Source organism: Salvia hispanica, chromosome 5 (assembly GCF_029641045.1).
Source record: "Salvia hispanica isolate PSC_SH4W2 chromosome 5, Shi_PSC_v1, whole genome shotgun sequence".
NCBI classification, from domain to species: domain Eukaryota; kingdom Viridiplantae; phylum Streptophyta; class Magnoliopsida; order Lamiales; family Lamiaceae; genus Salvia; species Salvia hispanica.
The window spans coordinates 18,359,014-18,431,102 of record NC_142696.1 but is presented as its reverse complement, the minus strand read 5'-3'; the positions used below and the strand labels follow the sequence as shown (position 1 = coordinate 18,431,102).

Below are 72,089 nucleotides of genomic sequence, written 5' to 3'. Positions count from 1 at the left end.
ATCATTGGGATTTATTGAACCCTTCAGTATTGATCATACTTTATAGTACTTATCCTTCATTTATTTCTCTTGATTAAACCTTTGACTTGCGACTCTGATAGTCCGTTTTATACTTAGGTCAAGCCTCTTTAAATGGAACCCTAGCCTATGTAAACTCTTTTAAGTCAGTTTTGGTAGCAGTCACCGCATTTATTGTACCCTAGGAGGGCGGGCTGTTACAGTTGGTATCAAAGCCACAGTTTCTTTCCGCTCTGGACCCAAGAGTCTTTTCAAAATTTCAAACCTATCCTTGTAATCATTTACTAACGCACTAAATACGGAAGGCTCAACACCGCAACTCGACCCGTTCAAACACGAAGAAAGAGGTACAAATTATTACCATGACTTATGATTGAAATATATTGCTCTTGAAAATTTCGGTGGGAAATGTTATTTTTGTGAAAATAGAAAGCATGCTTTAAGTGTTGGAAATATTGTGAATGTGAAGCGATGCTTCCCGAATGGTGATCCGTTGAATGTTGTATGAGAACTTGTGAAAATTGTGAAATGCGAATGTGATTACGTGGAATTATGTTGCAATGTTTGCGATGCTTAGACCTGGACTTCTTGGAACCTAGTATGCCTTAGTTGTACGATCACAGCGCTTATATCAACAGTAGAAACGAGGAATGACTAGTATGAGACTTAAAGCTATGCTTGAAATTATAGAGTGCCTAAGGAGTAGGCCAGACTGAACGTGCTAAAACTTAGTTGTAGGTTGACAACTGCAGTATCACTTTCCTGAGTGATAGAACCAACGAAAATAAGTATATTCCGAACTTTGGTGTATCCTTACAATGGCGAGATCATACCTAAGATCTAATAAAACTATGCAATCTTGCATACCAGGCCAAAATGGCGACGCGACACAAATACGACGACATTAAGACCACGTGTATAATGGCAATCGAAAAAGACTATGTGACATGGCAAGAAGAAGACTTTGAAGATGCGACCATCAAAAATAGTTATTTTCGACGATACGATGAATCTCAACTTGGAATCCACGGTTTCGTAGAACGACGTTGCCATGTTCAGGCTCGGGAAAAATGAGGGAGTGCGACCTTCGTAGCTAGAATGAACGATTCTTTTAGTCAACAGTACTTACTTGGATCCTAAGAAATTTTTTTCGGAACCTCTCGATTAACAGTGAGCCCTTGTTATCTAAGACCTTGTTGGACTCGATTAAAATCAAAACCACATACTCAATGAGTGTTAACACGTTATATATAAAATTTTACTTTGTTCCATGATATAGTGAATTTAGTTAAAAACTTTAATATTTTACAAAAAAAAATAAGAGAAAATACGAACTATAGCATTAAAATATTAAAGAATTGAGCAAAGAGCTATAAAAAAGAAAATACTAATTATATATATTTAAATACAGATGAGTTAAGAACATACGTTTAATTTTTTTTATTGAGATTCTACATAACGTTCCAAAAATTAAGAATTAAGAAACTGAAATTTTGGATAAAAAATTAAAATTAAAATTAAGAAATTCTTAAAATCAGAACTGTAAACTTAATGAATACTATATCCTATATTAAATTTTAATTTATAGCATGCTACAGTTATTTGAGCTGAGATAATGGTCCATGCAGAAAAGAGAAAATATTAATTGCATATTTTTAATATTAATTACATATTTTAAAAATATTAATTAGATGAGTTATGACTTATTAGTATGCGATTATTTATTGATCAGTGTTAAACATAATCTTTCAAAAATAATAAATTAAAGAAACTATAATTCTATAAAATAAAGAATTAAAATTGAAATTACAAACAATTCTATAAAATAAAGAATTAAACTTAAAACTGTAAATACTAAACTCAATTAGTATTCGTATACCAGGGGAGTGATCAATTGCTAACTCATCATTTAATTGCTAACTACAATTAATTTAAGGCCATAAGATTTTAGAAAACGTGTGGTCTAAAATTTGCCACGTGTAATTTTCTTTTTTATTAATAAAATAAAAAAAGATAAAAAAAAACTTCAAATTAGGATTTTGGATGAAAATGTCAATATAGTGTTTCGAAAATATCAACACAGTGCTTTGAGAATGTCAATACAATGATTTAAGAATGTTAATCCATTGCTTATATTGGCATTCTACATGTTTTATATTGATATATTTTATATAGTATGTTGACATTTCTGCTTGTACGAAAAAATTAAAAATTTTCAAAATTTTCTTCAAATTTTGATGTCGGAACATATGTATGTAGGATATCGTTGGAATCCTTATGAAATTGTCTTTATTTTGATATATGTTATATGAATTTAAAGTTTTGGGATTTCTTTTAAAAGTTAGTTATAACTAAACATGTAGTTAATTGACTTTAATACCCCTATTGATATTTTTTGGAATTAATCCTATGGACTTATTGACGTTTTTCGTTGATCGTATTGACATTTAGGAATTAATGATCTAAGCCCTTAATTTAAATATATAATGGCTATTATTTAGTTGTAGTTAGCAATTAAGTTATGAGTTAGCAATATAACACTCCCCTCGTACACCATGTATCAAATTTAATTTATTGCATGTTATAGTTAAATATTTTAATATATTTAAAATATGAAATAGATGATATAAGAACATATGATTTTATCGAGGTTCAACTGTAATGGTCCAAGATTTAAGAATTTAAAGAAATCAAAATAAAAAAATAAAAAATTAGAACTAGAGAATTCTTAAAATCAAAACAATATACTCACGTAATTAGTAGTATTAATATATAATATAGTATTATCAAATTTTAATGTGTTGGGTGTTATATTAAAGTGAGCTAAAAACTTTATTATTTTATAAAGATTATTGTGAATAAAAAGTGAATAAAAGAATAGGTTTATCAATATTGAAGATTATAGTATATTATAATTTCAAAGTAATTATTTTTTGTCATATGTTATAGCAACTCTGAGTATTTACAGTTCAAAAATATAAGATAACTAATTATTTATATTTTATAGTGCTAATTATTTGTTAAAACTTATTTAAATTCAAATTTATAAAGACTAATTCGTTAAGAAGTCTGAAATTATTTGTTTGCTGATAAATCTTATTTTATTTGTAGATAAAATGTACAATAAATATATAAAGCTAATACAATTAAAATTTTAAAGACATATCTTTAAGTAAATGCATTAAAATGGGAATATATAAAAAAAAAGTTATCCAATCATGTTTTAAACGATTAGATGATTGCAGCGATCATCTATGCATATTAACGTGTTATTAAATGCATGCATCATATACGCATAATCAAAATTTATATCCTTAGGTGTATTTAGTAAACAAATTAATGTAGGGATAGTAAGATACATATATAAAATATAAATTTAATTAAAAATATAATATAATATACATTTACCATTTTAACTCCATTATGTCAATGATATTATGTCTCTAAAACATTTTTCTTATAAAAAAACCTATAAAATTGAAATGCGTGTGAAATGCAATTTAGTTATGATGTAATTTAATGAAAATACTAATGCAAGTAAAAGCTACTGCTAGACTTTAAACCTATGCGTACAAAATGCCAAAAGTCGGATGGACCGGCCACCGCAAACTGGAGGGTAGTACGGTCCAGTTCATCCCTAAAACCCTATAACATGTTCAACTAGACAGTTGTGGAGCAAGAAATAATTAGAATTGGATATGGCCTTTTTGTTTCTGATTGAAACAACTAGACGGTTGAAATTAATGTGTGAAAATGAATATTTCTGGAAGGAGACGACTTTGGTGGGTCGACCAAAACGGTGCCGACTTAGCAATTACTCCCTCACTTCAGCTAAGAAACAGTTTTACTCGGAGTTCTAAAAAATTATTTAACTATATGAAGAGTAAATTGAGAAAAAAAAATTGGTATGTGAAACTCATTTTTTACTCCCTCCATACAAAGAAAACTAGTTTTACAGTTTTGGGCGATTCCATAAAATTAGAAAAAATCTAAATAGAAAAAGTTTTAATCAATTACACATCATTAATAATATGGAATTGTGGATCTCACAATCCAAAAACACTACTTTCAGTACTCTTTCCTTCTTTCTTTCTTACTCCCTCGGTCCTATTAAATATTGCTAATACTTGTACACTATAAATTCAATTTATAGTACACAACAACTAATAATATTAATGCATAATTATTTCCCTCTGTCCTGCTAAATATTGCTAATACTTTTAGACTATAAATTCAATTTATAGTACACAATAACTAATAATATTAATGCATAATTTTTTCTACGATAACTAATCATGTGTTGAATTGTACTTCCTCCCGTTCCATAGTAATGGATGCGTTCCTTTTCGGCATGGAGATTAAGAAAAATTGTTAGGTGAGTTAAGTAAAAGGAGAATAAAGTGGAAAATGGAAAAGGTAAAGATATGAAGAGAAAGAAAAGTAAGAGAGAGTAAAATAGGTGTGGAAAAATGTGTTGACTTTTACTTAAAAGGAAAATGACTCTATTACTATGAAACGTACTAAAATGACAAAATGACTCTATTACTATAGAACAGAGGGAGTATGTATTTCCATAATATCACTTTTTATTTCTTATCTAAGAAATTCTGATTATGAAGATTGCATTCCCACACTTATGAGAGTTGGTATTTATAGACCTGACAAACTGAAAGTCTAGGATGTTTAGGTGGGTATTAACACAAGTTGTTGAGTAATTTGAGGTATAAAGTTTGGGTTTCCACTTATTTGCTATTTTTAAAGCTAATGAGTGTGTTGAACTATTGATATAAAAACAGGTCTAAAACGAGCTTAACGAAGATGAACGGGCCAATACAGAGAATTTGCCCGTCCGGGTGTACTAGTGAAAATACACATTGAGAGACTAAGAATTCGCCCTATGGGTGTTTCCCATACGAAGAAACGTCCGCCCGGGCATTTTATAGCGAATTGCGGGATCCAGACAAAATGCCAGGTCGGGTGTTTTTGCCACTTACAAATCGCCTACCCGGTGTTTTTGATAGCTTCCTTATTTTACCAATTTTTCACTCCATAAATAAAAGAGGACTTCCCACATTTTGATTCGCAACTTCTACACACACAATTTCATTAACATATTATACTGTATCGAAAATCACAGTATATCAAACATTCGATATTTTCAATAACTTTTTGGTAAAGGATGGTGTTTCGCTGTTTCTTACATATTTCCCCACGTAATAAAATCTCTAATCAATACTCAAAAGGTAATAAATTCGTTACGTGGTCCCGAAAAATTATGTGGTCCAGCAAAATCTTCTATCTTCTTGATTCCACCACAAAGAAGACCAAACTTCGTATTTATGGTTTTGGATGGGAGTGGGTGGAGAACTTGGGTTTTAAAACCTTTCTACGATCAAGTGGAGAAAACCTTTCACATAGTATTTCTTTGAGTTTGTACATAAACTTCAATTTCTTCATTGACGCGTTGCAAACTGTACTATAGGAGTGATACTGTATAATTTTATTTTATTTATTGGATCTTGTCAAAGACTACGTCGTATATGACTGCAATTATCCAAATAAATTGAATGAAATTCTAATATACACTTAGTTATCGAATCAAATTAAATGAAATTCAAATAATTTAATTAAATAATTAAAAAAAAACTAAAGAATATATTTTAGTACTATATTCTTGCATTTAGATATGTGAAATAGATATTGTTGTATACTTCCTCCGTTTCTTCATAGTTGGGGCGGAACTTTTCGGCACATAGTTTTAGAAATGAATGTTGGATGTGTTAAATAAATAGATAAAAAAGTAAGAGAGAGAAAAAAGTAGAGAGAATAAAGTATAAAGTAAATAAAATAGAGAGAATAAAGTAAGAGAGAGTAAGTAAGAAAGGGGAAAAAGTTACCATATAATGAAACGACTCAACTATGAAGAAACTTCACGAAATGGTAAAATGACTCAACTATGAAGAAACGGAGGGAGTACCAAATAAGAGACTTCACCTATAATATATTGGCAATTATTTGATAAAAGACCAATCTTAAACAATATACTCCCTCCGTTGTGGGCGGTCAACAACGGATTCAGATGGGATTGGGCGGGGTCGGCCGACCCCACCATCGGTCCGTGAATGCTTCCGGGAAGCTCCGTATTCATCCGCCTGACCCACGGTCATTCTGCCTCCCGACCCCATGTAGCATCGCTTCTATGGAAAATTAGCGAACAATTGAAATTAGATCACAGAATCAATTAGATTAAAAAAAAAAAAGCGAAAAATTGAGAGGAGAAGAGAGATAAAAAAAATCATTGTTGTTAATTAGAATATTTAAGTAAGGTGGACATTTTAATTAGAAAGAGAATTTGAATTTGAGGAGGAGAGCTCTGTTGTAGACTGAATTGGGGAAAAGAAAAAAAGAAGAGAGAGGAGCCGATTTAGTAAACCTAGGAATATCATTATATTTTAATTTTAGTTTTTAATTTTTATGCTGTAACTAGAGTACTACTCCCTCCGTCCCGACTAAGATGACACATTGCTTAGCCGGCACGGGGTTTTAGAAAATATTGGTTAAAGTGTTTAATTGGAGAGAGAAAAAGGTGAGTGTAAGTATTAAAGTAGGGAGATAAAGAAAGATGGATATTTTAATAGGAGTGAGAAAAAGTGATTGAGTGTATTAATTGGAGAGAGAAAATTACCAAAAAAGGAAATGTGTCATCTTAGTTGGGACAAACTAAAAAGGAAAACGTGTCATCTTAAGAGGGACGGAGGGAGTAATTAATACCATTATTATATTTAATATGTTAATTAATTTAATTTAGTTTGTTTTCAACTGTAATTTAAATTAATAAAAGCATAACTAGAAAGATTAAATTTTTAAAAATGATTATTTAATACTATAAATTAAATAATTAATATATATAAATATTATATTAATTTTTTTCGACTCCACTAATTTATTTTTTGGGTCCGTCGTTGTGATCAGTGGCGTGCAGCTGAACGGAGAGAGATCGCAGGGCTGTCAGCTGTGGTATAGATTACAGAGAGAGCAATGAGACGTGAGAGAGTGAAGCAAGGGGAGAAATATAAGTGTAGTGTGTGTGCAGTGTGCTTTACGTGTTGCGATATTCAAATAAGGAAATAGCAGGTTCCCTAGATCCAGCAAGTCCACTAGATCACTTGGTCTAGGAACTCGTGGGTCGTGCGGAATCCCGGTCGTCGGACACACAAATACTTTCCCTCTTCAAAAACCCTCAACCACTTTACTAAACCTAGTATAGGGAAGTATGGATCGATCCCACAGAGAAGGATGCATAAGACTCATAATCAAAAGGACTTGGGAGTATTTTTGGTGTTGGCTGCTGCCACGCATTTTCTTGGGTTGAGGAAAATTAAAATTAACTTGACTTGGGAACCTTAGAAAGAAACTTAACCTAACAGCTAGACCTAGGAGATAATTCTACGGTGGGGACCACGTCTAAAAAAGCAAAGTACGACTGAAAAGTGGCAGAATAACTAACTCTCGTACTAACTGACAGTGACATCGTCTTCTACAACCAAATTCGTATAAAACTTCTTAAGAAAACACATAAGCAAATAAAAAACAGAGCTACTAACTTGAAATCAAATCTATGCATAATAAACGAAGAACTTAACAGATCTGCATACCCTAGACGAAGTGAAATAGAAACCAAGAGGAAATAAAACAATTCTATCAACTACTGTCTTTTCACACGCCAACCCGACTTCAGACGCTAAATCCACTCCGGATCCAAGCGTCCGACATAAACTCCAAACAGAAGAAATTCTCCATCACGTCAGATTTTACAAATAAGAGCTCCGAATACTCAAACAACTACAGATCTGTCACCAAATTCCACATCAAACACCTCAATAACGAAATAAACAGAGATCGACATAGCAATTGAAGAATTACGCTAACAGCAGAGAGATCTATGCAAAATAACTTGAAATTAAACAGCTAAACGCAGATCCATGAACGGTAAGCAGTTAAACATCATCAACATCAAAGTCGACTCCCAAAAGTGAAGTTCGACAGTGGAAACTAGCAAAAACAGCTGAAATTAAAAGCAATTGTATCTTCACCCTCACTAGGACGGTGTTACCAAGCACGAAATCTTTAGAAAATACCCCCCCCTATCACGATTACCCCCAGATCCTATCCCAAGTGTGTGTAAAAATATATGAGCTAAGAAGAGTGGAAGACTATCTCCATTGCGCTGCATGCTCTTCTCTATTTATAGGCGTTTTAGTGGGCAGCGAGATATAGATAATGACTTTGTTGCCCTCAGCTGTAGACTTCCTTTATCATGCCAATTTCCTCGTAATTCCTGCTCATTTCGTTCCATTCTCCCGCTAGACCATCTCCTTCATAACTTCCTTGATCTAGCAATTTTCTTCACACACCTGGCTTAGGAAACTTGTTAGACCCAGCAAATTGTAACATTTTTTTGCACATTACCGATGCATGAAATTAGCCTTATCAAACTACTCACACTTAAACCATACTTGTCCTCAAGTATAAAGACAAGAAAAGAAAAGGAATAAGGCGAATTTCAAGCGAGGTTATCTCTTGACCGACTCCTAGACCTAGACTCAAGAAAACTAAGAAATATAAGAAAATCACACAAACACGCAAAACACATATATACATGAGCTAGTTTCAATTTTAGGCATCTGTCCCCACAAGATTAAGGTCATTCCAATAGTTTGCACTCCTCCAAATAGGCCCTTTCCCTTCCTTTACCTAGCCAATCTGTCAGCTTGTCAAGATAGCTTTCTACTTACCCAATTGTTAGGTTCACTCGATCACTCATTCCTCACCAGGGATGTTAGGATCGATTCTCTCTTAAGTTAATGCTACACCACTGAAGCGTTGGGTTATGAGAGTTTTCTCCTTCCTGGGTCAGGCTATTATTATTCCTTTTTTAGACCATTCCCCCTTATTCCTCCTCTCTTTTTTTTTCTTCTCTTTTTTTTTTTCAACATCTGGACAAAGTCCAGCTTATCCCTCCATTTTTTTCCCTTCCCTCTGGACTTCGTCCAGCTTATAACGCCTTCCCCTGGACTTCGTCCAACTTATACCTTCATAACCCAATTCCCCCTCTTTTTTTTTCTCCTTCATAGCTCTTCTTCCCTAAGCATTCAGTGGTGGCCCTTAAACATTTGTTAGCTCAAAGTTATCTGAGGTTTATAACTCACTATACAGTAGGGCTTCGCAACTAAGTAAGTAGAGGCATTCTCGCTTCATTCAAATTAACTAGGCTTATTTAAGGAAAAAGCTTCTAAGTTGAAATGCCTCCTATCTTCAATTACTTTCACTAAGGGAATCATGCCGTATTAAATCCACTGGCTCATGTGACAACACTTAAAACTAACAGACTCTTGACATGCAACACGGGTAATGCATTGACTCCTCTCCCCCTCCCACTTCACTCAAGCTTGTCCCTAAGCCATCGTCGTGAAGGGGGGAACAGAGAGATCAATGCAAAACCAAAATCATAAAACTTCTCACACTTAGACCAAACAATGGGCTAAGTGGGAGAAAGACACAGAAAAACATAGGAAAACAAATAAAACAACAAAAAACACAAACTTCTCACACTTAGACCAAGCAATGGGCTAAGTGGGAGAAAGACACAGAAAAAAAAAAAAAAAACATAGGAAAACAAATAAAACAACAGAAAACACGAACTTCTCACACTTAGACCATGCAGTGGGCTAAGTGGGAGAAGATATAACAAATGTTAAACACATATATAACAGGTAGACAATAAAAAAAAATGAAAAGAACGACAAATAAAAGTTACTTGGTCAAGAGATGTTTGATCATTTCAGGGGCTGGCTCCCTCGAGAGCCAGACTGGGGTGGGATTCCGGGGCGGGTCACTTTCACCTTCTTCTTAGCTGGCTGCTCCAGCTCTTCCTCCTTCTGCTCTGGGATTTCCGGTACTGACTTTCTCACGATAGACTTTGATTTTGGTGAGGCTGGAACTTGCACGGGAATGGTCGGGGAGATCATCTGAAGCGACTGCTGTGGTCGCTTGACGGAGGGACTGCTCTGAGTGGGCTGCCTGACTTCACTGCTGGACCCAGGAGTTGTCCTCGACTGGGTCAAGGGGAGCGTCTGCTGCATCCACTTCAACATTTTCATTGAAAGCTCCACCGCTTCCGTCATCCTATCATTCTGTTTGGCACACTTCATTGCCAAATCAGCAATATTTCCCCTCAGGGTCTGCACTGCCTCCCGATTTCCCATCAATTCGTTCCTTATCCCACCGAGTTCCTTGATCATATCTTTCCGCATCATCTGCATCTCCTTTTTCATGTCCTGGACTTCCTTCCGCAGCTCCTCGATCTCTTCACTCGGCATGGCTTCTTCGGCTTCCTCCGGCTCTGCTTTCACCTTGTCTCCTAATGAATAGAAGAGAGTTTTGGTGCCTTGAGTCTGCAGCAACCCCTTGTTGAAGAAATAATCAACACTAAACACCTCTGGGGGGTCGCACATGACTACTAGCGGGGCGGCCTTGGCAATTCTCATTTCTAGATTCCTCTGGAGGTAAGCGCCGATGAGGTGGCAGGTGTACATACGACATCCTGGGTTGCTCGTCATCTGGTGGCACGCCTGCGCCATCCAATATCCGAGGTGCACCTTCACACCCTCCGCCATGCACCATGTGAAGTAGAGATCGGTAGTAGTGAGGGCTGAATTCGCACTGCCCATCAAATTGTAGTTGATAAATGTTTGAGCAAAACGGAGGATCCGGTCTTCGATGTGGGAGGCTTTGGAGTAGCTGGATTTAAACGCCCCTGATTTAGAGTGTGTGACCAGTTCCCATGCTGTCTGGACTTTGAAACCAGGCGTGTTCTTTGGCATCCCCACCATCCTGTCATTCCATGCCCCCTCTTCATCTTCTTCCTTAGTGAACAACCCCATCCGTAGGGACCACTCCCTAATGCTCAACTCGTGCTCTTGATTTAAAAGCCTGAATGTGATAGAATCCGCGTCCAGGTCTGTGGTATTCTTCAAACGAAAAGTGGAGAAAAAATCCCTTGCTAGATCCACTGGTACCCTCTCTTGGCTGTGCTGCAACAGCCACTCAAACCCTATTGCTTGGATATAGGCGCGGAATTCTTTATCACATGCAATCATCTTGAGTTCCCTCTTGCTATACTGTTTTCCCGACTTGGCCATCTTCCCTGCGCTGCATCTTTCCTTGTATACCGCAATCCTCTTCTGGTCGTCAAACTGTCTCATCTCCTCCAACAAACTTTTAGTCAGCCAAATTACCGGGCGTCCGGGAATCGGCTCTTCTTCAACCTCCTCAGAGTTATAGCTGGGCTCAGGGATGGGCTCGTCGTGCTCCTCGACAAAGGGTTCCTCGGTCACAGGGGAAAGGGTCTCCTCGACCTCCTGGACAGAGGGAGCTTTCCTTGACCGGGTAGATGTAGTCGCCGGCGCTTTCCTTTTCTTGCTTTCTCCATGGCCAAGCGCGCTGCTGCCTCTGTCGCATCGGGTATAAAGTCATCGACTTCATCAAGGAGGCTTCTCCTAGTGCGCCTCCTTTCGGCCCTTTTATCAATCTTGGGCTCACTCTCTTCCTGGTCATCAACCAGGTCCACGATCAGTTTCAGCCCTTCCTCGGGCTCCGGTACCTCCGTCGAATGTAGATCTGACTCCGCCAACAGCTTTTCTGGGGTTTCCCCCTCTCCAATCAACATTGGGGTTGCCCCCTCGATATAGATGGGGTTCTCCCCCCTGACATCTCCTGGAATAGGGGTTTCCCCCTCAGCGATTCTCTCCAAAGTAGGGGTTTCCCCCTCAGTAGTTGTTTCAAACATAGGGGTTTCCCCCTCAGCAGCCTTCTCAAACACAGGGGTCTCCCCCTCAGCAATTTCAACAGAAACCGGGGTTTCCCCCTCACGAACTTCAAAAGCAATCGGGGTTTCCCCCTCACACATTTCAACAGCAATAGGGGTTTCTCCCTCAAGAATTTCATCAGCAATAGGGGTTTCCCCCTCACACATTTCCCTACCCTCAAGATTAGGGTTCTCCGGTACATTACCTTCTGTCTCCTTCAAGGTCTCGTCATGTGTCGGTTCACCGTCCTCCGATTGTCTGTGTAAGGCCTCCGCTTTCTCCGCCACTTGCGAAACGGCCTTTGCATGCGGTGGTTCAGCGACTTGCGATCCTTTTTCAGAGAGACTTGCCGGTGTCGCGGCCGAATCCGCCAGAATTTTTAGTGACGGTAAAGTCGGCGCAGACGGCATCAGACTGGCAGCGAATAGGGCGTACACCTCCTTTGCTTTCTCTATGCTTCCCACCTTCTGTGTCAATTCGGCCAACAAGGTGGGGTCATACTCAGTGCCCTTGGTAGAATCCATCGATATAGATCTGAAAAAAAATTAAAGGAACTGTGCGATAATTTTGGTTAGGGTTTCGTCCGTTCTTCTAGAGAGAGAAGATGAATTAAGAGAGAAGGAAGAGCAAACACGATTTTTGTCTAATTTGGAGTGAGTGGAGAGAGAAGGATGACGGTTGCCTTTTCTGGTGAAAAGATGGTGCGGTTGCAGGCGTGATGTAAGCAACCGTACGTCTCCCATAATTATCGGCCAGAATTTGAAATTCAAAATATCTTTTAACTCCTTGACTCCTTCCTTCAGGCTCTCCTCCGGGCGAATCCCCTCGACCCTGCCCTAAAAGAAAATATGAAGGTTCCAGACCCCTAGGTCGAGGTTAGGGCATAAAATATGGTTTCCCCTTGGAGTCTGGTACTTCGAAAATATATATACATATATATATTTTTTTGTTTCTTTTTTCTCTTTTTTTTTATTTTTATTTGTTTTTTTTTTTAGAGAATGATTAAACTATTTACATGTTGTATTTCCGAGATTTCCTGGGTCAGTTGTGAATTTTCAAAATTATCAGCTTACCCCTTGACCCAGGAATTCATCGGAAATTACCCCTGTCTTTTTAGGCAATAATAGGGAGTGTGTGTAGTGGAATCTCGTCCACTACACACAACTCGGAATTATCCCTAAAAACTTTCACTCTATGACCGTTTACAAGGAAAGGAATAGAGTTTGGAGCACTTCCCTTGATCTCCACTGCTCCATTTGCTCGGATGCCAACGATGGTGTATGGGCCAATCCATTTAGACTTCAGTTTCCCTGGCATTAGCTTAAGCCGAGACTGAAAAAGGAGCACCTTCTGTCCCACATGAAGTTCCTTGACCCAGAGGTTTTTATCATGCCATAACTTCGTTCTTTCTTTATACCACATGGCAGACTCAAACGACTCCAACCGAAGTTCCTCCAACTCTTGCAATTGCAACTTTCTCTCTTCTTCGCAAGCTATCGGCTTCATGTTCATTTCTTTCACTGCCCAGTACGCCTTGTGTTCAATTCCTACAGGTAAGTGACACATCTTACCAAACACAAGTCTGTAGGGTGACATTCCAATAGATGTTTTAAAAGCAGTTCTGTAGGCCCACAATGCGTCCCCGAGTCTTTTACTCCAGTCCTTCCTTGACGGATTAACTGTTTTCTCCAATATCGCCTTGATCTCGCGATTAGAAATCTCTGCCTGGCCATTAGACTGAGGATGGTAAGGAGTTGACACTCGATGGTGAACATCATATTTCTTCATCAAAGCCTCGATGGTGCGATTACAAAAATGTGTTCCTTGGTCTGAGATGATGGCTCTAGGAACTCCGTATCTATTGAAAATATTATCCTTGAGAAATTTCGCCACCTCCTTCGATTCGCAAGTTGTGGTGGCCTTAGCTTCTATCCACTTAGATACATAATCCACTGCAACCAATATGTAGGTATTCCCACAGGATGAGGGAAACGGTACCATAAAGTCCATTCCCCACACATCAAAAATTTCGCACACAATCACTGGGATCAGAGGCATCTCATCTCTCCTTGAAATTCCCCCTGTCTGTTGGCATCTCTCACAACACTGGCAGAATTCGAAAGCATCCTTATTCTATGTTGGCCAATAAAATCCACTATCGAGAACCTTCCTCGCTGTTTTCTTTGGCCCAAAGTGACCTCCACATGCTAACGTGTGGCAATGATTTAACACATCTCTTTGTTCCCATTCGGGAATGCAGCGCCTAATCACTTGATCTGAGCAAATTTTCCACAGGTAAGGATCATCCCAAAATTAAAATTTGGATTCGCTTCTAATCTTCATCCTCTGGGCCCGGGAAACTTCTTCTGAAATCGGCATCTCTCCCATGACCAAGTAGTTGGCTAGATCAGCAAACCACGGTTCTGCATTCAGCGTGCGCTTCCCTTTATCCGATTCCCCTAGACCGGTCAAAGCCAAAACTGCTTCCCAGTCAGGTGGTCTAGGTAATTTCTCCAAAAGGTACAAATGTTCTTCGGGAAAGGCATCGAGTGTGGCCTCTTCTGTTTCTCCTTGGAAGATTCTGCTCAAATGATCTGCTACCCTATTCTCCGTTCCTTTTTTATCTCGTACTTCCCAATCAAATTCTTGTAAAAGTAACTCCCAACGGATTAACCTTGGCTTCGACTCATTCTTAGCCAGGAAGTACTTTATTGCTGCGTGATTCGTGAAGACTATAACCCTTGACCCAAGAAGGCAGGGTCGAAATTTTTCAAAGGAATACACGATGGCTAACATTTCCTTCTCCGTGGTGTCATAATTCTTCTGAGCTTGATTTAGTGTTTTGGAAGCATAGAAGATCACATAGCTTTTTCCATCAATTTTTTGTCCTAAGACAGCTCCCACAGCGAAATCGCTTGCATCACACATTATCTCGAAAGGATGGTTCCAGTCTGGTGCCCTGATTATTGGTGCTGACACTAACCTGTCCTTAAGCAACTGGAACGCCCTCTCGCATCCTTCGTCAAAGACGAATTCAACATCATTTTGTAACAACCGAGTGAGTGGTTGAGCGATTTTTGCAAAATCCTTTATGAACCTCCTATAGAACCTTGCATGGCCTAGGAAACCTCTCACCTCTTTTTGATTCGTAGGGTATGGTAATTTTGATATCACATCCACCTTTGCCTTGTCTACCTGGATACCCCTCTCAGAAACCACGTGACCTAGGACAATGCCTTCAGTCACCATGAAGTGACACTTCTCGAAGTTCAACACTAAATGCTTTTCCTGACATCTCAGCAACACTAGATCAAGGCTGGCTAAACAAGCATCAAATGAGTTCCCGTAGACGGTGAAATCGTCCATGAATATCTCAATGCACACTTCCAATAGATCCGAAAAATTGCTCATCATACATCGTTGAAAAGTCCCCGGTGCATTACACAATCCAAATGGCATTCTTCGGTATGCATATGTACCAAAAGGGCACGTGAAAGTGGTCTTCTCTTGATCCTCTGGATTAACGTAGATTTGGAAATAGCCGCTATATCCGTCAAGGAAACAAAAATACTGTTTGCCTGCCAATCTCTCCAGCATCTGATCGATGAAAGGTAAAGGAAAATGATCCTTCTTTGTGGCTTCGTTCAACTTCCTGTAGTCGATGCACATCCTCCATCCTGTCACTAATCTGGTGGGTACCAATTCATTCTTCTCATTTTTGACAACTTGTATCCCAGACTTCTTTGGCACCATATGGACAGGGCTGACCCACTCACTGTCAGGAATGGAGTAAATGATTCCTAGAGCAAGCAACTTCAATACCTCCTTCAAGACTTCCTCTCGCATGTTTGGGTTCAGCTTCCGTTGTGTATCTCGATGAGCCTTTGCACTTTCTTCTAAACGGATGTGGTGCATGCAAAGATCCGGACTTATTCCCACTAAATCTGAGAGAGTCCATCCTATTGCCTTCTTGTTCCTTTTGATGACCTCCAACAACTCCTTCTCTTGTCCCTTGGTCAGGTTGCTGTTGACTATCACTGGAAATGTCTCGTCCTCCTCCAAGTAAGCGTACTTAAGACCTGGTGGAAGTGTTTTCAGCTCTTTTTTCGTTCCATTCGTCTCCTGGGGCAAGGGATTCTTTTCTGAAATTTCCGGTGAAGTCTCTTTCCCTAACCCAGGAGATTTTTCCAAGCTGGCCACATAAGCTGATCCCTTGGACCTAGCTGATTCCGGGCTTCTGCAGAATTCCATAATGGCTTCTGTGAGCTCTTCATCTGTCAATTCCTCTGTGTTCACTGCTGCACACCACCCCACAACCTCTTTGTCAATTGAATGGCTCAACTCCGAGTTGTCGATTTGTTCCTGTATCAATTCTGCCTCAAGATATTCTTGGACTAAAGGGTTAATAACATCAATAGCGTAGAGATTCTCAACATCTAAAGGTCTTTTCATCCCCTCATCTATGCTAAAGGTATATTTTTCCCCATTATAGTCCAAGAAAATTGTTCCATCAAACACATCGATAATGGTCTTAGCCGTACGCAAAAATGGCCTCCCCAAAAGTACCCCACTAGACTCAGCAGACTCATTATCATTCATCTTGATCACGTAAACATCAGCAGGATATAGAAATTCATGCACTTTGACTATAATATTTTCCAACACTCCTTCAGGGCAAATGCAAGTTCTATCGGCTAGCTGGATCAGTACCTTGGTATCAACCATTCTTACCCCAGTTAACTTCTTATAGATTGAAAGTGGTAAAACATTTATTGACGCCCCTAGATCACACATGGCATGCTCAACCTTGATATCCCCTAAAGAAATGGGTAATGTAAACATACCTGGGTCAGTGCATTTTGAGGGCATCCTTCTTTTTTGTATCACAGCAGACACAGTTTCTCCAATCACAATCTTCCCATCTAGCTTGGTTTTCCCTGCAATAAACTCCTTGATGAACTTACTGAAGGTGGGCATTTTTAAGGCTTGCAAGAATGGCAAGTTGATTTCCATCTTGCTGAAAATCTCCATGAGATCCTCTGTGTCATCCTTTTTCTTCTTCGCCTCCCCTCGATATGGAAATGGTTTTGCTCGCTTTACTGCATTTGTGGAAGTACCAAACTGGGTTTCATCAACTGCTTTGTTTCCTTCCCTACTTACTTCCTCAGGTTCGGGGTCTAGGAAGAACGGGTCCCTTGGTCGAGGTAGAGATCCCCCTAAATCTTCCTTCTGGAGGTCTCTCTGAACAATGATCTCCCTCGGTTCAGCGCCTCCCTCTTGTTGTTTCTGACTCTGTTTCCCTTCTTTAGCTTGCATAGGCGCTTCCTCATCAGTTCCCAACGTCGGCCCTTCGTAACCCCGCCCAGATCTCAAAGTGATTTGACTAATGTTTGCTCGGTCTGGCGGTTTGACGGTAGCAGGAAGTTTGCCTTCATTCCCTCGCATCTCGTTCAAGGAAACTGCGATCTGGGAAAGTTGTTTTGCCATCATGTCCATGGCGGCTTTTTGCTCCGACTGAGCATCTTGTAACTTGTGCACCATGTCATTGTTGGAATGTAGGTTACCTTGCATGAACTGCTGTGAATTTACCAAATCATGGACCATGTCATCCAAACTCCGTTGTGGTCTGAAGTTGAATTGACCAAAATTTTGTCCTTGACCTTGGTTCTATCGAAAATTTCCTTGATGATTATTGTATTGGTTATTCGACCCTTGATTGTTGTACTGGCCACCAGACCCTTGATTCCCTTGATGGTTCTGTTGGGAATTCTGAAAATTGTCTTGGTTATTCCTTTGGTGAGGTGGCACATAGGAGTTTCCTGGGTTGTTTTGATTTTTGTTCCCCCAATTAGCTTGGTCCTGATTCCTGTATCCCAGCTGCAATTGTCCTTCTTGGCCCTTCCCTGACCAATTGGACTGCCTCTCCGGAGGGTGTGCAAAATTCGTGAACTGCAAGGGAGGTGGCTGGCTTTGATCATGGTCAGTCCATCTGAAGTTTGGGTGAGTCCTCCATGGAGCGTCCCTCTGTCTTCCTTGATTCCAACTTCCATCGGGATTCCAACTTCCCATCGAATTTGCTTGAGCTTGGTACTCCCCTTCGCAGGGCTGACTGTAGTATGGTTGCAGTTGCCTTTCCTCTTGACCAGGGGATTTCTCATTTTCTACTGGAGCATGCGGATTGCATTTCTCGATCGCATTTAGCAAGGCCTTTTCCAGTTTATCGATCCTATCTTCCACCTTCTTGTCTTCTTGATCCATCACTGCATTAGCTGATCCTCTCCTCAATATGCTTCGCGGGTTATCATAGGCCTTTTTTGCCTCAATCAATCTCCCCAGCGTTTCCCTGGCTTCACTTGCTTTGTTCTTAGTAAAATTTCCCCCGCTCGAGGAGTTCATCAAGTCCTTTGACTCAGGGTTTGCACCCTCATAGAACAAATAGTAAGTCTCCGCTTCTATCATCCTGTGGTTTGGACAAGCATCCAGCAGTCCCTTGAAGCGGGACCAATAAGAACTTAGAGACTCATCGTATTCTTGTTTGCACTCCTGAATCTCCTTCTTCTAGGCATTCGTCTTGTTAGATGGAAAAAAGTAATCCAAAAATTCCAGTTTAAAATCCTTCCACGTGTTGATCGAGTCCGGTGGAAGCCTCAGCAGCCAAGTGTTCACCTCCCCTTTGAGAGCAAATGGAATTGCTCGAAGACGGTAGTCCTCTTCTGTTGCCTCGTTGGGTTGCTTCTGAATGCTGCATAGTTTACTGAACTCGTTCAGAAATTCATAAGGGCATTCGTTCCTACGCCCAGAGAAGATAGGTAGAACTTCAAGCACATTTGTCTTGATGTCGATCGACCTCCGTCGTGGGTTCGAGACTATAGCATGAGCGGGTTCACCATCAAGATGTGCGGTGAGCGACCCTATTTCCGGATTGGGGTCTAGTAGGTGAGCCATATCTGGGTCCTTCTCCTCCTCGGTCTCGGAATGCTCTGGTTCGGTTGATGCCCCTGGGTTCTCCTCTGTCGATGAATTCCACTCCTTTTCACTTTCTGACTCAAACGGGAATGGATCTTCCGTTCTCAATCCTGATCTAGTAGTGATGGTAGATGTAGATTCCTTGATTCGCCACTCGTACTGGCCACTCCCTGATCCAGATGAGCTTGCCCAACTTCCAGATTGGAAGCCCGCTTTCATAAACTGTCAGGGAGAAAGAAAATAACAGAAATTAAAATATTTACACCAAATCCTTAATAACAGCAAGCACCATCCATCCCCGGCAACGGCGCCACTTGAAGCAAGGGGAGAAATATAAGTGTAGTGTGTGTGCAGTGTGCTTTACGTGTTGCGATATTCAAATAAGGAAATAGCAGGTTCCCTAGATCCAGCAAGTCCACTAGATCACTTGGTCTAGGAACTCGTGGGTCGTGCGGAATCCCGGTCGTCGGACACACAAATACTTTCCCTCTTCAAAAACCCTCAACCACTTTACTAAACCTAGTATAGGGAAGTATGGATCGATCCCACAGAGAAGGATGCGTAAGACTCATAATCAAAAGGACTTGGGAGTATTTTTGGTGTTGGCTGCTGCCACGCATTTTCTTGGGTTGAGGAAAATTAAAATTAACTTGACTTGGGAACCTTAGAAAGAAACTTAACCTAACAGCTAGACCTAGGAGATAATTCTACGGTGGGGACCACGTCTAAAAAAGCAAAGTACGACTGAAAAGTGGCAGAATAACTAACTCTCGTACTAACTGACAGTGACATCGTCTTCTACAACCAAATTCGCATAAAACTTCTTAAGAAAACACATAAGCAAATAAAAAACAGAGCTACTAACTTGAAATCAAATCTATGCATAATAAACGAAGAACTTAACAGATCTGCATACCCTAGACGAAGTGAAATAGAAACCAAGAGGAAATAAAACAATTCTATCAACTACTGTCTTTTCACACGCCAACCCGACTTCAGACGCTAAATCCACTCCGGATCCAAGCGTCCGACATAAACTCCAAACAGAAGAAATTCTCCATCACGTCAGATTTTACAAATAAGAGCTCCGAATACTCAAACAACTACAGATCTGTCACCAAATTCCACATCAAACACCTCAATAACGAAATAAACAGAGATCGACATAGCAATTGAAGAATTACGCTAACAGCAGAGAGATCTATGCAAAATAACTTGAAATTAAACAGCTAAACGCAGATCCATGAACGGTAAGCAGTTAAACATCATCAACATCAAAGTCGACTCCCAAAAGTGAAGTTCGACAGTGGAAACTAGCAAAAACAGCTGAAATTAAAAGCAATTGTATCTTCGCCCTCACTAGGACGGTGTTACCAAGCACGAAATCTTTAGAAAATACCCCCCCTGTCACGATTACCCCCAGATCCTATCCCAAGTGTGTGTAAAAATATATGAGCTAAGAAGAGTGGAAGACTATCTCCATTGCGCTGCATGCTCTTCTCTATTTATAGGCGTTTTAGTGGGCCCAGCGAGGTATAGATAATAACTTTGTTGGCCTCAGCTGTAGACTTCCTTTATCACGCCAATTTCCTCGTAATTCCTGCTCATTTCGTTCCATTCTCCCGCTAGACCATCTCCTTCATAACTTCCTTGATCTAGCAATTTTCTTCACACACCTGGCTTAGGAAACTTGTTAGACCCAGCAAATTGTAACATTTTTTTGCACATTACCGATGCATGAAATTAGCTTTATCAGAGAGTGAACGTAGAGTTAGATGGATGAACACGTTTTTGTCTCTTTTTTAATTTCCTTTTTCCTATATTCCCCCACATGTTTCCCTCACTGCATCTCAACATTTTTCTTTATTTCCATTTAACTTCTTTTCTTCCTCCTTTTGACCTTTTCCCTATCTCACTATTGACTTTTCTATTCCTTATATCATATTTCCTCCGTTCCTTGATAGTTGAATCATCTTTTCATTTCGGAAAGTTTCTTCACAGTTGAGTCATTTCCATAGATGGTAACTTTTTTTTCTTTCTTACTTTACTCTTTCTTACTTTATTCTTGAATACTTTATTTTCTCTACCTTTTCCTTTCTCTTACTTTTTTATCTATTTATTTAACACACCCAACATTCTTTTCTAAAACTCCATGCCGAAAAATTCCGCCTCAACTATGAAGAAACAGAGGGAGTAAATACTTAGACAGTAAACACGGGATGTGATCAAATGAAAACTCTAAATATTGTACAAACTCAAAACTCTGATCTGGACCATTGAAAAATGTGAACAGATCACAAAAAAACATCAATAGGAAAATATCAACAGAATTTCAACGGTAGTCAATGATTGATATTGTGTTGATAGTGTTGATACTGTGTCGATATTAAAATCTTGAAATTTTACACTGTGTTGATATTGTATTGAAAATGTGTTGAAGCTGTGTTGAGAAGTTTTGAGTTTGTACAATATATAAGTTTGCATTTTATCACCAACCCAGTAGACACGTTATAATTCTAATTCTTATTATATTTTTTTAATTTTGGAGTATTACAAGCTATTATATCTTACTTTATTATTTCATTTTTATCCTACGTAATTCTTTTTAACTCAAACATTATCTTTTCTCCCCTTAATCTTCAAATATCATTTTTAAATCATGTACCCTTGACATGTTTAGTAGGGGTGATAATTCATCTAGGGATGGAAATCCATGAACAAAAGTGTGTTCATGAATTTCCATCCATAGATAAGTTATCATCCCTACCAAACATAGCCTTAAAAGAAATGCAATAACTAGCATAAGACAGTGCGAGCATTAATTACTCCCTCCGTCCCGGCTTAAGCGAGACGTTTCATTTTGGCACAAGAATTTAGGTAGTGGTGTTTAGCGAATTAAATTATTGATAGTAAAGTAAAAGAGAGAGTAAAGTGAGAAAGAGGGAATAAAATAAGAGGGAGGATAAAGTAGGAGAGATGAGAGGATAAAATAGGTGAGAGAAGTGAGGTGATTGTTGCCAAAAAAAGGAAACATTCACTTAGGTTGGGACGTACCAAAAAGGAATATGTGTCACTTAGGCTGGGACAGAAGGAGTATTTAGTACTCTATCTCACCTCAAGTGATTCGTATTTAATTTTGAGTTGTCCCAATTAAAGTGATGCATTCCTTATTATTCCATTCGTCCCTGAAAATTTATCATCTTTCACCTTTACTATTTTTAGCAGTGGACCCCCCACATTTCACTACCTCATTTTCACCCACATTTTATTATAAAATTAATATATAGAAGTAGGACTCGCATGCTACTAATTTTTTCAACCAACATTCTATTACATTTCTTGAAACCCGTGTCGGGTCAAATGGTGACAAACTATTAGGGACGAATGAAGTATTTTTTTGCCAAAAACAAAATTTTTTATTTACAATACTTTATTTCCTCTCCTATTAATTTTCTCTGTCCTTTTCTATTTTATTTCCTTTTTATTTAATAACTCTCTTCGTCCCACTTTAGGAGTCCCGGTTTATCATTTCTGGTTGTCACACTTTAGGAGTTGGAATATTTCATAAATGGTAATAAGCCTCACATTCCACTAACATTTTTCCAATCACTTTTTATTATAAAAACTAGTATATAAAAGTAGGACACATATTCCACTATCTTTTTTCACCAACTTTCATTTACATTTCTTAAAATTCATGCCGAACTCAAATGGAACTCCTAAAGTGGGACCGAGAGAGTACTTAGCAATACTCCCTTTGTCTGCCATAACTTGCCACTAGTTTCCTTTTTGGTTCGTCCGCCAATTCTTGTCAAATTTACCTTTTACGGCTATTTTGGTAATGACACCACATTCCACTAACTAACTTTCACTCACAAATTATTATAAAACTAATACTTTCTTCGTCCCACAAGAATATGCACTATTTTCTTTTTAGTCCGTCCCACAAGAATATACATTTTCTAATTTTAGAAATTTTTTTCTCTCTAATGAGGTGGAACTAATTCTCCACTAATAATACTTTAATTATTTTTCTATTTATATCTCTCTTACTTTATTAATTTTGCATTAAAAGTCGTGTAGAATCTAAGTTCATATTCTTCTGGGAATGAGGGAGTGTATAAAAGTAGGACCACATTTCATTAACTTTTTTAGCTCATTTTTCATTATATTTTTTAAAACTCGTACTGGGTCAAAGTGTGTCAACTAATGGTGGGCGAAAGAAGTACTCCTTTCGTCCCTCTGTAGCTGAGTCCAGTGGCGGACCTACTAAGAGCGATGGGGCCCTATGGAACCCTCAGAAATTTTATACTATATATATATATATTACCCCTTTCACTAAACATCTCGGTAGCACAGTTGGTTTCTTTGTCAGCCTTATTCTTGCGAGAGTATCGAGAGGTGAGAGTTCGATTTCCAGCTGCGGCTGTTTACTTGCTTTCCACTGAGCAGTCCATTTCAAATGATTCTTCTTACCTAAACACTTCATTTTAGATAAATGTCCTTGATCTTTTCTTATTTATATTTGACTAATTTTAAATAAATGTCCTTTATCTTTTCTTATTTATATTTGACTTAGAGTTTGATTCTTAAAAAAAAATTATTTTTTAACTTACTATATTTTCTTTCATTTTACATTAATTTTTATTTTATATTTTATGTGTTTCTATTTATATCAATTTTTTTTATTTTACTTGTTATATTGCTATGATTCTTCTTACTAAACACTCCATTTTAGATAAATGTCCTTATCTTTTCTTATTTCTATTTGACTTGGAGTTTGATTCTTAAAAAAAAATTATTTTTTAACTAAACATTTGAGAGCTCGATTCTTACTATATGAACAATTACTATATTTTCTTTCATTTTACATTGATTTTTATTTTGTATTTTATGTGTTTCTATTTATATCACTTTTTTATTCTACTTGTTATATTGCTAATATTAAGAAATTCAGTTTAAATCTATCTTTTCTTCAATAATCTATTATTATTATTATTATTATTATTTTTTTTTTTTTAAAAAAAAAAAAAAAAACTCTCTTTATCAACATATTAAGTTGATTTTTTTAACGTTGACGTTGCATCTATTAGCAATCACATTACACATACCTCTAACTTTTATAATTGATTCTCTTAGTCATCGGCGCTAAAAAATACCACAGTACTAGGAATACTGGTTTGGAACCCACATCATAAAATTCCTGCGTCCGCCACTGGCTGAGTCGTATTCTTTTTTGGATTGTCTCACTGTATTTGAGCCATTTCTTTTTTTTTTGCAAAAAATAGTTTATTCTCTGTTCATCTCTGTACCTTTTTCCTTACTACTTTATTCTCCGTTTACCTCCTACGTGAAGACGGAGGAAGGACTCCTTAAAAAGTCGGTGCCTAAGTACTAGTCAAAGTCCTCTCACTCCAAAAGTCAAGTACTGAGAGATATTTTAAGCCAGGCATTTTTCTACTTGTACAATTGAGAGCATTCAATCAACTAACATGATCAATATGAATCCTCTGCAACTAATATCTATTTTCCTACTTCTCTCACCTCTATTTTCAGCCGCTCTACAGGCCAAACCGGGTTGCAAGGATCGGTGTGGAGATTTACTGATTCCATATCCATTCGGAGTCGGCCAAAAATGCAGCCTCAACCCATATTTTAACATTAAATGCGATACATCCACTTACCCTCCAAGAGCTTACCTCTCTATTATGAAGAAAGAAGTGATTGAATTTAATCAAACTTACATTCGCCTCAAAAACCCCTACATGATTTCTGCTTGTTATGATTCGTCCACAGGCAGTCAACATCGTATGAGTGTAAACTTGACGGGAACTCCTTTCTTGTTTTCATCTGTAAACGTGGTCACTGCCATCGGGTGTGATGACATGGTGCTGCTATCTGATGGAAGTTCCTACACTGGTGGCTGCTCGGTGTTTTGCGCGTACAAGAATAATACCGGCGGCATCGGGAATTGCCAATTTAATGGTTGTTGCCATGAAATATTTCCCGGTAATTATCAAGACTACATAAGTTCTTTTCCTTTCTCTAAAAATATAGAGAGAACATGTACATTTCTTTGTGGAAAAATTATAGTAGGAGTGTAAAATTAAGAGTCAGAAAAATAATTGAATTACTCTCTTTTTCCCTACATGTGTTACAATTTTCCATTTTAGGATGCCTCGATTTGTAGTACTGCCTCCATCCCACTCAAGATGTCAATCTCTAATTACTTTACTCCTTCTGAAATTATGTGTCACTCAAGAATATGGACATCTTGAGTAGGATGGAGGGAGTATTTGTTAATGGACACCATATTCCATGAACTATTTTGTTCACATTTTATTACAAAACTAGTCTATAAAAATAGTACTCACATTTTACTTACATTTTATATTAACTTTACTTTACAAATCATAATGAGACACATAATAGAGTATAATTTAAGACTATTTTTCTTTAAATCATGCATGATACAAAATTTTACTTGCTCAGTTCCACATTATTTGTCATTAAAAAATTTTTCCGTTCGTGGCCCAATTAATTAGCATCCTTACTTTTTTACTACTTTTGATAATGAAGTGCACATTCCACTTACGTTTTGTTATAAAATTGATATATAAGACTCAGATTTCACTAATTTTTTTCCACTCACTTTTCAATTTATTTCTTAAAACCCTTTCCAAGTCAACCGGTGCCAATTAATGAGGTACGTATGGAGTATATTCATTTCTAAAATTTGATTTCAACTCACAGGTTTCAACAGTTTTGTATCAGCAGAATTAATTGACTTGAGCAGACAATCACTACGTGAAAAGCTTTTCCCATGTAGCTATGCCTTCATCCAAGAGGAGGAGGAAGATCAAGATGAAACTAAAACCGTATTTTCATATCCTTTGTACTACCTGAATAACTTAACAGCATTGCTAAATGATAATTGGGCATCAGCATCAAGGCCACCAGTAGTGCGCTTGGACTGGGTTGCTGGTACCGGGAACTGCAGCCGAGCTAAGACTTCCGTAACTTATGCATGTCGAGATGACAAGAGTTTTTGTATTGATTATGATGATTACAGTGAGAGAGGATAGACATGTCGCTGCGTTCAAGGCTACGACGGAAATCCTTACTTACCGGGTGGATGCCAAAGTTTGTTTCTTTTCTCCCTACTTCTATTTATTTTCCAATTATAAATGCACAATTTTACAGTAGGTTAATAAGGTTTGGGGTGCGTTATATTGCTAACTATTTAAATTGCTAACTCTGCTAACTCATCAATATAGTGTATTAAAAATGTCAACACGGTGACATCAAAATGTCAACACGGTGACATTAATATCCACACATTATATTGAAGTCCAACAAAATTATGTGTTGACATTTTTAATGCACTGAGTCAACAAGTTAGCAACTTACAAAAGTTAACAATTGATCACACCCCAGGTTAATAAATACTCCTTCCGTCCCGCTTTAGGAGTCCCGGTTGATCAATTTTGAGCGTCCCGCTTTAGGAGTCCCAGTTAAGATAAATTAATAAAAAATGCCTACAAAGTGTTAAAAGTGGGTCCCAACATCCACTACAACTAATAAAAAAGTGTTAAAAGTGGGTCACAACATCCATTATAACATTTATATATTGGACGCTCAATTAAAAGTGGATCCCAACATCCACTACAATATTTATTTATTACACACTCATACACTTTTTTCTTAAAACATGTGCCCGACTCAACCGGGACTCCTAAAGCGGGACGGAGGGAGTACTAGATTTTGAGAAACAAAGATCATAATTTATATGTATCCGTAAAGGTGTAAAAAGAGAAAAAAAAAATGTATTCGAATCCAAAGCTTGTTAACTAGATAGTTCAATCACAAGCTGTGCTTTACGAACTGAATTTTTCACTTTGGGAACATCCAAATCATGAAAACATTATGGCTCCGTTCGGTACCACGGAATTGGAATTGGAATTGGAATTGGAATTAGAATTGAGCCTTCAATTCCAAATCCGATATTTGGTATCACAAGATATCTGGATTTGGAACTGAATTACAATTTTAATTCCTCTCAATTTGAATTCCACATCAAAAGTAAAAAATTAAAATTCAAAATAGTTGAAAAATGATACTTGCACACGCTACTTAAATAGAGCATGCGCGCACACACACAATCAGAGACATACATGTACAAAATTTACACAGTCACACACATACATATACAAAGTTACACACAAATGCACACACATACATACACATAGTCATACACGCACACTCACACCCACACACACTCACACACATTCGCGCGCGCACACACAGTCACACACTCACACACATTCGCATACACACACACAGTTACACACTTAATCACCCAGTCACACATAATTGCACACACAGTCACACACACTCATACACACAGTTACACACATAAACACACACTAGTTAAACACACGCTGTCACACACACATAGTAGAATTCAATTCAATTTCCTATCATTTTTACACTGTCATACACACAGTAGAATTCAATTTCCTATCATATTTACCAAACAAAGTATTTGGATTTTTAAATTCAATTTAGTAAATTGTAATTTCAATTCAATTCCAATTGTGTGTACCGAACGGACCATGTGTGTATTTTGTTAAGAGAGGGGTTCCGTATTCAATCTAGGTGGATCTCCTACCTCAACTAAACAAGAAAGGAGGCCTAAATTAATAATTTTTAGATTTAGTTTATGTTAATGTATACTACTCCATCCGTCCCCGCCTAAGTGAGACGTTTCATTTTCGCACTTGTTACGCTAACATGTCTCATCTACTTTGCTTTATCCAGCAATTTCTAGTTCAATTGCCAAAGTTGGATGCTTAGATCAATGTGGGGAAGTATCGATTCCATTTCCATTTGGTGTGGGCCTAAATTGCTACTTGGAGCCAGCTTTCGAAGTTGTTTGCAACACGACCACCAACCCTGCTAAACCCTTCCTCCGTAACTTAAATACTGAAATCGTCGAGCTGAACTCATCAAAAATTGTGGTCAACTATATGTACGTAGCTTCAACTTGCTACAATGGAGTTGGAATTACCAAGCCAGAGGAGCGAAGATTGACAATTGACTTGTTGAAAACGCAATATAGCCTATCAGATGAAAAGTGGATCAGCGCCATTGGCTGCGAGGATATGGTTGTCGCGGTTATTGGATCAGACAAACAAAGTATTATTCGCAGCAGCTGTGCAACGATGTGCCCCGGTAGTTGGATTGACAGGGGTGTGATTGGAGCACAATGCAATTATGGAACTACATCTTTTGGTTGTTGTAGAGTACCAATTCCAAGAGGTAACGTTCAATTAATGTTTTAATTAACCTGCTCATACGCTACATATGCAAAACAATGAACATTCTCTATAAAATAAATTTACTACTCATTCCGTCCGTGAAAAGTCCACTTTGCTTTTTGGTAAATAAACCCCACTTTCCACTAACACTTTACAGGCACATTCTATTATAAAATTAATATATAAATGTGCGACCCTCATTCCACTAACTTTTTCTACTCACGTTTTTTCACATTTCTTAAAACTTGTCCCAAGCCAAACTTGAACAATATTTCATGGACGGAGGGAGTAGGGAGGGAGTAGTAGTAAAAAAAATCACTTGGAAAATGTTCAAGTTATAAGCAGGCAGATAGTTATGTGTGTTGGATCATTTGCAAGGTACGAGTTACCTTGAAGCAAATTTGACCGATCTTTTTGGACGACGGACATATAGCAATGTTGCATGCAGCTATGCCTTTGTTCGATACATTAAAGAAATAGATGCAGATCGTCATTCTCCTACCAGTGCTTATATTACATATTGGTTTATGGATAACTCAACGGGGATAACACCAGATAATAATCTGTTAACGAAAAAACCGAGCATGGCATTGGATTGGAGGATTGGAACCGTGAATTGCAAAGAAGCACGGCAGGATCCGGCTAAGTACGCATGTCGAAATAACACTGATTGTGTTGATTTTGATTCTACGCATGGAGGGTACCTCTGCAATTGCTCCAAAGGATACAAAGGCAATCCTTATCTCAATCCAGGGTGTCAAGGTTTATAATCTAATCTTTTGCCTTGTTATGCTTAAGAATTACTCCTCTCATCCGCCATTAAACGTCACATTTTTCCTTATTTGTCATTAAATGTCTCATTTCATTTTTATCATTTTGACAAATGGACCTCACATTCCACTAACTCACTTCACTTATGTTTTATTGTAAAACCGATATAAAATAGTAGGACCCACCACCTTCCACTAACTTTTTCTACCACTTTTTATTACAAAGTCAAACAAATTCTTAAAACTCGTGTCAATAAAAAAATGAGACTTCTATTAGCGGACGGAGGGAGTGTAAGGATTTATTTGGAAACTGGCCCATATATACATACTCCTTCCGTCCGCAGATAATTATCTCATTTTTTCTTTTCTGTCCGTGAATAATCGTCTCATTTATCTTTTACTGCATTTGGTAAATAGATTCATACTAATTTCTTTTATTCACATTTTAGTATAAATTTAATACTCCCTCCGTCCTTGAAAAGTATGAATATTTTTTTAGCCCGTCTCTGAAAAGTATGAACTTTCTAATTTTGGAAACTCTTTTCTCTCTAATAAGGTGTGCCTCATTCACCCCGAATAATATTTAAAAGCTTTTTCTTTCTATCTCTCTTACTTTTTCAATTATGCATTAAACTTGTGTCATTTTACTATTTTGGTATGTTACAAGTTAATTTAGTCATTTATTTTTTTAGCAAAAAGTAATCATTTAATTTTCTTTTTCTCTATTCTATCTTCTATCTCTGTTATTTATTCTCTATTACTTTATTCACTAACCATTTAAGACACAATTATTAAATTCCATGCCGAAAAGATGCGCCTTTATTAACAAAGAACAGAGGGAGTATGAAATTAGAACTAGTGATCAATCGGCTGATATTGCACATGTTTCGAGCAGATATTGATGAATGCATTGATAATACGACTAATACATGCGTCTCAACTTCCACTTGCAAAAATGAGCTTGGTACGTTTCACTGCTCATGTCCAAAAGGGTATATCGGTGATGGGAAGAAAAACGGCACAGGTTGCATTCAGAAACCGCCATCCAAAACCAAGATGATTATCTTGACAGGTAACAAAATAATGTTTTGTCTCTCATATCAACCCATTTAATATATTTTTCTCTTAACATTATGTCATAAATATTAGTATATTAACTCCTTAATAAGAGTATATTGTACACTATCATATATGCAGATCATGAGTATCACTTAGTTGTGAAGTTTTTTTTATTTTATTTTCTCACGAGTATGTTTTCATGTAGGTATAGGCTCTGGATTGGGGTTTTCGCTTCTAATCTCTGTGTTCTTTTGGTTGCAAAAAGTGTTCCAGAAAAGAAGAGAAAAAATGAGAAAAGAAAAATTCTTCAAACGAAATGGTGGTCTTCTCTTGCGACAACAGACTAATGAAGGAGAATTTGGAAAAACAAAAGTTCTTCCCGCAAAGGAGTTGGAGGTAGCTACGGATCACTTTAATGAAAATAGAATTATTGGACAAGGTGGGCAAGGCACTGTCTACAAAGGAATGTTATATGATGGTATGATTGTTGCGATAAAAAAATCGAAATTGGTTGAGGAGAATCAATTGGAACAGTTTATAAATGAGGTAGTGATATTATCGCAGATAAATCACAGGAATGTAGTCAAACTACTAGGGTGTTGTTTGGAGACTGAGGTCCCTCTACTTGTTTACGAATTCATGCCAAATGGGACACTTTTCGATCTACTTCATGGTTCGAGCAATGAATTTCCATGTACATGGAACATACGTTTAAAAATGGCAGCAGATATAGCTGGGGCACTAGCTTACTTACATTATGCAGCTTCCGTGCCTATATATCACAGGGACATCAAGTCTAGTAATATCCTTCTGGATGAAAAGTATGTTGTCAGAGTATCTGATTTCGGAACTTCAAGGTCAGTTTCAACAAATCAGACTCACCTAACTACTCTGGTTAAAGGGACCTTTGGATATTTAGATCCAGAGTACTTTCAATCAAGTCAATTCACAGAAAAGAGCGATGTTTATAGTTTCGGGGTAGTTCTTGTCGAGCTTCTCACAGGGCAAAGGCCAATATCTCTTGATAAAACAGAAGAGGAAAGAGGCTTAGCGACACGGTTCCTTGCATGCGTGGACACAATTTTAGATCCTCAAGTTCGGGAGAATGGAAGAGAGGATGAGGTGACTCTAGTTGCTGAGCTTGCACAGAGATGTTTGAACTTGAAAGGGAGAATGAGACCAACGATGCAAGAAGTTGCTACTGAACTGGAAAGTTTAAAGATGTGTGGTATGTCGAGTGGTGTTAATGTTAAATCAGAAGATGTGAGATCTTTCAACGATATGCCCACGATGATTTCGGACATTGAATACACATGGCCTATGAGTTATAAAAATGCTTCAACATCATTATTAGACACACTTCCTTTAGTGTTATTCGAAAGTGCTCCATAATACAGAACTGTTTATGGTAGACTTAAACTCGTAGCGCTCTCTGTGTACTCCTTTTATGAGTTGTGGACTTTTTAGATTTGTAGTTTTGTACCCTAGGTAATTAGTTACTGATTTTCGTTACTTTGTTAAATTGCAGTTTACGACCTGATGAATTAAATTAAATGATGATTCGTACTTGACATTTTGTTATATTTCCGCTCCCGGTTTAAGTTTTATTTTTGTAATGTAAGTATTCGAATTGAACATAAATTTGAACCATCATGGAGTGGTTAAACATGAAATGTTTAAAAAGCACAACATAATTCAGCCAGTCCCTGTCATGCTTATCGAACTTGCATAGAATGAATTCAAACCAAAAATACCTGACCATGTAAGTTAGGTACGTATGCATGTTAAGAATTCAGCCTGTTCGCGCCTTGCATGTGTTCCGCATTTTAGAGTATATAGTGAACTAAATTCGTGTTCTTAAGTTATGCGGATTAGTTATACTTTGATCATTTCTCTTTTACTGTAATTAGATACAATAGATAAAAGAATTGAAAACGTCCCTATACAAAAATATTTTAAATTCTAAAACATGCATAGAGTGTTAGAGATGATGGTGAAGTGAAGAATGGTCTTGAAAGAGATGAAGGCACGTTGCCTGGTGAGCTGGCACATGTTGAAGCGGGACCACCGAGTGCACGAGATAATAATGTTATCAACCGCACTGGAGTGAAGCTTGAAGAATATGCCGTTAACTGTACGGAGCTGGACCAGATGAGGACGTGGAAGGATGTGTTGATAGCTGGTTCAGTGAAGAAGGATTAATTAAGTTTCAGTTGTGATTAGCATAAGATTAGAGAAAGATTCTAGATTGTTCTTAGTTGCAGTATAAGTATGCAGAGTCTGTTTTCTGAGTTCTTCAACAAAAATGAAACAGGGTTATGCTATTTTGAGTATTCAATACAAATCATCTTTCTCTTTCATTATGGTTCTTGTTGTTTTCTTTCATAGAGTAGTTTAAACTTTTCAAAATTTGTGTATATTTTAAATTCTAAAACATGCATATAGTAGTTCGACTCAGGCTGTTTCTTTTGATAGAGATTTAGGCAAATGTTTTAAAAATAAATGACTTGGGCTGAAATCGTAATTAATTAGTTGTTGGGCTGAAATTAAAACAAGAATGGGAAAATTATTTAGTTGTTGGGTTTTTTCCTAATTAATTCGCGAGCACGGTATATAGTCGCCTAATTATTCTTTTTCCTAGAATAATTAATTCAAGAAAAAATAAATTGCGGAACCTGATACAACACTGTCTTGGTATGATGGATGGAATGGTGGAATGAAATGTGATTCCTACTTTCATTCTATTCAATTGTTTGGTGTTATGGAATGAATGAGTGAATGGATGAAAATGCAAAGGAAATCCAAGGAAATTGACATTTCATTCATATCTTCATTCCATTCCAACTTTCATTCCATTCCACCCTCATTCCATTCCATTGTACCAAGCATGCCTTAACCGTTCAACGATTGATAATGGTTGTTGCGAGGCCGAAATCTCTCGTAGTAAGTTGATTATTTATGTCATTTTCGCAAATACTCGTATGTGAAATGTTGTCCACTTTTGGTTGTTTAAATCGTTGCAAAAGTGAAAGGAGAAATGGTTGAAGAGAATTAAATTCTTCAAACGAAGCAGTGGGCTCTGCAACAACAAACAATTGAAGGTGTGCTTTGAAAAACAAAAGTTTCCCCACAAAAGAGTTGGAGATAGCTACAGATCACTTTAACGAAAATCAAATTCTTGGGCAGGGAGACCAAGGCATGGTCTACAAAGGAATGTTATACAATAGTAGAACAATTCATTAGTGAAGTGGCGATATTATCGCAGATCGATCACAGAAATGTCATAAGATTGTTGGGGTGTTATTTGGAGACTGAGGTTCCTTTGCTTGTCTATGAATTCATGCCAAACGAGACATTTTGGTCTTATTCATGATCCCAATAATGAATTTCCATTTTCATGGAACATGCTTTTGAAAATCGCAGCAAATATGCTGGGGTGCTTGCATAGTTACACTATGCATCTTCCGTACCTATCTATCGCAGAGACATGCATCAAGTCTAGTAATATCCTTCTAGACGAGAAATATGTTGTCAAAGAATCCGATTTTGGAACTTCGAGCTCAATTGCAACAGATTAGACTCACTTAACCACTTTAGTCAAAGGGACATTTGGATATTTAGATCCCGAGTATTTCCAATCGAGTCAATTCACAGAAAGAGTGGTGTGTATAGTTTTGGAGACAAAGGGCGATATCATTGGACAAAACGGATAATGATAGAAGCCTAGCAACACGATTTCTTACTTGCATGGAGGAAAACTGCCTAGACACAATTTTAGATCCTCAAATTTTGGAGCAGGGTATAAAGGAAGAGATGATTCTAGTTGCGAGTCTTGTGCAAAGAAGTTTGAATTTGAAGGGGAAAATGAGACCAACTATGAAAGAAGTGGCTACCGAATTGGAAAGTTTTAGGCTGTCCCAAAATATTGTCAAAGATGAATTTGAAGAAGTGAAAGTTTTTGAAGGTAGACCTATGATGATTTCAGACAATGAATACTCTTGGGAAACTAGCTACAAAAGTCCCCCCCGGATCGTCTTCAGCCATACATCCCTTAATGTTCACAACTGAGTCAAATTCTATGGTATGATGGTATCTGGTTTTTAAATTATAGTCTTTCCAGGGAGTTTATTTAATAGTGCAGAGGTGAGTAAACTTATTAATATCTCAACTTCGTGTATTTGTTACTGATTTTGTATTACATTGCGCTGTTAATTGTTTATGAGTAAATGTTGGATGCAATTTACAACTTGAATTTAATTTATTTATCACTGATTACTCCCTCCATTCCACAAAGATTGTCCGGGCACGGGTTTTAAGAAATGTAATGAAAAGTGAGTTGAAAAAATTAGTGAAATGTGAGTCCTACTTTTTTATATTAGTTTTGTAATAAAATGTGAGTATTGAATGAGTTAGTGGAATATGAGGTCCACTACCAAAAATGTTAAAAAGTGAAATGAGACAAACTTTGTAGGACGGACCGAAATGGAAAAATGAGACAATCTTTGTGAGACGGGGGGAGTATTAAAATGATGGAAACATATACTCCCTCCGTCCCTTAAAATTTGGTACCATTTGGCCCGGCACAAGTTTTAAGAAATGTAATATAAAGTGGGATGAAAAAGTTGGTGGCATGTGGGTCCTACTTTTATATATTAATTTTAAAATAAAATGTGAGTAGGAATGAGTTAGTGGAATATGGGGTCCACTACCAAAAATGATAAAAGTGAAAGATGACAAATTTTAAGCGACGGATGAAAAAGGAAATAGGTGACAAATTTTCAGTGACGGAGGGAGCAATATATGTTTAGGTCTTGTACATATCAGATCACATTACATTTACATTTTGAAACATATATATATCCAGTCACTAACTTTTAGAGGATGTTGGTTCGCATAGATTAAAAACGCTAATTAAGATACTTTTATCACTAAATTTCAAGGTTATGTTTCACATGAAATTGAATTAAGATATGAATAGCTCACTAAATTATCTAATGAATAATAGGGCCACAATCTTCTTTGTTTAATGAATTACTAAGTGTATTTTAGTTAATTCTTATAATTAGTTTAGTAATCAAAACCATTCTACCAAAATACTTTTACATTTCTAGATTCGAACAAGTATTTCCTTATTCCTATAGATGCCGTTGAGAGAAGTGGCCTAGTTCTAAGACGCGGGAGTAAACAAACTTCCCCAATTCATACGAATATGTTAGGAGCACAATATACTAGCACTTAATGTAGTCGAATTAATGATATGATAATAAGAAGCGATAATAGAAAATATCAACAATAAGATTTTATGTAGAAAATTCTCTTCAGCATGAAGGGATAAAAACCACGAAACTCGGGTCTACCAAATCCACGGAGATAATACAACCAAGAAGTATAATATGATAAGTAGTTCTTAATCACACAACGAATGCACTAGATAATAAACAAAAATTCAAAATAGATGAAACAAACATCTCAAGAAAGAAACTACAGTCCACCCTTGTTCGCCGCCTTCAAGATATAGACCAAATGGGAGAACTCATCCCAAATGACTAGCCTCTTAGGAGAGAGAGCCTATTTAGTCTATATCCCCACGCCAGTTGTTCTCACAACAGATGTGCGAATTGATTCCGTAATATTCGACCCTCCTTTAAGGGCCAACACCCTCATTTGTCACAAACATGTTGGTCAGGGTTGGTTCTTTGCCAGGCTACCACTTCGTGAGCCACCACTCCGAGTTCTCGATCATCACGACCACGTTGGTCACGACGGATTCTTCGCCCGGCCACCACTCCGTGGGTCACCACTCCGAGTGGGCCAAACTTACTCGTTGGTCACGACGTGTTCGTTGCCCGACCACCACTCCTAGCAGTTTGGTTCTCAATGAAACCACCAATTGATACAGAACAAACGGGAGAACTCATCTCCAAAGACTAGCTTGCTAGGAGAGAGACCCTATTTAATCTATATACCCCACACCAAATGTGGAAATTGAGTCCGTAACACTTGGCTACTCTTGCCCTTTTCATGTCATCCCACTATTCACGAAATCTGATGAGGAAATACCCCTCTCTAGTATGATTTTTCCCTTCACAGTGCAAGCATATTAGACGTCTCTTGTCCTCATCGGTCTGTTTATTCCATGGCATGTTGATAGCACCTGGTGTGGCCGGAACAACCTGTCCAAAGCTGCAGTCCGGAGCCGACGCTTGAGTTTGGTATGTGTCTTGTGGAGCCTCCTGCTCCAATTCAAGAGATTTGATCATCGGTGGACTCTCGTCGTACTCTCCTGTAAGCTATACGAACCGACAGTAATGGATCTCGTCGGATGATATCTTTTTTACCGCTTCGCATTTTTCATCTAACGCTGTCAAGAATTGGTACAATCTTTATAATTGTACAATCTTGTTGTACTTCTCTATCTAAGATGGATACTCCATTGGGTTGGTTCTCTTCGATCGATTGAAATCTAATGAGTTTGAAGCTTGTTCCACAATGCTTCCAGAGGCATACTGTCCTGCTTGATGGCATTCATTTGTATGTGCCAGTCATACATCTGTAAGGGATCGGTGTCGCTTCCTTACACTCGTATTATGAGCCTCATTCATGAGATCCCTCTCAATATTATTGATAATCCAATTGAAGACTCAATGGTCTCCTTGCTGGAATGGTTGGTACGTCGGGTTAGTTTTGGGAGGGGTTCAAACACTCCATCTATGTGAGAAGTTAGTCCATTTCCGCCTATCGCCCTGTCCCTGAGATTGGCCCACAGTGGGTAATTCTCCCCATCGAGTTTTTCCTTGACCGTGTTTCACCCACTGATTCGGGGTGACGAGTCTTGGTTGATGGGGAAGGTTTGCTTCTTATTGAACCAAGGCTCTGTTGCAGTAACTCCGCGAATTGAGTGGTGAGTTATTCTAGGTACATCGGTTGTTTTGTAGTTTTAGTGTTTGAGGTTGGTGTTTTGGTTGCAAATGCTATGAGTTTGACATTTTTCCAGTATTTGTAGGTTGCAATTGGTCGGGTGATACACTTTTTATTAGCACTAAAAATACTTACAAGTATACAAGGTAGATCTAGACATCTATTATAGTTAAAGGTCAGTTACAGGATATCAAACTGTCACGACCGCACTTTGCTAAGGATAGCGAAAGCGGGTAAATCGCGACTAATAAAAGGATTTAAAGGAATTAGGAAGAAATGGAAATGGAACTTGCACATTGAAAAGTCAAACAATATCATAAGATAGGATCCAAGTATTCGATTACAAGGATTTAAATGACAAATAGCATTTCATCAAAATGAATCAGAGTTTCGATGTTGAGAGTTTACTATATTCTCTCTTAACAAGCTGCAGCGGAAAAAGTCCAAATAACGACGTCGCGTATGAAGACACGAAGCGTCGAGAGATCCACACTTATTTACTTAAGTAGCATCGACTCTGATCAGCACACCTCCGCCCCATTGCTTAATCTGCACATTTATAAATACATGCAGGGCTGAGTACAGGAGTACTCAGTGGACACATACCGAAAACAAACGTACAATATATATAGTTGTCATCCATCCACAGTATCACACGGGGGTTTTTCTTAAAAGGCCCGAGCATACTAAATTCTTTGTGTGAGCTAAAAGTTCGATTGATCAATCTAAGTTCTTTTGGATCCTCGCCTTATCTGAGAATCGTGTACCGTGAAGGTGGCCACCTTCAGCGGACACATCGCCGGCCAACAGCTGATGGCTCACGGCTCGCGTGCACGTTATTCCGAACAGGATTTGCGGTCCTATTGGGAACCGAATTCGTTAAACTCAGGCTGGCATCGCCAAAACCCGCAGGCATCTAGCCCCTAGCAGATAGGCCTCAAAACAAACATTTTATGGCATGACAACAACTTTAAAATAATCACTGCTTCATTTTGAGAAAAGATGATTTTTCATAATTTCACAAGTATTTGCTTTATATCCACATTATAGTGCTGGATATTAAAAGAAAGCCCACCTGATACGCTTATCTCCAAATAACAACTCTCGTGTTGGCCTCACTTTGCCCTCGAGCAAAATATCCTTTGAAATTAAATAGCGTAACACGCTAATTAGTACTTGAAATATTTCTCTTGAGAAAACAATGCATGCATCCTATTGGATAGCACCTATATCTTAGTCTCGGCTCATAGGATTTCTAATCCTACCTTGGGCTTCACTACTTTATAAGGTTTGATTTTTCTTTTTACTAATTTCAGGGATATTCTATTTTCTCGAAAATAGACACTTGGGTGTTTATTTAATAAAGTATAGATTCATGGAAAATCCCTCTCTAAATTCTTTCTTTGAATTTTCTTAAGGCCGCCCATTCGCTTCTCCAACTTCAATATTTTCCATCTTCGAAACTTAGTAAATTATTCGGGAATTAATCATTTGAGCTCCAACTCAATCCTTAAATTAATTCCAATCCATTCTAAGAAATTCTTGGCCCAATTATTTAATCTTGGTTCATGCTCCATTCTCCTTTAAAACATCTCGGCCCACTTCCAATTAGTTGCAACAGTCCAACAAGCAAAACTCTTGGCCCACTATTACTTAAATTCCCTTGAGTCCATTTCCACAATTAAACAAGTCCATTCATCATGGTAATTTATTTCCATCCAAACTTAATTGATTCTCGGCCCAATCTAACCAATCTCTTGGTCCAATAATTGATTTCCTCACCACACTTCTCTAGGCCCATCTCCTTAAATTTTGACGGCAAAAAAAAATATTAATGACTAGTCCAACTTGAGGTAATTGAAACTTCTCGATTGACTAAGGTTATTCCATCTTTTTAGTCCAAAATTCATACTTATTCTCGCCCCCTAAAATAATTGGCCCACTTTCTTAATAGCTCTTCTGAGTCCATCTTATTTCACTTTGAAAGAAAATACTAAGGCCCAAACCAATTAATTAAGTGGCCCAACATAATTAGTCCACCAAGGACCACATACACCTCCATCGGTCAACTCCCTCTCTTCCACAATCCATTTTCTCCATATTCTCTCTTCTTTTCTTGGCGAGATCGCCACTCCCGACGGTCTCTCGCCGGTCGCCGGTTCCCTTCGCCTCCGGACAGACCCGCCGGGGTCCCACTCAGCCGTTCCTCCAGCTCTCGTCTACAATTTTCCCTCAATCTCATTCATGCTTTCTACACTTCGAAATCCCCAAATTAGGGATTCAGCGCAGCGGCAGCTCCTCCCTCAAACCCCGCCGCCGCCGTCGTCCTACACGCTGCCGGGGAGATCCTCGCCTTCGGAGCTGCTGCGTCGCTGCCCCGTCGAGCTGGCGTCCAGCGGCTGTCCTTGCCACCGTCGCTGCTCCCTTCCGCTCGCCTCCTCCGTCGAGCCTCTTTGTTGAGCTCATGCCCCGCCGGCCTGCTCCACCCCCGTGAGCGCACAACCGAAGCTGCCCGCCACCGAGGAGCCCGCGCGGTGGCCTTTCGAGGCTCCGTCGTCAACCGTTCGTCGCCGGAAAGCCCGCCGGTCTCAGCCTAAAGCTAAGTTCTTTACTCTTTGTTATCTAGTTCAATTGATTCTTGCCGGCAGCAACGTTACTATCATTTGTTTGGGGATTCTGGTGCTTGACTTTTAATATTGTAAGACCTATTGCAGTGATCTGTATCTCTTGATAATAGCTTAAGTTCTTAGTGTTCTTGATGGTAATGCTACTGATCTTTCCCAAGTTTGATTTCTAAGTTCTCATCTAGAGCTTGCTATGTTGCTTAACTCATGTGGATGCTAATCTGCTAAAATGATGTTGAGGAGTGATGGAGTTTACCTTAGTTATCGGCTCCTCTTGACTGCCGAAACTCCGCAGCTTGATGCCGAGTCCTACTCTCCCTCTTGCTGCTCCTTCTCAAATTTTGGGGGTGGTTTAAGGGTGAAGGAACTTGTGTGGTATGGCTCTATATATAGCCACAACTCTTGGCTTGTTGGAGAAGATACCAAATTCCCTTTTGAGCTAATTGTTCATCTCTCTTTTTGAATCTTGATAAAGGCTTCCTTGCCTTCTTGGTGAAAGTCTTGGAAGGTGTTATGCTTGGTGATCAAGTCCCTTAATTAACCATGTGGTGGGAAAGGATTTTTCACTCTTTAGGTCAAGGGGATGACTCACCATTCTTTATCCAATTGTCATTACATCCACTTTTGGAATATTTGAGATATCTTATTCCTTGTCTCCTTGCAAACACTCTTGCAAGATCTTTAATTGGCTCCTTACCACTTTCTTGAATAACACTTATCCCTTGGTTTTTGTTGAAGAAGAAATCTAACTATTTTTGGGAATTTCCTTGGCAGGTTGAGGGACAACTCATGCTATCTCTAGGAGGCTACTAATTGACCTCTTGGCATGGAGTGGGAATCAAGAATCGAGATGTGTGTAGAGAGGATCCTCAATGAAGATTTAGCAAATCCCTACTTTTGTTTCTTTACTTCATTTAGCTTTCTTAGGAAAATTTCTTTCGTAAAGTAGCTATATCTTCTCTACTTGTTCCAACACCAATATCCATGTAATCTTTTTCATGAAAGGTAGTTCTCCTATATTGTAAGGTATACCTCCAACCTTTCTTCTTTTGAATAAATTCCAATAACACTTGCACGCCTATTTATGTGAAATTCTTGTCATTCTCCTTTCTCTTCCTCCAACCATTGAAGTTTATAAACTTGAAATTCCTTAACTTTAATTCCATATGGTATAAGAACCAAACATAACTTAATTTCTTTACTCAATATAAAAATCAACTCAACATGAGCAACATAGATTCAATCATCTCTTCGTCCAAATTTTTTTTTTATACTCCAAAAATCTATGCACGAAAACTCGGGGTGTTACACAAACACATGAAATAAAATTGCAACTGGCTATCATATACTCCTTCCGTACCACAAGAATATGCACTTTGGGATGGGCACGAGTTCTAATGCAAAATTGATAAAATAAGAGAGAGATAAAAAGAAAAAGTGTATAATGTAGCGTTATTGGAGAATGAGTCTCATCTCAATAGAGGGAAAAAAGTTTCCAAAATAGAAAAGTATATATTCTAGTGGGAAGGATGGAGTACTATGCGTTATAGACTATCTAGAGACATAAAAATTTTGGTTTGGTTTTATAAACTAGACATAAATTAATAAACAAATAATATAAAGCATAAAAACAAGTAATACAAAGCATGTGAAAGATATAGAGTTTTAGGATCCAACTACTACGACCTAATAACGATTAATCTCACATAACATTCACCTTTATGTGTCTCTAGGGTTATCAGGAAAATCGCTACAATAGAATAAGCCTTCTATCGAGTGCACCTACCTAGTTGATTAAACTCTAATTGTTGAAGTCTACTTGTAATATTTAGACTCTACTCCTAAAAGCTCCTAAGAACTAAATCCTCACTAAGGTATCCCTCTCTTGAGTGCAGATAATCTAAGTGTTGATTGTTCCTTTAACAATGAAAAACTACCTATCTCTCGATTAATATAGCTAAGCGGTCATAGTTCTAAAGTTGGCCAGACAAAAAAACAATAAAAGCATAAGACCAATCAAAATAATCAGCTAGGAAAAAGTTCAATTCAATAAATCAATATATGTTCATAATAGTCTTTACCAAAAACCCTACAAAAGGTGTTTAGCTACTCATATACAAGTTGTCACGCCCGCCCTTTCTAAGGATAGAAAGAACGGATTATCGCGACTGGGGTGGGATACAAGAAGCAGGGAAGAAAGGAGAATTGAAGCAATATCATCCCGATAAGGCTCGTTTCATGCATTGGTTTTGAGTGAAAATTTAGTGTTTTTGGGGCGCTAATATATGTTTCTGAGTTCAGATGCGTAATAAATATGCCGGACCTCGGAGTCATTGTTACCTGACCGGGCAGATGAAAAAGAGATGAATTTGAAGTGAAATCATATGTCATCGTCCAGACCTGGGAGGATCAGAAGTTGGCGACAGGAGCAGAGAGGAGCAAAGAGCAGATTTTAGAGCATCTTGTTCAAGGGCATAAACGTCAACTCACCAAAAGGATGTTAGGTTTGGTATACTGAAAAGCATGTTTCGAGCAAGTTTCGCTCGAATAGAATCTTGCTTGTATACGTAAAACTCTATAATTCACTTAAAACCCGATTCACTATTATTCGAGCAGTTTCGCACGAATAGAATCAGCATATTATTACATTGTGTTTTCTTGTGCATTTATAAGATGTTTTATAAACATTTAAATGTATAAGAAGCAAACAAAGTCTAAGTCTTTTGCTTAGTAGACTGGTTGTGGGCGAAGTCCACTTTAAGGTAACACAGTTGGTTCTATGCAATGCTTTGCAAAAGAAAAAGAAGAATTTTACAACCCAGATAGGCTTAGACTACCTATCATGAAAGGTTGCAATGTCAGTCCGATTATTTCTAAGCCTTTCTGAAATAAGATGACGTTGGTGTGGTATAGCACTGAATGGATCTAACAGCAAGACGTGTCTTTATGCTATATACTGAAATACTAGGTCTTGATAAAATATTATTTCTTAATCTACATACGTTAGCATTGAGCATACAGTATTGATTATGCACTACTTTGACTTATCAAATGGTGCGGGTTTTTCGCAATCCAATAATCCTGATATATTGGGTAGTGGTGATTAATATCTAGCGGTACTAGGATTGCTATTATGTTGAATCGTGCGCGAGGTGAGTCTCGTTTGATAATGTCCTCAAGAGGAGCTCGAACAAGGTTTTATTATTCTGAAAACTGGCCAGTTGGAATTTAATCATTCCATGAATAATAAATAAGTGTTTCTTGCTAAGTCCACTCTTGGAATTAATATGATGTTAATTAATTAAGTCCAAATGGACATTTATATCTTAAGCGCGGGAAATAAATAATAAATAAAATGGAAACCCGGATTACTTATAATTTCGGATTTGAATGGGGAGTGCAATATTACTTCTGTAGTGGCTGCTCGTAATATTCCAATTAAAAGCTTATATTAAATTGGATTTTAATTTAATTAGTAAAAAGCTAATTGGAGGAGCTCATATCCAAAACCGTCCATAGATCCCTGACTGGGCCCAATATGAACTTAATATAAATAGGAGAATAAATGAGACAGAAATCACTTTTTCCCATTGAAAATAGCGTCTGCTAAACATAAGAGAAAGAGACGATTTTTTTTTCTTTTGATTTTCTCCTCCGTGAGGAATTTCTGTCTTCTTTATTCGAGTCCTAGTGTTTCGATAAGATCAGCCCACACTGATTTCGGAATACAGTTTGGGAACCAGTCAGAAGATCCGTGGTCTAGTATTGAAGATCATCACGTGGAGAAGGCGCAAGCAATCGATGATTCTTTGGAGAATCAAACCGGTAACTCTAAACCGTAGAAATCATGTTTATGATTTATATTTTTCTAAGCATGAATTATTTGCATTCTAGCATGCAATTATCTGTTTAACATGTGAATTGATTAATCGCATAATCGGTCAAATAGATCCGTATCTGATTTATTTGTTTTGTATAAGTCTTCCGCTGTGCAAGGGGCACCAAACCCCTACAAAGGATGCCCTAGGGATCAGAGCCTCACCTATATAAAGAGCTCAATATTGAAGAAAGAGCAAACATCTCTAGACAACTCTCTTAGCTAACTTTTGGAGGCTCCTTGTTCTCATCACTTAGCTCTTCACTTCAAATACATTTTCCGTCGCTGCGCACTTGGAGATGGGGTGATTTCTGGCCGCCGTGGTGGTTCTCATCGTTTTGCTGTCGTGTAACACCGCCTTGTGAAGGCGAAGAAACTTGTTTCTTCGCCTTCACAAGGCGGTGTTACACAGCAAAATAACGATGACGATGAGAACCACGGTGGCCAGAATCCTCCATGTCCAAATGCGCAGCAACACGAAAATGAAAATTTGAAGTATCGAACTAGAACTAGAGCTAGAAAAGCGTAGAAGCGCCTGTTCACGGTTTTGTCTTGTTCTTCAAGGTTGAGCTCCTTATATATGCGAGGCTCTGATCTCTAGGGTATCCCCTCTGGTGATTTTACGCTCTTGCCCTCGAGTAAGACTCTTTAAAATAATCTGCTCTCGCTCCATTCTGTTCCTGTCACCAACTTTTGATTCTCTCAGGTCCGAACGACGACTTCTGATTTTTGCTTTAATTTCATCTCTTTTGCATCTGCCAGGTCCGGTAACAGCAACTCCTTGGTCCGGCAGATTTACTACGCACCTGAACTCATAAACGCACATTAGCGCCCCAAATGCACAGAATTTTAACACTAAACCAATGCATGAAACGAGCCTTATCAAACTGCTCACACTTAAACCATACTTGCCCTCAAGTATGAAGACAAGAAAAAGGAATAAGGCACATTTCAATGCATGGTTTCCCCTTAACCGACTCTATATAAAAAAAAAAAAAAAAAGACTCAAACTACTAGACCTAGAAGCTAAAGGACTGAGACAAAGAAAACAGATAAAAACACATATTAACACATAGACATATAAATGCATAAACTGGTTCATTTTCTAGCAGCCATCCCCACAAGATTAAGGTCAATCCAAGAACCTACAGTCTCCGAATCTTCCCCTTCCCTTCTTCTATCTAATCGGCTTGTCAGTTTGTCAAGATAACCCCTAACTTCACTAACTGTTAGATTCGCTCGATCACTCATTCCTCACCAGGGATGTTAGGATCGTTCGCTCTTATAGTGCTATACCACTGATGCCTCGGGTCAGAGAGTTCCCCTGTCTTAGCTCTTATTATAATTTTTTTTCTCCTTCCTCTCTGGACTTCGTCCAGCTTATACCTCCAATTTTTATTTTTTTTTATTATTATTTTTTTTCATCCGGACCTTGTCCAGTTTATTCCTCCTTTTTAGACCCTGGACTTCGTCCAGCTTATACCTCCAGTACCCTTCCCCTAGGCCCGAGAGGTTACTTCTATCACCAAAAATTTTCTCCTTCTAAGTTCTTTCGCTAAGCATCGAGTGGCAGCCCTCTCATTTTGTGTTAGTATGAAGTGTTTAAGGCTTATAACTCACTTTTATGGAGGGCTTCACAACTAGATTAGTCGAGGCATATTCTATCGTCCTTACTTCATCCAAACCGACTTTGATTTATTAAGGAAAAGGGCATCAAAGTTGACATGCATTCTCTCTTCAATCACTCTCACTAAAGGGCTTTGCTTTCTATTCACCAGTTATGCATAAACACATAATTTCCTACTAACTGACTACTACTAACTCCTAGACCTAGTAAACAGACACATATACTTGACACTAACTTGCACTAACTCCCTCCCCCCTCCCACTTCACCATGCTTGTCCCAAAGCATTTTTTGGTGAAGTGGAAAACAGGGCTAAGTTAGTGCGACACTTAACAGACTCACAAAACACATATTATGTAAAAACAAACTTCTCACACTTAGACCGAGAATTGGGCTAAGTGGGAGAAGATACACAATTAAACAGACACCCAAGCATGCTATATAAAAAAAACAAACTTCTCACACTTAGACCGAGCATCGGGCTAAGTGGGAGAAGATAGCTAACGCATATGTATAAAAAGATAACAAAAATATTCACAGACGGCATGCTTTGTAAAAAAGAACTAAAACATAAAAAGACATAAAAAAAACTGAAATTTAAAATTACTTGGTTATGGGGGGCGGAGGGTCAATTCTGGCTCTGGTCCCCCGTGGGACCAGACTTCTTGGGCACCGTCTTTGCTTTCTTCTGGCTGGGCTTTGGTTCATCATCCTTCTTGGCCTTCTGTTCCCCTGGCCTGGGGGTATCCTTCTTCACTGGTACGCTAGTGGTGGTCTCGCTGTCCTTTCTCTTCTTTTCTGGTACACTGGTGGTGGTCTCGCTGTCCTTTCTCTTCTTCTCTGGTGACATTTCCTGGGCGCCGGAGGCTGGCTTCTCTGGGGTGACTCCTGGGGTCAGCTGCCTAGATTCTGTGGGCAACTTCGGAGGCATGCGCGGCTGCTGGGCCCGGAGGATCTTTTGGTCAACCACGGTGACCATTTTCATCATTGTCTCCACGGCCTGGGCCATCTTGTCAGCTTGCGCGGCCATCATCTCCCTTTGAGTTACCGCCTCAGGTGCAGCTTCAGCAAGATCTCCTGTTGTTGCACCGTATTTGCTCCAAGTTTCAACATTGTTTCTTCCATCCTTGTCTGCCACCCTTCACTTGCCGTTTTCTCATCACCTTATTCATCCACCTTCTCTGTCTTTATCTTCACTCCGTCAGCTTTCCCTACTTCGTAAAATCTCAACACGCCGACCTTCATTATCGTCAATCCCTTGTTGAAGAAGAACGGGAGATCGAAGTATCCTAGGTCGCTACACATTGGCAGGTTGGTGACTGAGTTGGCTATCTTCATTGACACATTTCTCTGGAGGTATGCTCACAGCAAGTTGCACGTGTAGAGATGGCGGTCGGAGTGAGTTCTGACTCTCTGGCATGCATAAGCAGTCCAGTACCCGAGGTGGACTTTCACGTTGTTCAGCATGCACCACATGAAATACAGCTCTGGAGTAGTGAGGGTTGCACCCACTTGACCCAAGAGATTGTACCCGATATATACTTGTGCCAATCGGAGTACAGGGTCAGTGATGTGTATCCCCTTCGATGTGCTTGTCTTGAACTTGACCACCTTCTTGTGGGCAATCATCCTCCAGGCCTCCTCAGCATCGAAGTCAGTTGTATACTTGGGAGCGCCGATCTCTCTCTCATTCCACGCTCCTTCTTCCTCCTCCTCGGGTGTCAGTAGTCCCAGTCTCAACAACCACTCCCTTATACTCATCTCCATCTCCTCGTTGAACATCCTGAAAGAGATTGTGTCTGCATCGAGATCCGTAGATTGTTTGAACTTGAAGGATGTGAAGAACTCCTTTGCCAGAGCCACCGGCACCTCCGCATTGTTGTGGTTGAGAAGCCACACAAACCTGATGCTTTTGAAGTAGGAGATGAACTTCTTCTCCACTCCCAGATCCTCCGGGTCCGAGAGGCACAACTTCTTTCCGGATTTCGCCGACTTTCCATTCGTGGCTCGGCCATCACATGGCTTCTGCAGCTTTGGGTCCTCAAACTGGACCATGGCTTCCAACAACCTCTTGGTCACAAGGACCTCCATTGTTTCGAAAGGGCTCTCCTCCACGGCTGGTATCTCAGCCTCCTCTTCTTCAGTTGGATGGGCAAACGACACACGGATCGCCTCCGGCTCGCTAATCACCACAGTGATATTTGCGGGGCGAGATTTCTTTTGCTAGGGCTTAGCAGTATGCTTCCCCTTCCTTTTCCTTTCCGCTTCGTATCTCTTCTCCATAGCCTGCAGAGAGATTTCCTTCTCGGCTGCCACAGTCTCCTGGACCAGGGGGATATCATCCCCTGCCTCCTCTGTGTCCTCCAGCCTTAGGCGCTCGGGCCTGCCTGCCTCTGCCTCATCCACTTGCTTCCTATTACGACGGGAGTGCCTCCTCGTCAGCCTCTCATCAGTTGGTGTCCCTTGGTCATCAGTAGTTATATCGTCTATCACGACGATGTCAGTTTCTATCTCTTCACACACTTTCTCGGCATCTTGTTCATCGCCGTCTCTTTCTTCCTCCTTCTCAACATCCTCTCCTTTAGCCTTTTCTTCCTCCTCAGTCTCCTTCTCAGCAACTTCCTCATCAATACTCTCACCTTCCTTCTCAGCCTCCTTGTCAACAACTGCCTCACCTTCTTCACCTACGCTGCCCTCACTACCCTTCCCATCATCCACAGTCTCCTCTACACCCTGTTCCTCCGTCTCTTCCATATCCCTTGTTTCTTCTTGCTCCACTTCCTCTACTTTGTCACCCTCCCCACCATCTTCACACTCCTCTTTTTCCCTTTCGTCCCCTGACCCAGCGGCTTCTACATCCGGTGTTTCTTCTTGCTCACCTAGACTACCCCCTCCCACCTCTCTCTCTGATTCCTCCGTATCCATCCTATCACCCTCCTCAGCATCAGTTTCTTCTATATTTACAGAGGGTTCGGCATGGGGCTCAGTTTCTGTTTGAGGAATAGTGTGTGGGGGGTTCGTCTCTTGAGTTAGGGTTTCGGGTAAAATTTGGGGGTTTTCTGTGTGTGTGGGTAAGGCTTGTGCAGTGGGTGTCTCGATTAAGGTTTGGGGTCTTGGTGGAATTGTAAGTGGGGTTAGGGCAGGAATTACCTCTTCTTGTTTCCGGCATGCCTTCGACATTTGTGCGAAGAATTTGCTCGCCTTCGGCCCCTTCCCGTACTTCCTCATGAATTCTCGTATGATTTCCTCGGGATCTGGTTCTGCTACGTCAGATTTCACCTCGGCGGGGTTGTCTTGTCCGATGTTTTGCTGTGGTTGCACTTCGGTCGGTATGGGCTGCGGTGGAACTTCCGGCGGAGTGGGGTTTTCTTCTGGTGGCGGCGTGGGTGTTTTCTCGGCCGTGGGAGCCGAACTCGTCGCCTCCGTCACCTTCTTCGTGGTCTTTCCTTTCGGTGGGTTCTTCCCGCAGGCTGAGCGAGGCATCGGGTTTCTCTGCATCTTTGTGTACGGCGATGTTTAACGGCGGTGGTTAATGGCGGTGGGTTTGATGGGTCTCGGATCTGCAGAGAGAGAAAGAAAAGTTTGGGAATGGTGAGTTATGAGAAAATAATTTTAGGTGAGGAAAGTTAATTAGTTTTTTAGGGAAGTTATTTTAGGAAAAAGAAAATAAAAGGAAAATAAAATAAATAAAAGGAGAAAAGAAAAAGAAAATAAAATAAAAATAAGAAAAGGAATATCATGATTGGCTGCAGGCAAACGGTCGCGTCTCTGACGCAAGCAACCGTACACCTCGCCAGCTTTTTGAAATTCAAAATTCAAACTTCCCCCTGATTTTTCTCACTTCCCTCTGACCTGGTACTCCGAAACACATAGTAAAAATAACGAAATTTGCTGAACGTCTAGGTCAAAGAGATGAGCCTTTCACACTTGTGCATTTCCACAGACGATCAGAATTTTCAATAATCTTTTTGGGTTTTAGAAGTGTATATATATTTTTTTTTGTATTTTCATAAAAAAAATTATTCATGTTATTTACACCTAAATATTTAAATATTCTTGGGAATTAACTGGTCCAGTCAGCTGATCGAAAATTTTACCCTATCTACCTGATCCAGTAATTCCCGAAGAATATTTAAACATGGTTTACTAGGCAATAGTGGAAGGTGTGTGGAGTGGAATTTCTTCCACTTCACACAACTCCGAACTTTCCCTAAACACTTTCACTCTATGACCATTAACAAGGAACGGAACAGAGTTAGCATTGACTCCCTGAATTTCCACTGCTCCATGCGGTCGAATGCCAACGATTGTGTAAGGCCCTATCCATTTGGACTTCAGCTTCCCAGGCATGAGTTTGAGCCTTGACTGAAAAAGGAGTACTTTGTGCCCGACCTGCAGCTCTTTGACCTGAAGGTTTTTGTCGTGCCAGAGTTTGGTCCTCTCCTTATACCACATGGCTGAATCATATGACTCTAACCTCAATTCCTCTAGCTCCTGCAGTTGCAGCTTCCTCTCTTCCTCACAGGCATGAGCCTTCATACTCATTTCCTTGACTGCCCAATACGCTTTGTGTTCTATCTCTACGGGCAGGTGGCACATTTTTCCAAATACCAGTCTGTAGGGTGACATTCCTATTGGTGTCTTGTAAGTGGTTCTGTAGGCCCAGAGGGCATCACCCAGACGCTTGCTCCAGTCCTTTCTTGATGTATTCACCGTCTTCTCCAGGATGCCCTTGATCTCTCGATTTGAGATTTCAGCCTGCCCATTTGACTGGGGATGATACGGAGTAGATAACCGATGGTGAGTCCCTTGGTCTGAGATGATTGCTCGGGGCACGCCATATCGGTTGAATATATTGGCCTTTAGGAACTTTGAGACTTCCTTCGCATCGCTTGAGCTTGTAGCCTTGACCTCTATCCATTTGGACACGTAATCCACATCAACCAATATAGTATTTCCATACGAGGATGGAAATGGACCCATGAAGTCCATGCCCCAAACATCAAAGATCTCGCAGACTATTATAGGAGTCTGTGGCATCTCATCTCTCATGGAAATCCCTCCGGTCAGTTGGCACCTATTACAATTTTGGCAGAACTCATAAGCATCCCTATTCAACGAAGGCCAGTAGAAACCGCTATCCAGAACCTTTCTTGCCGTTTTCCTTGGGCCGAAATGGCCACCACATGCTAGTACATGGCAATGGTTTAGCACGTCTCTTTGCTCCCACTCTGGAATACACCTTCTTATTACTTAATCTGGACCCATCTTCCAGAGGTATGGGTCATCCCAAAAGTAGTACTTGGAATGACTTTTAATCTTCATCCTCTGGGCCCTAGTGATTTCTTGTGCGGTAGGCAATTCTCCAGTAACTAAATAATTCGCCAGGTCAGCGAACCAAGGCTCGTCATTCAGCTTGCCTTTCCGTTTCTCTGACTCCTCGGGCCCAGTTAATGTTAACACTACTACCCATCTGATTGGTCTAGTGGATTCCTCTAAGTAATACAAGTGCTCCTCTGGAAAAGCATCAGGGACGACTTCCTCATCTTCTCCCTGGGTAATCCTGCTTAAATGGTCAGCCACTCTATTCTCGGTCCCTCTCTTGTCTCTGACTTCCCAGTCGAACTCTTGCAATAGCAGCACCCATCGGATTAGCCTTGGCTTAGATTCCTTCTTGGTTAGGAGATATTTAATGGTTGCATGGTCAGTGAACACTATTGCCCTTAACTTTTTCCTTCATTCCTCTGGCCCAACACTGCTCCTATTGCAAAGTCACTTGCGTCGCACATTACCTCGAAGGGGTAATCCCAGTTGGGCGAGCGGATTATCAGAGCTGTGACCAGACGATCCTTGAGTAGCTGGAAGGCTTTTTTACACTTGTCATCAAACTCAAACTCCACATCATTCTGGAGTAGTCTTGTCAGGGGCTGGGCGATTTTTGCGAAGTCCTTAATGAACCTTCGGTAGAACCCTGTATACCCCAAGAATCCTCAAATTTCCTTCTGATTCGTTGGGTATGGGAGCCTAGAGATTACCTCCACCTTTGCTTGATCTACCTCTATTCCCCTCTCAGATAAAACATGTCCCAGTACTATCCCTTCCTTGACCATAAAGTGGCATTTCTCATAGTTCAGCACCAGGTTCTTCTTCCTGCATCTCTCCAAAACAACATCCAGGTGCCCCAGGCAAGTCTCGAAAGAATCTCCATATACAGTGAAATCATCCATAAAAATTTCGATGCAGTCCTCTAGTAGATCCGAGAAAATGCTCATCATGCATCGCTGAAATGTCCCAGGTGCATTGCACAAACCAAAAGGCATTCTCCGATAGGCGTATGTTCCAAAGGGGCAGGAAAATGTGGTCTTCTCCTGATCCTCTGGATTGACATAGATTTGGAAGTATCCACTGTAGCCATCTAGAAAGCAGAAGTATTGCTTTCCCGCCAACCTTTCCAGCATTTGGTCGATGAAGGGTAGCGGGAAATGATCCTTGCGTGTGGCCGCATTGAGTTTCCGGTAGTCTATGCACATTCTCTACCCCGTGACTAACCTTGTGGGCACAAGCTCGTTGCGGTCATTCTTGACTACTTGTATTCCTGATTTCTTCGGCACCATGTGGACAGGACTCACCCACTCACTATCGGGGATGGAGTATATGATTCCCAGGGCCAGCAGCTTCAATACTTCCTTTAAAACTTCCTCTCTCATGTTGGGGTTAAGTTTCCTCTGGAGATCCCTGTGTGCCTTGGCTCCTTCTTCCAAACGGATATGGTGCATACATAGGTCGGGACTGATCCCCACTAGGTCAGATAGAGTCCACCCTACTGCTTTCTGGTTCCTCCCCATCACTTCCAATAGCTTGACTTCCTGCTCCTGGGTCAGAAGGCTGTTGAAGACCGGGAGGGAGGTTCTTCAACTCTTTCTTTGGAGGGGGTACTTCAGGTGGCAACGGCTTCTTCTCCATTCCTTTCTTGACCCGCTCGTCCAACTCTGGCAACTTTTCCACACTGGCCAGTTGGACTGATCCTTTGGACCCAAGGGATCCTGCCTTGCCACAGAAATCCATTATTGCCTTTGTGATTTCTTCATCAGATAGCCCTTGCTTAATAACTGCTTCACACCATCCCGCAACTTCTTTCCTCATAGATTCAGTCATCTCCGAGATGTCAGCCTGTTCCTGCAATAGTTCGGTCTCAAGAAATTCCTGGACCAGGTGGTTAATAACATCAACAAAATGGAGGCTTTCCACGTCAAGTGGTTTCCTCATAGCTTCATCAATGCTAAAAGTGAATTTCTCCCCATTGTAATCTAAACAGATGGTGCCATCAAAAACATCAATTATAGTCTTAGCGGTCCTCAAAAATGGTCTTCCTAAAAGAACGTCACTAGACTCAGCAATTTCGTTTTCACTCATCTTTATCACATGGAAATTAGCAGGGTATAGAAAATCATGAACTTTAACTATCACGTTTTCTAACACTCCCTCAGGGCTAATGCATGATCTATCAGCTAACTGGATCACCACTTTCGTATCAGTCATTCTTGCTCCTACCAGTTTTTTATATATGGAAAGTGGTAACACATTAATAGATGCACCTAGATAACACATAGCATGCTCGACTCTAACACCTCCTATAGTGATAGGTAAGGTAAACATACCTGGGTCAGTTTGCTTCAACGACATTATCCTCTTCTGAATTACTGCAGATACATTCTCCCCGATCACGATCTTTCCATCGGATTTTGCCTTGCCCGCAATGAACTCCTTAATGAATTTGCTGAACGGGGGCAGCTTCATAGCCTCCAGGAACGGGAGATTGATCTCCAGCTTTCCAAAGATCTCCATGAAATCCACGGGGTTGTCCTTTTTCTTCTTGGCATCCCCTCGGTAGGGGAAAGGTTTAATCCTCTTTGCTGCGTTGGTCGGATCTTCCTTAGAGGGCTCTTCCGCCTCTCCTTTCTCTTTTTCAGTTTCTACCTCAGGCTCCGGGTCTAAGAAAAATGGGTCAGCCATCCGAGGTAACGATCCTCCCAAGTCACCGGCTTGGATATCATCCTCTGCCCTAACTTCTTCTTTTTGCTGGACCGGGTGGATAACATCTTCGCTCATCGGCACTGGCATTTCATCATTTACCTTCAGCTTGGGTCCTTTATATGCTTTCCTGGATCTCAGGGTAACTTGGCTAATGTTTGCCCTTTCTGGTGGCTTTACTGAAGCTGGAATCCTCCCTTCATTTCCTCACATGTCGCTCAGGGACGTTGCGATCTGAGATAATTGCTTTGACATCAGATCCATCGCGGCCTTGTGTTCCTGCTGAGCATCCTGGAGCTTGTGGACCACGTCATTATTTGCCAGCAAGCTGTTTTGCATGTGCTATTGAGAAGTCACTAGGTTATGGACCATATCATCCAGATTCCTCTGGGTCCGAGAGTTCGGTTGACTGCCACTTGGCCCTTGACCATGATTTGGTCTATCCCCTTGATGCGGGCGAAAGTTTCCTTAACCCCCTTGGTTATTGTTGTACTGATTCCCTTGTCCCTGATAGTTGTTGTTCCTTTGGTGTGGGGGTATATATGAGCTTCCCTGGTTATTTTGATTCCTATTGTTCCAGCTGGATTGATTTCCTTGACCTCCCTGACTCCAATTACCTTGTGCTCCTTGATTCCAGTTGCCCTGTCCCTCTTGATTCCTTCCGGGCCAGTTGGGTTGGTTCCCTTGGTTTCCATCTGAATTAGTAATCAGGAGTTGAGGGTTTTGATTCCCATCGGACCACCTGAAGCATGGATTGTCCCTCCATGGAGCGTCTTTGATTCTCCACTGGTTCCAATTGCTGCCTTGATTATTTTGGTTCCAATTTCCTACAACATTTATATTGGCTGGACAATCCATCCCTCCTTGAGAGCCGCAATAATTGTAACCATCCTCTGGACCCAGTGCTTGTTTTTCTTTTTCTGTTGGACCCGGTGAATCGTTCTTCGCTAGGGCAGTTAGAATAGTCTACTGTAGTTGCTCCATTCTAACATCCATCCTTGCATCCACTCGGGCATCCATCCTTTCTTCATTTTGCACTGTGACTGCATCCGCACTTCCCCTCCTTAGGATGGTACGAGGTGAATCGTATGCCTTTTTTGCATCAATTAATCTTTCCAGTATCTCTCGAGCCTCGCTCACCTTCCTCTTGGTCGCTCACCTTCCTCTTGGTGAAATTTCCTCCACAAGCGGTATTCATCAGATCTTTGGACTCAGGTTTTGCCCCTTCATAGAATAGATAGTAGGTTTCAGCTTCCATCATCCGGTGGTTTGGGCAAGCATCGAGCAGCCCCTTAAATCTGGACCAGTATTGGCTCAACGATTCATCATACTCCTGCTTGCATTCCTGGATCTCCTTCTTAAGAGCATTTGTTTTGTTAGAAGGGAAAAAGTAATCCAGAAATTCCAACTTGAAGTCCTTCCACGTATGGATCGAGTCGGGAGGCAACCTTAATAACCACGTGATAGCCTCCCCCTTCAGCGCAAACGGGATCGCGCGTAGTCGGTAATCCTCCTCTGTTGCATCGTTGGGCCACTACTGAATACTGCAAAGCTTACTGAACTCATTGAAGAATTCATATGGGCACTCATTCCTCCGACCCAAGAAATTGGGTAGAATACCCAGCACATTAGTTTTGATGTCAATCGCCCTCTAGCGCTGGGTAGAGACGATAGCCTGAGCTGGCTCGCCATCTAAATGGGCAGTGAGCCAGCCGATCTCCGGATCGTTGTCGCCTGCGTTGGCCATACCTTCAACGCTTTCCTCCTCTGTTTCTGAGGTTGACTTTGGTTCCTTCTTAACTGACGAAGTTGACTCCTCGTCGCTCTCCGAACTAAGGTGAACTGGATCCCCTGTTGTAAGCCCCGATCTGGTGGTAACTGGGAATATCGCTTCCTTGACCCGCCAACTAGTCTGGGCGCTCCTCCAACCAGGTGAGTTGTTCCAGTGTCCGAACCGGTAGCTCCAGTTCATAAACTGAAAAAAGAAACAAAAGAAAACATAGTAAATAAACTATTTACACCAAAACATTCGCAAACACACAAATAACACCATGCTATCCCCGGCAACGGCGCCATTTTGACAGGACCCTAGAGTGCAGTGCAGGTGTTATGTGTCACTCGATCTAACAGGTCCAGAGGATTCGACTAGACTTCAGAGGCTAGAAGATCATGAAACTATCAGAAAGGGGTCGTTGGGTGCACTCTATTCCTTCAAAAACCTCAACCCACTATACTACAACTTAGCACAGGGAAGTAAAGGATCGATCCCACGAGGACGAAGGTGCTACGAAACTGCATTTGAGGATGTTTTGGAAAAGAAAAGGGGTTGGCTGCTGCCACGCAATTTTGTGGGTCGAGAACTTAAAACTACTAGGTCTGAGAGATAAGCAAAACTTTACTCTACCTATTGGGTCTAATAAATCAGAAGAACTTTACTCTACCTACTGGGTCTAATAAACCAGAAGAACTTTACTCTACCTACTGGGTCTAATAAATCAGAAGAACTTTACTCTACCTACTGGGTCTAAGAACTGAGAGCGTACGGAACATACATGACTTAAGGAAACTGATATATATTTTAAAGTTCTAAGACAACTGGAGTAAACTTAACTAGACAGACTTTCCTAATTTGGACAGACAAGCATAAAGCAAAAAGTAAAGTACATGCAGAAAAGCACTGACATAAAGCAGATATGGTTCTAACTACCAACAACTTCATCTTCTTCGGGAATCAAATGAGAATAGCAGAGAAAACAAAGTTTTAAACACCATGAAAACAGAGCAAGCTTCAGATCTAGACTTAAAACGAGAAATTAAAGCCTAAACTAACAGATCTACGCTACTGGACCTAAAGGATGCAAAAACAGAAAGTAAACAGCCATACTTATGCACAACGTAAACATCAAGCACCAAATACGCGAAACTTCAACTCCGAAACACCAAGATTCAACAAATCCAAACATCTCCATATGCAAATCCCCAACCTCCAACAACAAACCAACAGATCTCAGCTCCAAACATCCAACAACAAATAAAGAACGAAAGCTAAAAACAAGAGACGAACATAAACTCAGAGATATCCAACCAAAAGCAAACATAAACTTCCATAATAACTAGAAATAAGTCTGAATCCAGTAGATCAAAGTCGGAAACTAGAGTTGCGAACTTAAAAACCACAAAGTACTAAACGAAAGCAAAGAAAATTGTTTCTTCGCCTTCACAAGGCGGTGTTACACAGCAAAATAACGATGACGATGAGAACCACGGTGGCCAGAATCCTCCATGTCCAAGTGCGCAGCAACACGAAAATGAAAATTTGAAGTATCGAACTAGAACTAGAGCTAGGAAAGCGTAGAAGCGGCTGTTCACGGTCTTGTCTTGTTCTTCAAGGTTAAGCTCCTTATATATGCGAGGCTCTGATCTCTAGGGTATCCCCTCTGGTGATTTTACGCTCTTGCCCTCGAGTAAGACTCTTTAAAATAATCTGCTCTCGCTCCATTCTGTTCCTGGTGCCAACTTTTGATTCTCCTAGGTCCGAACGACGACTTCTGATTTTTGCTTCAATTTCATCTCTTTTGCATATGCCAGGTCCGATAACAGCAACTCCTAGGTCCGGCAGATTTACTACGCACCTGAACTCATAAACGCACATTAGCGCCCCAAATGCACAGAATTTTAACCCTAAACCAATGCATGAAACGAGCCTTATCAACGATCCATTCTATACATATAACAAGTAGACTTTAGAGGCTCCACTCAACATCCACCACGATTCGTCATCGCTCAACCTGCACATAGGGAAAACATATGCAAGGCTGAGTACTTAAAAAGTACTCAGTGGACAGTTACCGAAAATATTTGCATAAAAATAATTGTCAAACCAATTTCAAGTGAGCTTGGGGTTTAGCTTTCAAAATAACCCAAGTACACAAAAGTATTTCGTTTCCAGAAACATCGACTGATCAGTCATTTTTCCATCACCCATACTCTATCTGAAATGTATCCTCGTGTACCGGGAATGTGGCCACATTACACGACGGTCACTGGACCGGCCAAATGCGCGACAAATGGCTCACGGTCCCCACATGGTGATCACTAGTCTAAGCGGGGTTTGATGCTCACAATTAAACCTGAATTCGATTAAACCTCTAACAAACCCAGGCATCCGACACACAGTCAGGGCAGATAGGTATTTCCACAAAATCCAAAACACGGTATGACAATCATTCATTTCACGTCAAAGTTTTTATCATCATTGGGAACAAAGCCCAAAATATTTCATGAACGATACTTAAAAGAAAGTCCACCTCATTCTCTTAAACCAATATCGGACTTGAGTATTCCTCTTTCCGGATTAGAGTCTCACAGAACAATTCCCTTTAAACAACAAGGTAGTAAAACAACAATTAGCGCGAGAAACTATTAATTAGAATGCATTCACCCTAATTTAAAGACTTTTATCTTGTTTCTCGGTTTTCTCGTATTTTCGATTATTCAGTGGCCGCCCAAGGCGTCGCGCGCGTCGCCTGTCAACCGCTCACGCCCATAATTCCTCCGTTGGCTCCTCGTATTTTTGGATTTAGGATAAATTATTCATCCTTCACATTATTCGGAAATTAACTAAATGATTCCCCACGATTAAATTATCGGCCCACTTAATTATTTAATTTCCAGCCCAATCCAATTTAAAATCCCAGCCCACCTTATTACTATTAGGCCCAAAAAGTAGCCCAATTTTATACTCCCATCCTCCACCATCGGTACACCGTACACCTCTTCCCCTCATTCATTTTTCCCAAATTGAGAGCAATCCCCAAATCGAGAGAACTCTCTTTCTCTCTTCCGCCTCACCATACAGTTCATCCAAAACGACGCCGCCGCTGCTTCCCTCTACCGACTACACTCCGGCGATGGGAGCTCCGTCCGATTCCCACAGCCCGTCTCCTTCTCACAGGCACACACCAGCCACCGCCCTCGACTTCTCTCTGCCTCGGCTCTGCTCCGTCGGTCGTCCAGAAACGGAGCAGCAGAGCCACCATGTCGCGGACCTGCCGCCTCGCAGTCCATTGACAAGTTAGCCGCCACCGCCGTCACTGGTTCTGACGACAACAGTCCCACAGTTCTCTGATGGCTCCGTTAGTGCAGGAACGCGGTACTCAATCGAATGCCGCTGCCTGCGTTTCGCTATTGCTCGCCGTCGGCCCGCCACTTCCCGATCAACTCCAGTTACGCCCGAACCATCACCGAAACGCCCGAAAGAACCCCGATTCACCCCGAAAGATAAGTTCTTTATTCAAATTATGTTTCTTTCGCATTTTCCGATTACCCACCGAGTCACAGCTGGGGTTCAATTGTGGTGTTCGATTGATGTGGGAGTGAGTTTGGCAGGTTGTGTATTCTACAAAATGATATGAATGCTTTATGAAACAAAGTGTTAGAGACCATTGCCAAAATGGCTCGGTCACTGCCAGCAATGCAAAAGTGTCAAGTCTTGAGGAGCATTGTGTGAATGCTGTGTCCAGTGCACGAGAGAAAGTTGTTGATAGCTCCACACGAGCTGAGCTCGAGACTGTACCCAAGATCACAGCTAAGGTGGAGGATCACTCTCTGTACTTGGAGAGACGTGGTGATCAAAGGGATAAAGAAGAAGGATGCTTTGCAGAGTTAGTTTTGTTTAGTGTTATCATTATGGTTTATCTTGTACTTAATGTAGATTAGTTAAAGGTTCTAGATTGTTCCAACAATGGATAATATGTATGAGCTCTTCGAGCATTTTGATTATGGAATGAAAAACAACAAATTCTACACTCAAGCTATTTTTAGTATTCTCTGCATTAACTTTCTTCTTCATGGATCTACTGAATGTTTTCACAAAGGTGAGAAGTGAGGAGTAACCATATACCTTCTGCCAATAGACTTGTGAAGAGGTTGGATGATTGCTACTCTCGGTCAAGGTTCTGCCAACAAATTGTATATGCTTGAAACTCTGAAAGAATTTGGGAAGATTGATTTATGAACTTTGAATGAATTTACCTATGACTTGGGATGATTATTGAATGAAAACTAGGCAGCCCTTCACTTCATTGGTGTCTGCCGTGAATTTCATACGAAGAAAACGAGTTCTCAGTTGTGATCTACACTTGGAAATCAAAAGGAAGATGACAAGAGTATTACTTTTTGGACTCAAGGCGGAACAAACATCTCCCACTTAATTAATTTAATTGGACTCATGTAGAGTGTAGCCCAAATTATGTAATTTCATTTATTTGATTTAGTTCATAGGCCCAAACCCAGTCTTTGTAATTGGACTCTATTATTTATTGAAATATCCCAAGTGTATTACTTCACCTTTTGTATTCCTTTTTTTACACTAAAGTTCACCGAAAATTTTAATTAATTTCGTCGTTCCGTTCCCAACAAAGATTTAAATCGCCCAACACAATAATTAATATTTGGTGTTGTTCCAAATATTAATTCCTCAACCGATCCTTGATATTCAAATAAATTCCATGAAAAATCGAATATATTCCTCTTCACCAAAAGTAATTCTCCCAACGCAAGTATGAAAATTAAATCAAATTACGCATTCCCCTTCGCGCAATCCAACAACATAAATAGTCACTCGGTGTTATGCCAAGTACTATCACAATTCCTCAGCGTTCGTCTTTCCCAAGGTTCACAAAGGAGCTAAAAATCGCTCCAAAGAATATTATTCGTGCAAACCCAAAAGATTTAATTCCTCGTTCCGCGAGAAATTAAATATTATTTTTCAGAAATTCCATTATAATCACCATATCGCATTCAATAGGAAAAAAAATTTATTATCCAAAAATCGCGGGTGTTACACAAGTAGTAAAACCAATAAATAAAAGTACAAGACATGAAAGAAATTGATAAAATATAAGGCTGAACCTTCAATCTTCATTCTGTCTTCTCTTGCCTGCAGAGCTCAGCTCCAATGGAAGATGGTTGAATTATGTGTGGAATATGAGATGGAAGAATGTATAGAGAGGGAAAATAATTGGAAGCTCTGAGAAGAATGTAATGAATTAGGTTATGGGGTATTTATAGGCTAGAAAAAATGTTTAGACTTCCTCCAAGTGATAGAGAATATAATATTTTCGATTCAATTAATAGGGATATATTTGGGCAAGAATTCTTTCTTCCTCGAATTTCTGCCTAATTTCCATTAGCTTTGACTGCACTGCACAATGTTCATAGAATAGTCATAACTTTCTCCATAGAACTGTGATTGAGACGTGCAAGGTATTCACGGGAAGCTCTTTCGAAGATGAAGAGAATGCTTTGCATTAATCACTGATTGGTTGACAGGTGATACGCTCGGATTTTGCACTGTTTTAAGGCATTATTTGGTCCGTTTTTTATGTCAAAGTCACTCTACAAGTCCATTATTTGCATATTTTGTCTATTTTGGTATTTTGACATGTTTTGTGAGAAATGTGCATAATTGAGCCGAAAAAGGGAGCCAAAACGCCAAGTTTGGGAATCTGGAGTCAGACGACGACTGGTGACCGCCGCGGACGTGTGCGGCGACCGCCGGCGCCCGGCAGGCAGATCAATGCAGCGGTCCGCCTCGGAAAAATGTGCTTGGAAGAGAAGTCTCGCCCGGCGACCGCCGGAAGATGTGCGGCGGTCCGCCGCCGAGGGAACAGACTCTCTGGAATCTAACGCGGCGACCGCCGGCCAAGGTGCGGCGGCCCGCCGAAAAAAGGCGGCGAATCCGAGAAGCCCTAGATTTGTACCCAGTTTTACCATATTTTGGAGATTTTTTTCCTTCTACAACAAGGCATGGTTTTTCCCTATAAATAAGGCCTCAAGGTTCATCAAAAAGAGAGAACTTCTACTTGCAAAATAATTCATAGAGATCAAGACCTAGAGTATTTCATTGGTGCAAGGAGTTGGAGGAGGATTTCAAGAACATCAAGAACGACAAGGATTCAACCCACGGGTTTTATTTTCTCTAGTTTTATGTTCAAATTGACTTCCCTTCAATCTATTTTTTAGCTTATTCAATTATGTGTAACTAAACTCATAGGATTCTAGGGATGTGTTAGTAACGACTTTGGTTATACAAGTTCCGTTTTCTATTTAATATCCGTTTTGTTTTTACTTTGTTTCTTCCCTAAGTAGTTTTGGTGTTGCATGATTGAGTGACACAATCGTGTATGATTTAATATAACTTGCTTCCCTACAGTTAACTTCCTTTAAAACGGCACTGTTAATTGAGAGTGCGGACTTTTTAAGGGTCTTAGGAGCTTTTTGGAGTTACGTGTTAGGATTGACAACCCTAATCTTGTAATCAACGTTTGTTTCGCATGAGCATAACCTAGGTGACACGTTCTATCAAAGTAATAACTGTGCTAGGGTATTGTAGTTGGAATTTTGTATAACCATAACTGTGAACACACATCCCTGTCTCTATTGTCTTTCTCTTGATTTATCTGCTCTTAGTTGATCTATGCTTTCTATTGTTTTCCGTTTTTCAAAAGTTTTCAAAACCAAAATGTTTTTCCAAATAGTGATTGAGTCTCAGTAGTGGATAGACACTTTGTGTTAGTCTTCCCCGTGTTCGATATCCGGTACTAACCTTTAGCTATTCTATATATACTTTGTATACTTGCAGGTTTATATAGTGCTAATAAAAAGTGCATCAACAAGGTAGTTCAACCGAACCCTGGAGACGAGGGACAAGAGCAGCAAGCTAGAGGATGACCGAGGGAGTGGATGACTCCGGCACAAGCAAGAGATGAGAGACCAAAGCGGAACATGACGCGTCCTGCGAAGTTCAAGGACTTCACAAGGGATCACAAGGATCTTGGAGGTAATCGCGCAGGACAGGAAGGTTAATGACACCAAGATCGGAGTGGTTGAAGCCAGAATAAACAACCTCGAGCAGGGAATGAACACGATCTCAACTGCCTTAACCAACATCACCAAGCAGATGTAGCAAATCCAAAAGAAGTTAGATGAGGACAGGGCAAAGGCAGCCGCACTAGTGGACGATATCAACAAAAAGTGGGTGGCTAAGCAGAAAACTGGGAACTGCCCAGACGCCGGCGAACCGCCGCACACCACGCGGCGGACCGCCACTGAAGCCCAGAATGGAGTCTGCCCAGCCGCCGGCGGGCCGCCACAGAGAAGGCAGAAGCACCCGCTCAGCAAGGACTCGTGCGGCATAATGGGATTGTGCTACCTTTCTAGCCAAAGATGAAGTTTAAGCTCGAAGAGCAGTTCAAACATTTTTTTAACATGTTTTGTAAAGTTCATACTAACATTCCTCTAGTTGAATCGTTGCAGGAAATACCTAAATATGCGAAGCTACTAAGGGAGGCAGTGATGAGAAAGAGAAAGCCGACAAAAGCCGACCTTAAGCTACCACATCATTGCAGCGAGATCATCCAAAAGGAGAGGGCAGTGAAGCAGAGAGATCCGGGCCAATTCATTATCCGATGCCGGATTGGAGAGGGAAAGGTTGACAAGGCCCTATGCGATCTAGGATCTTCCATCAATCTCATGCCACTGAAGTACTACGAAAAGCTCAACATCGGGCCACTCAAAACTTCAGACGTAACACTCAGGTTGGCCGATAACTCGACCATAAAAACTTTTGGTATGATTGAGGATGTCTTGGTGAAAATAGATGATTTCATTTTTCCCGCCGATTTTATTGTGCTTGACATGAAAGTAGAAAAGAATGTCCCTCTAATCTTAGGGAGAGATTTTCTCGCTACTTGCAAAGCTTTGATTGATGTAGGTCGAGGCGAGATCACAATTAGCGACAGCCATAGCCAATCCACCTATAAGATCGAAAGCGAGATGCTCAAGTTTGAGGAAGCAAAGCAGGCGAAGATGGAACGGCAGTGTAGGGCAGTCATGGTCACGGATTTGACCAAACCTCAAGACCCCTTTGAAGTGAAGGATCCTACTACCTCCACTATCTACATTGTCAGCAAGGTAAGACGTTCTCCCAAAAAGGACGATACTAACCCCTCCACCTCTATCCCGCAGAAAAAGAAGCAAAAGAGGAAAAAGTCAACCAAGGAGGACCCGAGATTTATGTTATCAAAACAAATAAGGAGACATACAAGTGGTGGAAGAAGCTAGGGACCAAGTTGTTCTCTATGCCCATTTTCAACACTAGGATAGCTGATCCGCCCAATTAGTGGGCCACTTCAAGTCGAGCTAACGACTAAAAACAAAAGCGCTTGTTGGGAGGCAACCCAATTTTTCGTTGTTTTAGCTATTTTCTTTTATATTTGTTCGTTTTCTCTTTCATTTTTTTTAACGCGTGGCGGTCGCCGCATTTGACACGGCGGTCGCCACACGTATTTTCACATGTGCAAGATAGGACGGGCTTAGGGCAGGCTTAGGGGCTTAGGGCGGGCCGGATGGACCGCTGAATGGGCCGCGGCGGCCCGCCAGAAACCGCTCTTTTAGAACGCCCGTGCGGCGGTCCGCCGCGCAGCATGCGGCGACCGCCGCACGCAGTCCAGAAAACGGGAATGCAGTTTAAAAGGTAAGTTTTCCATTCTTTTTCTCATTTCTTCTCAAATTCCTTCCTTGCACACAACCCCCACCTTTATAAATCACCAATTTCACACACCCACACCACAATTTTCTCAATTCTCTTTAAGTTTAGAGTTCTTCATTCAATTCTCAATCAACACAAGATATGCATCCTAACTAAATTTCTGAGTTTTGTTCTACTTCTTTCATGGATTTAAGCATGTTTTGGATGAATTGTTTGGTGGAAACTCTTATTTTATGATGGGGGATGATTGTGTATGCTTATTTATGGATTTCCATGGTGATATTGTGTTTTGGTGATAAGTTTTGAAGCTTTGTGAATAGTGGTTCCTTCTTGTTTCTACTTGTTTTTATGTTGCAATCATGTTCATAGCAATTATGAGGCTATTATTACTTCCATGAATTGCAATACTTTAGTATCCTATAGAGATTGTTGATATGTATTGATCTACTGTTGATACGTCTCTGCATGGGGGATGAATTCACGTTGGGGGATGGATTTGTGTTTCCTAGGATACATGTTTTGGGCTATATGTTTCCACGCTACCATCTAGGAAGTTTTATACACCTAAGTTTGCTTCTACATGTTGTTCCGTTGATATTGTTTCTAAGAATGCAAGTTTGGGGGGGCCTTTGATTTTCCCATTAGCGGTATATGTTTTAACTATTGTACTTCTCGTTTGTAGAAATATGGGATCAAAGGGGAAGCCCGAGAATGCGAAGAACTATGGTATTAGCCTTGTTTCGGATGAGCAAAAGGCTATGTGGAAAAAGTTGTCGGCGCGAGAGACGGCGCCTTCGCGGTACCCCCACGATTTCCCTCTTCAAACTTTGGGGATCGCGGAGGACTTTTGGGCATTATGTGATGTAGGTGACGGGAACGGCCTCTGGTACATGTTTGAGAGGAAGTGACCATCGTTTAGGAAGTATACTCTCGAGTTTCTTAGCTCGTTGAAGGTCACAAAGGATCGCCGGCAAAACATCCCGCTTAGCATTGATTTCCGCCTAGGCAACCGATGGCACTCGCTCACCATGGAGGAACTTTGCGGGATCTTCCATTGCTTCGACCCCGACCCCGAGACCGATAATGAGTACAACTTTGATGAGGTTTGGGGTGCGATGACGAATGAGCAAGAGCATGCCGCAGGTTACGCCAAGTCTTCCTCAATCCGCAACCCGGTTTTGCGGTACCTCCACCGAGCCATGACCCAACTTATGTTTGCTAGAGTCGAAGGGGAAAGTGTCTCACAAACGGAGTTGAATGTGATTTGGTGCCTCCTCAACAAGAAGGGATTCGACTATGGAACCCTTTTTACTATCTATGTGGATCGGATTACGAAGAAGGATGGCGGCGTCATATGTTGTGGTGGTTTGATCACGGCAATCGCCGAGCATTTGGAGGTGTCTTTCGCGGGTTTGACGAAAGATGGCGGGGAGCGCTTCATCACTTATGAGGTGCTATTTTAAGTGGTGCTCTTGAAGACCGATTATTGGGGGCACGGATTTTTTCTACAAGTGGCGGGGATCACTTCCCCATTCCCATCCCACAGTTGACTAAGGTCGACGTTTGGGCGAACCAAGCCAATTGGAAGCTCAACACCCCGGCGCACCGGAGAGCCATTGAGGCTAACCCCGTCAATGGGGAATTTAGGAAGAGGAACATTCCGGCTCGCCTCCCCATCTTTGAGGCCGATGAGAACTCTGCCTTCGATGCCATCGATCACTACACCGACGAAGGGGAGCACTCGCACGCCCAAGAGAGTCAAGTGCCGCTGCCACCGCCGCCCCAACACCGCCAAGAAGAAGAAGAAGAGGAGGAAGTCGAGGGACATCGCCGCCGGACTAGAGCAAACCGCCGCCACGGGAGGCCGAACCTCGATGAGGAGTTTCAAGCAAACACCTCCGCCCAACTAGGAGATATCTACTCCTACATGCAAAACGTGTCCAACACTTGGGACACCCGTTGGGCAGAGCAACAAAGGGAGAATGCTTACAACCGCCAAGGATGGACGGCTCAAGGCGATTGGCGCACGGCGGAGCAACAATTTTGGGAGCAACAAAGGCTTGAAGACGTGCATCGTCGTCGTGAGATTGAAGAGCTCCATCGGATGGCCGCCGAGGCTCGACAAGAGCGCCAAACCATGAGTGGCGACATCGCCTATCTTATTGGTGCATTCGACGACCTCAATGCCCGTTTCCCTCCTCCTCCTCAAGATTGAAGAAGTCAAGCTCAATGACTTTAAATGAGCATTTGTACCATGTTTTTGGATATTTTAAAACAATTTCTTTTTATGTTTTTGAAATTTTTTGCTTTAATTTTAAGTATTTGTGGTTTAGTTTAATTTTTGTGCGTTGAAAAAATTTTCGCAGGTTCTAACCTCTACGCGGCGACCGCCGCATATGTTGTTGCGGTCCGCCACCTGTTCGCTGGACCAATCTGTTGCTGCGCGGCGACCGTCGGACATGCCGCGGCGGGCCGCCACTTGGGCACAATTTCCAGCGCGATTTTTCGAATTTTTTTCAAAATTTCGCCTCGTCAAGCCTCAACGAAAAAATTTTCAAGGTACGTTTTTTTTTAAGTAGTTTACTCACGTCCCTATCAACTCTACAAACTTATTTTACACTTTGTTGTAAATAAGTTTGGGGGGATAAAGTGGTGGACCGTGAGTTTAGGTTTTTGTTTTAAAGCTTTAAGTTTTTGTTTCAATAACCCCGTAGGTGATTTTGTGTTCTAAAAAATATTTTCTTGAATCCATGTCGTGAACTTAACATGAAGAACTTTGAAACACGCATGCTAAGGGACACACTTTAGATTGAGTTGCCGATAATATTACATTCCATCTATGTTTAAGTATGGCTTAACGTTTTGATTTGATGGTTTGGTAAAAAGGTGCATAATTTTTGAATTGCTTGTTCGCATTGAATCATGCTTATATCTTGTGAGGATTTGAGCCAAAAATTTATTCTTGTGTGATATATCTGCATGCATGTATATGTTTCTAGAACTTGCTCCTAGTCTTGCCTAAGTTTACATAGTATTTAAGTCGATTTAGGAGGATGATTGGCCATCTTTTCTTAGCCTACTTTTATCTAAGAACCATGACCCTCTAAAAATTTTATATTCAAAATTTTTCCCTTCGAAGCCAAGTTTGAGCCTTTAAGCCTATTCTTTGGAAGCCAAAATAATGGGGACAATTCCTTAGGTTAGTTAGTTTGTACTATCTTATTTTGTGAAGGAATTGGAGAGATAAGGAGGAAAGTATAAAAAAGTAGTGTGCTTAATATAAAGAAAGTACAAGTTGTGAAATTGAGAAAAATTCCAAATATGTGCTTGATCTTAGAAAAAAAAAAAAAAAGGATGTGTAAGAAAGAAAAAGAAAGAAAAAAAAAATCAAAGGATTAGAAAGTGAGTTGAAGGAGAAATAAATAAAGTGTTAAAAGTGTCTTGGGTTTAGAAAAGTGGAGTTACATTTACTCTACTTGGGATATTTTTATTTTAGTCACTTTTTAGCCAAATATTCCTCACCTACCAAAGAGCCTACATTACAACCAAAGATAAAGACCTTTCGGACTTTTGAAGCTTAATCACATTTAGTAGAGGAGGGAGTAGACTTTGAGCAAGCCTATGGTAAACTTTGCATGATGCATGATTTGAGTGCTTATGTACACATTATCCTTATACACTTTGAGAATGAGAGAACACTTCCCATCTTTGAAAGTTTGCCACGTGCGAGGGATTGAATTCAAGGTGTTCCACGAGTTAGTAATGAAAGTGCACTAATAAGCCTTGCTTGATTTGATTGCGTTAATACATGCTTAATCTATTCTTTCATCTTTTGAGGCAATTATGAGGTCTAGTCCTTGTGCATTCCGTGCGTCTATTCTTGTGTCTTTATTGTTTTGTTTGAGAACAAACAAAAATGTAAGTTTGGGGGAGTTGATATGCTCAGATTTTGCACTGTTTTAAGGCCATTATTTGGTCCGTTTTTTATGTCAAAGTCACTCTACACGTCCATTATTTGCATATTTTGTCTATTTTGGTATTTTGATGTGTTTTGTGAGAAATGTGCATAATTGAGCCGAAAAAGGGAGCCAAAACGCCAAGTTTAGGAATCTGGAGTCAGACGGCGACCGGCAACCGCCGCAGACGTGTGCGGCGACCGCCGACGCCCGGCGGGCAGATCAATGCAGCGGTCCGCCTCGGAAAAATGTGCTTGGAAGAGAAGTCTCGCCTGGCGACCGCCGGAAGATGTGCGGCGGTCCGCCGCCGAGGGAACAGACTCTCTGGAATCCAACGCGGCGACCGCCGGCCAAGGTGCGGCGGCCCGCCGGAAAAAGGCGGCGAATCCGAGAAGCCCTAGATTTGTACCCAGTTTTACCATATTTTGGAGATTTTTTTCCTTCTACAACAAGGCATGGTTTTTCCATGTAAATAAGGCCTCAAGCTTCATCAAAAAGAGAGAACTTCTACTTGCAAAATAATTCATAGAGATCAAGACCTAGAGTACTTCATTGGTGCAAGGAGTTGGAGAAGGATTTCAAGAACATCAAGAACGACAAGGATTCAACCCACGGGTTTTATTTTCTTTAATTTTATGTTCAAATTGACTTCCCTTCAATCTATGTTTTTAGCTTATTCAATTATGTGTAACTAAACTCATAGGATTCTAGGGATGTGTTAGTAACGACTTTGGTTATACAAGTTTCGTTTTCTATTTAATATCATGATTGAGTGACACAATCGTGTATGATTTAATATAACTTGTTTCATAACTGTGACAGAGTTCTAGCGAGTTAGGTCCACTTAGTAGACACTATAGTTAACTTCCTTTAAAACGGCACTGTTAATTGAGAGTGAGGACTTTTTAAGGGTCTTAGGAGCTTTTTGGAGTTACGTGTTAGGATTGACAACCCTAATCTTGTAATCAACGTTTGTTTCGCATGAGCATAACCTAGGTGACTCGTTCTATCAAAGTAATAACTGTGCTAGGGTATTGTAGTTGGAATTTTGTATAACCATAACTGTGAACACACATCCCTGAGATTCCTTTATCTCTATTGTCTTTCTCTTGATTTATCTGCTCTTAGTTGATCTATGCTTTCTATTGTTTTCCGTTTTTCAAAAGTTTTCAAAACCAAAATGTTTTTCCAAATAGTGATTTAGTCTCAATAGTGGATAGACATTTTGTGTTAGTCTTCCCCGTGTTCGATATCCGGTACTAACCTTTAGCTATACTATATATACTCTGTATACTTGCAGGTTTATTTAGTGCTAATAAAAAGTGCATTAACAGGGACTCAACCAAAAAGCCCGGGAACGCATCAAACAACATAGAGGTAGTTCAACCGAACCCTGGAGACGAGGGACAAGAGCAGTAAGCTAGAGGATGACCGAGGGAGTGGATGACTCCGGCATAAGCAAGAGATGAGAGACCAAAGCGGAACATGACGCGTCCCGCGAAGTTCAAGGACTTCACATCCAAATAGTATTAGAAGTATTTTGTATGAGTTATTTTATTTTAATTATTTATTTTGAACTATTGCCAAGTTAAGATTATTAAATCTTTTTGGGTTTTCTTCTTGATTCTTTCCCGAATCATAAGAGTCGAATCAAGCACGGTCCGAACTCTATATATAAGAATTCATTAGAGGGTAAAAAATATCGGGATGTAAGAAATAAAATTCTTTCTCGAAACCCTTGTTTCAAACCCTAGCTTGCCGCTAGGTCTACTTTTCGTTTCATCCATCAAAACAGGTGCTCGAGTTCCATCAATAGACCCACAAGGTCTGTCATTGGACTTCAAAAATGCCAAGGAAATTGGCTTGAACTGAGGCTGTTTGATGCAGTTATAAAAGACAAGTCTTGGAGACTAAGAAAAATATATATTTGGTTTTATTTATTTCCTAGTTAATAGAATTAGTAGAGGGAAATAATATTAGGAGGATTTGTTTTTCCTTCTACCAAATTAGGTTTTCCTTTTTTTACTTATAGTTATTTTTGCTTATTATCTTTTTATTTATCTTCTTTCTATAAGTTTAGGATTTCATTTGCCTATATAAAGGCATCATTGTTGAACTTAAAAGACAGACTTTGAATATATAATTTTGCATTGAGTTTTTATACTCTCGAGTTCTCAATTTAGTTGAGTTCTTTTTGTCCATCAGTTCAGTCATTCTCATACTTCTCCGTTCATTTTTGCATCATTTGGTATCACGATCCAGGTTGATTATCAATGGCTGAACGTAGATATAGCGGCAGACGTGGCGATGCTCGTGGCAGTGGTCGTGGTTGGGGACATCGAGATCTCCCAAATGAAGAGGCTGCACGACAGCATGATCTGCGCGACATCGGGAACGATGATCTGAGACAACAGGTTCGAGACCTCCAGCGCGACATCGAGAACGGTTATCTGCGACAACAGGTTCGAGACCTACAACGATGATTGGTGCGACTGGAAGAGCGTCGGGGAAAGTCCAACACGATGAGGTCTAATGTGCCGGAGCGTCGTTCGATGGTCGATCCATTATTCAGCGACGTCTTCACATCATCTGTTGTGGATGAAACATCGAAGAATACTAATAGCAATATATTTTCGATGCCGGTGTATGATACGCCTGTATACGACGAGGATATATTCTATGAGCTCCCTGGATTGGCGAGCAAATCCCCGTCTCCTTCCGTGAAATTTGACGATGTAGCCGAAGACGAGGGCGTTGTCGTCTATGACGATGAGGAGGACGATGAGGCTGAAGGGGAAAACCGTCTCCTAGGGTTCATGTTTAAGAATGGTAATGGCGCTGATGATCTTCCAAGAGAGAAAGCCGAGTTCCGGAAGAATGATGTCGCAGCGAATCAGGAAGACGTCATGGAAAAACTTGTGAAGGAAACTTTTGTATCTAAAGCTGCAGGAGATAGTTATGTCATTAATACAAAAAAGAATTTCGACTATGAGTTTGATGCTATAAAAGATGAAGTCGATGTGCAAGTGGGTTTTGGTATTTTGGATCTGGATCCTGTTAAAGAATTTGGTTTTGTGGGGCAGGAGTTTGATGGATATCCGAATAGGATGATGCACGATAACCAGAATTGGAATTGGTTTGTTAAGGAGGAAGTGCGAGATGGAGAAGATGATGATGATCGTGACAAAGCAGACTCGAGGATAGACTCGAGGACGAGTCTTTTTCAAGAAGGGGAGTATGATGCAGTTATAAAAGACAAGTCTTGGAGACTAAGAAAAATATATATTTGGTTTTATTTATTTCCTAGTTAATAGAATTAGTAGAGGGAAATAATATTAGGAGGATTTGTTTTTCCTTCTACCAAATTAGGTTTTCCTTTTTTACTTATAGTTATTTTTGCTTATTATCTTTTTATTTATCTTCTTTCTATAAGTTTAGGATTTCATTTGCCTATATAAAGGCATCATTGTTGAACTTAAAAGACAGACTTTGAATATATAATTTTGCATTGAGTTTTTATACTCTCGAGTTCTCAATTTAGTTGAGTTCTTTTTGTCCATCAGTTCAGTCATTCTCATACTTCTCCGTTCATTTGCATCACTGTGTTGCACCTTAGCTTTTTTGCACATTTTTCTATCTTTTTCTATCATTTCTCAACAAACACGTCAAAATACCAAAATGTATAACATATGCATTTTAAGAACATAATTTGCATGATTGAACCTTAAGACGAACCAAATATAGTTCTTTAAAACACGCAAAATTCGTTTTTGTCATCAGGAAAGGAATATTAAGGACGATGATGAACTTTTTCTCAGTCTATACCCGATCGTGATACCAATTAATTGGTGATAGGAGGAATGATTCATGATACTTATATAGTGGTTTCAGTTTACTCTTGACACCCTCCCTCAAACCCTTCAAGGTGAACCTTGGAGGGGTTGAAGCTCGACCCCCTTTTTTTGGTGTCGTAGGAATTTTTTTTATCAGTTGGACCACTGGCCTAGATATAATGCTGGGGCAGTCATTTTTTTCCAGTTTCAGGATATAATGCTCCTTTACTTGGCATGTTCTTTCATTGGAAAGGTTGACAAAGATATTATAAGAGTTGTGTCCTGTTACAGAAAAATAGGTGAACAATAACGTGACGGTGGATAGAGATATGCCTACAAGGAGGAGGAGAAGTATTCATTATTTATTATTCACGAAGACTATATCATAGTAGTAGTAGAGATATCCAAGGTTTACGTTTTGGGCGGTTAAATGCGAAACCGTAACCGGCGGTAACAGTTCCAAACCGGAACTGTCACATTTCAATGGAATCGAAACAGCCACCACGGAACGGTACATGTTCCAAAATTTTGGAACCGAAATCGTGTCGGAACCGCTGAAAAACCAATAAACCGAACCAGAATCGCGAAAAATCACAGAATCGTGGTTCGGAATGAAACCTCAACCGGTGGTTTTCAAACCGGAATTGTAACCGCGAAATACGATCAATGTTCA

General features: G+C 40.2%; 1 long non-coding RNA gene and 1 pseudogene across 2 annotated transcripts; one reads left to right on the top strand and one right to left on the bottom strand.

Annotated features, from left to right (window-relative positions):
• The first annotated feature begins 24,313 nt into the window (after positions 1-24,313).
• On the top strand, positions 24,314-31,573 carry LOC125188328 (wall-associated receptor kinase-like 2; annotated as a pseudogene). Its single transcript, XR_016130840.1, has 6 exons — positions 24,314-24,860; positions 25,605-25,994; positions 27,672-28,172; positions 28,550-28,933; positions 29,837-30,013; positions 30,206-31,573. The product of XR_016130840.1 is annotated as a wall-associated receptor kinase-like 2 (transcript).
• Positions 31,574-37,207: 5,634 nt separating this feature from the next.
• Positions 37,208-40,622, bottom strand: LOC125188330 (uncharacterized). Its single transcript, XR_016130158.1, has 2 exons — positions 37,994-40,622; positions 37,208-37,467 (listed from the first exon to the last, which is right to left on the bottom strand). It is a non-coding gene; the product is annotated as an uncharacterized LOC125188330 (long non-coding RNA).
• Between the last annotated feature and the right edge of the window lie 31,467 nt (positions 40,623-72,089).